The sequence below is a fragment of the Macrosteles quadrilineatus genome, unplaced genomic scaffold, assembly GCF_028750875.1.
Source record: "Macrosteles quadrilineatus isolate MER2022 unplaced genomic scaffold, UCM_ALF_1.0 Scaffold_4__1_contigs__length_99947679, whole genome shotgun sequence".
Taxonomy (NCBI): domain Eukaryota; kingdom Metazoa; phylum Arthropoda; class Insecta; order Hemiptera; family Cicadellidae; genus Macrosteles; species Macrosteles quadrilineatus.
In genome coordinates this window covers 63,735,542-63,807,630 of record NW_026542597.1, presented here as the reverse complement: position 1 = coordinate 63,807,630, position 72,089 = coordinate 63,735,542, and the positions used below count along the sequence as shown (strand labels likewise).

Sequence of the window (72,089 nt, the reverse complement as noted above, 5' to 3'; positions counted from 1 at the left end):
AGCCGTTTGTACAACTGAACCAAGATAAATGATTTGAAATTTACAATAATAATGATTGTGCAATATTGAATTTCATTTATACAAATGTAAATCGTGACTTAATGGCTGTTTACAGCGTTTTAATGAGTTTGTCATCTGTTTTTATACTATATTGGATTAACCGTATTTTTCATTCCCCCCCCCCTCTCCCTATTAACTCAGGTAATCGAGTATACACAATATAGTGTAAAGTATAGTAGCCTATGCTACTTGCTACTTGATTGTACTGTATTTTAACGAGCTTTATGTCAGCAAAGCGTTCTGCTGTGTAGCTGGACGTGTCTGTACCACGCGTTATCTTTTATCTATCACAGCAGTTGAGCCCTCAGCCATCCCGTGCGCTCTCTCTCTTAGATCTTACGTCTTGCTAGTCTTAAATAATAACTTTCTACACAAATCCTAAACTATCCCAAAATCCTATTTTAACTAATTTAATTCAATAATATAACTATTGTCTTATCCACTTTCTATCTGGCGATTTTGTAATGTATTTTGGATTGTCGTCACGTTGAACACTGTTGCAATTAACTTTAGCCCCCCCCATTTGAATTTTTTGAGCCCCCCCCAAGAATTTCAATGACGCAGTCTGCGTCACGGCCCCCCCTTGTGGGCACCCCTGTTAAATATACTTCTATTAGATGTCATTATTATAACCTAAGCATTAAATATACGTCTATTAGACATTAAATCTACTTCTATTAGATGTCATTATTATGACTTCAACATTAAATATACGTCTATTAGATGTCATTATTATGATCTAGACTTTAAATATACGTCTATTAGATGTCATTATTATGACCTAGACATTATATACGTCTATTAGATGTCTATATTATGATCTAGACATTAAATATACGTCTCTTAGATGTCCTTATTATGACCTAGACATTAAATATACGTCTATTATTATGATCTAGACATTAAATGTACGTCTATTAGACATTAAATATACGTCTTTTAGAAATTAAATATACGTTCATTAGACATTAAATATACTTCTATTATATGTCATTATTATAACCTAGACATTAAATATACGTCTATTAGATGTCATTATTATGACCTAGACATTAAATATTCGTCTATAAGACATTAAATATACTTCTATTAGATGTCATTATTATGACTTCGACATTAAATATACGTCTATTAGATGTCATTATTATGATCTAGACAATAAACATACGTCTCTTAGATGTCATAATTATGACCTAGATATTAAATATACGTATATTAGACATTAAATATACGTCTATTAGATGTCATTATTATGACCTAGACATTAATTATACGTCTATTAGACATTAAATATACTTCTATTAGATGTCATTAATATGACCTAGACATTAAAAATACGTCTAATAGATGTCACTATTATGATCTAGACATTAAATATACGTCTAATAGATGTCATTAGTCTATTAGACATTAAATATACGTCATTTAGAAATTAAATATACGTTTATTAGTCATTAAATATACTTCTATTAGATGTCATTATTATAACCTAAGCATTAAATATACGTCTATTAGACATTAAATATACTTCTGTTAGATGTCATTATTATGACTTTAACATTAAATATACGTCTATTAGATGTCATTATTATGACCTAGACATTAAATATACGTCTACTAGATGTCATTATTATGATCTAGACATTAAATATACGTCTCTTAGATGTCATTATTATGACCTAGACATTAAATGTACGTCTATTAGACATTAAATTTACGTCAATCAGACATTAAATATACGTCTATTAGATGTCATTATTATGACCTAGACATTAATTATACGTATATTACACATTAAATATACTTCTATTAGATGTCATTAATATGACCTAGACATCAAATATACGTCTATTAGATGTCATTATTATGACCGAGTCTTGAATAGTAAATTCTTGGAAAAACTTTATTGGAAAGTATGGTTTATTTCATTAAACGAACGAAGTGACTGTGATGGTCGATCAGTTTGAGGCTGTTTATTATTTTGAAATGTTTTATGGTAATATATTATGTGGTAGTCTTATGTTATGAGGTTAAATAATTTTGAGTTTACACCATTGGCAATGAAGGTAAATTTTTAATAAGTGGAAACTAATGAAATTTAAATTAATCTCTTGAGTAATTGACTCTATACAAGTGTATAAAGTTGGGAAGAAGTAAGAAGTAGTATCATGTCAATATTTTAATTTATTGTTTAGATTATAATGACATCTAATAGACGTATGATTAATGTATAGGTCATAATAATGACATCTAATAGACGTATAATAAATGTCTAGGTCATAATAATGATATCTAATAGACGTATATTTAATGTCTAGGTCATAATAATGACATCTTATAGACGTATAATTAATGTCTAGGTCATAATTATGACATCTAATAGACGTTTAGTTTTTAAGGAAATATCACCACAGAAATAAATAAATTTTATTGAAAAGTGTGCCGTTTGCTGAAGTAACTATGTGGTTATTGGATTGTCACCTAGAGTCTTGAACAGTAAATTCTTTGAAAAGCTTTATTGGAAAGTATAATTTATTTCATAAAACGAACGAAGTAACTGTGATGGTCGATCAGTTGGAGGCTATTTATTATTTTGAAAGGTTTTATGGTAATATCTTATGTGCAGTATTGAGGTTAAATAATTTTGAGTTTAAGCCATTGGCAATGAAGGTAAATTTTAAATAAGTGGAAACTAATGAAATTTAAATTAATCGTTTAAAATTAGACGTTGGATAGAATTTTGCTATGTTTAGTGTAGACGTATGTTAGATGTTATTATTATGACTACGTATAAACAGGTATATATATATATATATATATTATGTTAATTTAAACAGGTGGTCTTTTTAGACTATGGGGACATCAAAACGGAAAAGCAAATCGGTCTTAGGTCCAGGTCATACCATGATACCTAGTAATACAGGGTAAGGCTGTGAATGCATTCCAATTCTCTTAAGTTGTCTTATTATAAGTAAAGCAACAATGAATGTTGCTATGTTATAGCTGTGCTTATAACATCAATCAAACTATGCCATTATAGTAAACATGGTGCTTGAGGCTTGTAAGATTGAGAATTTGATGTTGGAATTTATTTTTAAAATAGTGATTCTTGTGCAAGCACTCCGAGATTGTTTGGACCACACTCCATACTTGATCATTTTATTCATTTAAAGTATTTTATTATAAAAAAGAGGGGGTTTTAAAGTTAGTGGAATAAGACAAATACTTCTCAGTAAGTTTACCTGTAAGTTTGGCTCACTGAAATTAAGGCTTTACAAGATACTTACTCAAAGAATAAATCGGGTTTTCATTAATGGTGTGAGAACGTTTATGTTATGAATAATTCATTTGTATTATTTTGATTTTTAACAACATCTTGTTACACATAATATTGCATATTGACCCAATCAAAAAGAGCAATGGTTGTATTTACTGATCTTAGACCAGCTCCTATACGTATTTTTTTATATTGAAAACATATTGTGGTATTCAAAATATTATAATCATTTGTATGCCTTGTTTTTTTTTTTATAGATTTAGATTGTTGAAAACGTTTCTATCAATTCACAATGCTTCAAATAGTTCAAAAACTAGATGTAAATTCTATATTTTTGCTCATAGTAGCCTTGATCTCTTTAAGCTATAACCTGTCTTTCAAACATATTGTAATATTTTTCTTATTGCTGTTCTTTGGTAATTCCGTTAAGAATCCATCAGTCAAACTGACTAATAGTTGAGATTTGGGAGAGAAATTAAGTAATGAACTCGTCGGTAGTTGACAGTTTTACGTTACATTTTGAATCTCTACCAGTTACAAATTAAATACTTTTTGTAAATGAAATTTTTTTTTCACCGCAATCTTTGAAGTCGATCGATTAATAGCTTTAAAGGTTATGATCATGAAAAAAAAATACATGTAAAAGTCACATACTGATGGACAGACATTAAACCAGTTATCCTAGACCTGTATATATATATATTAGAGGGTCTCAATCAAAGGGGCCATTTACGGTTAATCGTGTCTTACAACTACGAACATTTCTAGAAAAAAAAACTATTACTCCTTATTTTAGTGTATTTTAATTGACGCCACTATAGCTGATCCACTGTTGGCATCTTACAATTTATTTTAAGTAAATAGTTTTTCATCGGATGTAAAAGAGGTCAAAACTTGTAAGGAGTCAAATGAGTAAACTACTTAAAATAACTTGAATAAAACTTCTTGGCGTGTAGCAATGCAATCAAATACATGTTTATATCGTTGTTTCGTCTACTCTAAAACAAATTGATTTTTAAATGAACGACATAAACAATAGATATTTTTTACATACTTCAACAAGACCATTCATAAAACAAATTTACTAGTTTGTAAGATTCAGAATTTACAGCTTCAACCATGTATTAACCTAGACATTAATTATACGTCTATTAGACATTAAATATACTTCTATTAGATATCATTAATATGACCTAGACATTAAAAATACATCTAATAGATGTCACTATTATGATCTAGATATTAAATATACGTCTAATAGATGTCATTAGTCTATTAGACATTAAATATACGTCTTTTAGAAATTAAATATACGTTTATTAGTCATTAAATATACTTCTATTAGATGTCATTAATATGACCTAGACATTAAAAATACGTCTAATAGATGTCACTATTATGATCTAGACATTAAATATACGTCTAATAGATGTCATTAGTCTATTAGACATTAAATATACGTCATTTAGAAATTAAATATACGTTTATTAGTCATTAAATATACTTCTATTAGATGTCATTATTATAACCTAAGCATTAAATATACGTCTATTAGACATTAAATATACTTCTGTTAGATGTCATTATTATGACTTTAACATTAAATATACGTCTATTAGATGTCATTATTATGACCTAGACATTAAATATACGTCTACTAGATGTCATTATTATGATCTAGACATTAAATATACGTCTCTTAGATGTCATTATTATGACCTAGACATTAAATGTACGTCTATTAGACATTAAATTTACGTCAATCAGACATTAAATATACGTCTATTAGATGTCATTATTATGACCTAGACATTAATTATACGTATATTACACATTAAATATACTTCTATTAGATGTCATTAATATGACCTAGACATCAAATATACGTCTATTAGATGTCATTATTATGACCGAGTCTTGAATAGTAAATTCTTGGAAAAACTTTATTGGAAAGTATGGTTTATTTCATTAAACGAACGAAGTGACTGTGATGGTCGATCAGTTTGAGGCTGTTTATTATTTTGAAATGTTTTATGGTAATATATTATGTGGTAGTCTTATGTTATGAGGTTAAATAATTTTGAGTTTACACCATTGGCAATGAAGGTAAATTTTTAATAAGTGGAAACTAATGAAATTTAAATTAATCTCTTGAGTAATTGACTCTATACAAGTGTATAAAGTTGGGAAGAAGTAAGAAGTAGTATCATGTCAATATTTTAATTTATTGTTTAGATTATAATGACATCTAATAGACGTATGATTAATGTATAGGTCATAATAATGACATCTAATAGACGTATAATAAATGTCTAGGTCATAATAATGATATCTAATAGACGTATATTTAATGTCTAGGTCATAATAATGACATCTTATAGACGTATAATTAATGTCTAGGTCATAATTATGACATCTAATAGACGTTTAGTTTTTAAGGAAATATCACCACAGAAATAAATAAATTTTATTGAAAAGTGTGCCGTTTGCTGAAGTAACTATGTGGTTATTGGATTGTCACCTAGAGTCTTGAACAGTAAATTCTTTGAAAAGCTTTATTGGAAAGTATAATTTATTTCATAAAACGAACGAAGTAACTGTGATGGTCGATCAGTTGGAGGCTATTTATTATTTTGAAAGGTTTTATGGTAATATCTTATGTGCAGTATTGAGGTTAAATAATTTTGAGTTTAAGCCATTGGCAATGAAGGTAAATTTTAAATAAGTGGAAACTAATGAAATTTAAATTAATCGTTTAAAATTAGACGTTGGATAGAATTTTGCTATGTTTAGTGTAGACGTATGTTAGATGTTATTATTATGACTACGTATAAACAGGTATATATATATATATATATATTATGTTAATTTAAACAGGTGGTCTTTTTAGACTATGGGGACATCAAAACGGAAAAGCAAATCGGTCTTAGGTCCAGGTCATACCATGATACCTAGTAATACAGGGTAAGGCTGTGAATGCATTCCAATTCTCTTAAGTTGTCTTATTATAAGTAAAGCAACAATGAATGTTGCTATGTTATAGCTGTGCTTATAACATCAATCAAACTATGCCATTATAGTAAACATGGTGCTTGAGGCTTGTAAGATTGAGAATTTGATGTTGGAATTTATTTTTAAAATAGTGATTCTTGTGCAAGCACTCCGAGATTGTTTGGACCACACTCCATACTTGATCATTTTATTCATTTAAAGTATTTTATTATAAAAAAGAGGGGGTTTTAAAGTTAGTGGAATAAGACAAATACTTCTCAGTAAGTTTACCTGTAAGTTTGGCTCACTGAAATTAAGGCTTTACAAGATACTTACTCAAAGAATAAATCGGGTTTTCATTAATGGTGTGAGAACGTTTATGTTATGAATAATTCATTTGTATTATTTTGATTTTTAACAACATCTTGTTACACATAATATTGCATATTGACCCAATCAAAAAGAGCAATGGTTGTATTTACTGATCTTAGACCAGCTCCTATACGTATTTTTTTATATTGAAAACATATTGTGGTATTCAAAATATTATAATCATTTGTATGCCTTGTTTTTTTTTTAATAGATTTAGATTGTTGAAAACGTTTCTATCAATTCACAATGCTTCAAATAGTTCAAAAACTAGATGTAAATTCTATATTTTTGCTCATAGTAGCCTTGATCTCTTTAAGCTATAACCTGTCTTTCAAACATATTGTAATATTTTTCTTATTGCTGTTCTTTGGTAATTCCGTTAAGAATCCATCAGTCAAACTGACTAATAGTTGAGATTTGGGAGAGAAATTAAGTAATGAACTCGTCGGTAGTTGACAGTTTTACGTTACATTTTGAATCTCTACCAGTTACAAATTAAATACTTTTTGTAAATGAAATTTTTTTTTCACCGCAATCTTTGAAGTCGATCGATTAATAGCTTTAAAGGTTATGATCATGAAAAAAAAAAAAATACATGTAAAAGTCACATACTGATGGACAGACATTAAACCAGTTATCCTAGACCTGTATATATATATATTAGAGGGTCTCAATCAAAGGGGCCATTTACGGTTAATCGTGTCTTACAACTACGAACATTTCTAGAAAAAAAAAACTATTACTCCTTATTTTAGTGTATTTTAATTGACGCCACTATAGCTGATCCACTGTTGGCATCTTACAATTTATTTTAAGTAAATAGTTTTTCATCGGATGTAAAAGAGGTCAAAACTTGTAAGGAGTCAAATGAGTAAACTACTTAAAATAACTTGAATAAAACTTCTTGGCGTGTAGCAATGCAATCAAATACATGTTTATATCGTTGTTTCGTCTACTCTAAAACAAATTGATTTTTAAATGAACGACATAAACAATAGATATTTTTTACATACTTCAACAAGACCATTCATAAAACAAATTTACTAGTTTGTAAGATTCAGAATTTACAGCTTCAACCATGTATTAACCTAGACATTAATTATACGTCTATTAGACATTAAATATACTTCTATTAGATATCATTAATATGACCTAGACATTAAAAATACATCTAATAGATGTCACTATTATGATCTAGATATTAAATATACGTCTAATAGATGTCATTAGTCTATTAGACATTAAATATACGTCTTTTAGAAATTAAATATACGTTTATTAGTCATTAAATATACTTCTATTAGATGTCATTATTATAACCTAAGCATTAAATATACGTCTATTAGACATTAAATCTACTTCTATTAGATGTCATTATTATGACTTCAACATTAAATATACGTCTATTAGATGTCATTATTATGATCTAGACTTTAAATATACGTCTATTAGATGTCATTATTATGACCTAGACATTGTGGATACTGTTGGCATCTTACAATTTATTTTAAGTAAATAGTTTTTCATCGGATGTAAAAGAGGTCAAAACTTGTAAGGAGTCAAATGAGTAAACTACTTAAAATAACTTGAATAAAACTTCTTGGCGTGTAGCAATGCAATCAAATACATGTTTATATCGTTGTTTCGTCTACTCTAAAACAAATTGATTTTTAAATGAACGACATAAACAATAGATATTTTTTACATACTTCAACAAGACCATACATAAAACAAATTTACTAGTTTGTTAGATTCAGAATTGACAGCTTCAACCATGTAACCATGACAAGTGAATTGACTATAACATTGTCGAGTTTTACGCTATAACGGATATAACAACTGCAGAGGATCTTGTGAGCAAGCAACAGCTGCTTCAACGGCTTACTGCATTTTAGATCTGACTCGTGACCTGAATTTAATGCTTGTCACAGGAGTTTTACTTTTTGCACGCACATGTGTTGCAATTATGAAATATGTTAAAGAAATCGAATTAAGATTGTATAGAATATACATTGGTGAAAGTCTAAAAAGGATAGGTAAACATGTAGACGATTCTCTGTGCAATCATGCTATTAGAAAAATATATTGTTTCATTTTAATAGTGGTGATGTTTATAAGGTCATTGGGTAGGGAAAAATAATTTTTCAACCTATTCCGCCTTAAGAAGTTCATAATTTTATCCATCATTGTTTTAAGTAGAATCTTAAACATAACATTTTCAAATTAAAGGTCAGAAGTTCATTTAAGTGTGTTTTGTTCAGTCAACAATTTAAATTATTTGCTATGAAGTTAAAATTTTAGATTATTGTTTTCAATTCTATACAACAAGCAGGCTTTCACATATTGAATCAAAACATTAACATTAAACATAAAATAAACATTGAAACATATAAGGATTGCATTCACTACCTACCGATCTTAAAAATGTATTTAAGAAAATACACAGCCAGTTGATTACGTCAATTAGGCTTTTAAAACTGTTTTCATATGGTTTTAAAAAGTCCAGTTAATAAATAGGATCTGCATTTAATTATTTACATTATCTGTATGTATATTTGTAATGGCGTCAAATATATCTATTAATATTTGTAAATAAAATAAAGTTATGAAGAAATTGGTAAATTGGAGAATGCAGTAATTTCGATACGGAACTGAGTTACCAAACCACCTCATTCAGTGAAAGTTTAATTGGATAAATCTCTGCCCAGTAACGATACAATAGAAAGTCCAACAGACGCCTAAGGGAAAATCACTAGGTTTTCATTTATATGACATTTCATTAACAGAATTAAATCAATATTTTATCGAAAGTTTTATTCAAAATTAAGTTCGTTAATTTATATATGGTATGCTTTTTAAAACAAACTAAAAGTTTTATGTCATGATAAATTTGTGTATAGATTTTATTGATTAGATTTTAGCTAGATTATTTCCAGGAAACATTGTAGGCCTGCTGAATAAGCAAATCTAGAAATAAATAGTTGATAAACTCCAACAAGCAGTTAACTAAAATTTTTTTAAAGAAAATATAAGTATAATATACATTAGGAATAGAACCAATATCATGTAATCTCTATTTAACAAATAGGAACATTATTTTGTGGTTACAGAAATAGTAAAAAGTGTGCAACGATTAGTATAATGTATAGTTAATTTAATGCACATTATTTCTTTGCAAACGTAATTATAACGACGGAAATTATATTTTGTATGTTTCTATAACTTCAGATGAAATAACACCACCAATTAAAGGATTCTTTCACCTAAATCCTTCTTTTCATCTAAGATTCAACACACACTTTCGTATTCCGTTTCACGTGTTTCCTAAAAAGAATATCTAACACTCTCTTCACATTTTATAAACAAAGTTATTTAATATAGACACCTGCTTTCATTTTTATTGTTCTGTCAATTAAAATGTATTCACTCATTATTAAAAAGAAATATGTCATTTAAATTTACAGTGAAGTTTTTAATAGCCTTAAACTTTGATTATTAAACCTTGGATATCTAATATTTTTGTTACCTAGTTAATAGAAATGTCATTAGAAAGCTATTGTTGGTGGCTGTTAGAGAAAAAAATAATATGACTAAACAGTTTTGAACAATCGGCAATTTTATTTGTAATCGGGTGGCGAGGTTGAACCAAATATAGAGCTGTTAGTAGATTGATTTGAAAGAAAAAAAATTATACCTTGTAAATAAACAGTAACATGAAACAAATATAAGGTATATGTCATATTTAATATAACGTTTTTTACTCATATGCACATCAAAAAAATATGGAGCTCTAAATTATTTTTTTCCGTTGTTTTCGTTAAGAAAGGGCATATTTCCAGCACATCATACAAATCAGTTGATGTTGTACATTCAAATACAGTCGTGATATAAATGTATCGAGTTCAAGTAATGTAAAATAAAAATTAGTCTTTACATTACGAATAGTTGATATACACATATTAACAATACAAAATGTATAGTGAAAAAATGTATTTGTTTATAGTTTTAGATCTAAATTTGACTGTGATTTTGAGTTATATACAGAAAACAATTGTATTCTTCCATATATTAAACTATGTTTTCTTAGTCGTAAATAGAAGCTGTCAGCATGTGCATAATGTTTCCAGAATTGTGATTCAAACTTACATTTACATGACTCATTAAAGACTCGGTCATTTATCCTGGTTGCTCTACTGATGTATCAGCTGGCAGTGACTGACGAGCCATGATGTGTTATTCATTGGGCAGACGCTTTGTTGAGTCACTCGCTGCTCCTATTTGACCAAGTAGAAATAATTCCTGAAAATAAACAATATCGATTCAATATGATCCTTCACAATATGTCACCTAAGTAAATAATCAAACACCAGTATATCGTTCCATGGGACAAAATAAAGATAAATCAAGAAAAACATTTTCCCAAAATCGCTTTGTTAACTAAATATACACAACTTTTTTTTCATTAGGCCTAACTACCATTTATAATATTTTTCAATTCAACTTAACTATACTTATTTAGGTAGTAGAGGCGATGAATGTGAAAAATGTATAATTATTCAATTTATAATTTCAAAACAACAACGATTTATAATTGTTATTTGTAATTTTATAATGCTAGATTTTTTTTAATATCATAAACCTTTTTATTTAGCATTTAATACTGTCTATCAAACTACACTCAATTCAAGAAATCTAATAAAAACTAAAATATAATGGTTTTAGTTATAAAATAAAGTAGAATATGACTAAGATAGTCAGGTTTGCCCCATTTTACAAAAGTAATTGTAATATATAAGTTAGTTGAAATTCAAACTTTTTGAACGTGGTGTCGGCTGATAGGACATTTTAAATACTAAATAAAAGTGTTCTTGAAATGTTGCATAAAATCAGCCATTGTTTAGTAATTTAAATAAAAAAATATATATATAATGATCGCCATTATGAAACTAAGAATTGGATCAAGATAATTTTTTTCAGAAAATGAGTCGCTTCTACCTTTACCTACATACAAATTTTCATAAAAATCTTTTGAAATGATCTAAAGATCAAAATTTGTATGTAAAAATTGCTAAATGTTGGTTATCTGGTAACCTAAATGATTTTGGAAAAATGTTAAAATTGATAATCTATTCATTTTGACCAATATAACCAATTCAACCAATTTCAAAAATATCAATATTAACAATATTTATAATGCATTGCTTTAAAATCACTAAAAGTCTATTACTAGGAAACAAATTCCATTGTATGGTACGGTGTCCTTTTAAATTATTCATGTAACAGTATAATATATATTGGTCTATAATGCTGACATAAATATATAATGTTACCTAAAAACACGTACTTAATTCAATAGTAATTTAAGAAGGCAACGAGATTTTATGAAAACTTTGCTTAAGAAAAAGCCTCGAAATATATTGGAAATACGAGATTCAAATTTACATCCACAAAGTTCGTCGGAACATGTTATAAAGTTACGGAGGTGTTTTATATTTGCATAATCCTCTTTCACTAGTCCAATCCTCTTTGCCTTTCATATTGAATGTAACTCCTGCAAATAATTTGCTTTGGTAAAACAATCAATCTTTGACTTAAGTGCAATCTATTATAGAAAATATATCTCTAACTAGCTAGCACTTTAACAGATCAACAGTATATGATATAAGTTTTATGACTAAACATAAGGTCAAGTATATGACTAATTATTTATTCATCATAATTGGATTTGGGGACGCCACCTGTGTGTGTTTTTTACCCAAATATGAGTTAAGGGGAGTGTAGACTAGTGTGAGATGCCTTATGTAGCTTTGTTACTGACTTAGAAAAGCCGTTTCATCAGTCAGGACCAATTATTTAAAAACCAAATGATAATTATTTACTAATCCCTTGTGATTTGCCACAACTTTAGGCTGGATTTGTTCTCAGCAATACGAATTAAAATAATTAAATTTTACATTTTGTTTAACTAATTTCAATTTAGTTTTTGTTTCAACCATTGTAAACACATCAGTGATTTTGCATATTTTATCTTAGGTAAAAGGTGAATATTTTTACATATAAAAAATAGAAATACTCAATGGCCAATTTATGACAGTAAAGTATTACGAAATAGCTTCTTGATCAGCATTGTACGTGTTATAAAATTTACGGAAAGTAAATGGAAAAAACGTCTTATAACACTTAAAACATATATTTATCATCATCAGACCCAATAAGCGAATGACATACACGTCATTCGCTTTTTGGGCCTGTTGATGATTGGATTGTCTAATCGAAATCGATCACTACTTACCATCTTTTTTGTATATTTACCGTCTTGTGAGTAACAGTATAAGCGTAAATGTGTGTTTTAAAAGTTATTAGACGTTTCTTTTATTTACTTTCCATAAAATATTACTCTATATCACAAATTATTTTAAACAAAACAAGTTGAGCTGGAAATACAAACGATGCCAAATTCGCGACATGAAACCGACAGAACTCGGATAGCTGTCTTTGGTGGGATGAATAAAACTTTGCCCATTCAAAATGGAAAGCTTGCGCTCTTTGTAAGGTAAACTTTGAAAAATCAATGCTGGATCTCAGCACAACCCACCAAGGTATTACACTCCTGACTTATTAAAGCGTTATCAAAAGTATCTTTAGTTTATATTCCTCAAATTATAATTACTTATTGAATAAATTGCCACGAGTTTAATCGTGGATTAATATTTTAACGGGATTTATTTGTCAAATCTTTTGATAATAAGAAGCAGCTTAAAAATCTCCGCCAATTGGCGTTGTAGGCATAAATGATCCCAATGACTGTTGCGATGGAACGAATAATGGGGTTCATAAAAAGACCTGGCCTATAAAAATATAAATTAACTTTGGAATCATTACAATTATTAATGCATGTTTTATGTTTAATTATTATTCTAATTATTTAGATAAAGTTTTATATTGACAGCTCAATTCAATTAATTATCTCTGAAGATGCGATTATTGCTTAATTCGGTAATACATTTGTTGAATCTTTCATCTATTAGTTTGGTTACCTTTCCTACCAGATACTTTACTATGTAACTCAGAATTTGCTTGAAAGGTCAGAAGCTACATCCAAGTATATAAATTACCCCGGTAGCCAAAATTTTGCGTTATAAAAACTTTGGGCCTGGATGGTTTACGGTTTTTTCGTGAATTAGTAACACAGACCCAAACTTTTAGATTTTTATATAATTTAATATTTAATAGCTCTCCAATCGTTTCAAGGCAAGCTTTTAATCTTTATTAAAAAAAAATAACAATGTTTAAGCAGCTTGAAATATATTTAATAATTATGTTTAAAATATCAACACTAAAATTAAAATATCTTTTAAGATACATTTTACTCTAAACAACATTGGCAATATAATGAAGTACATTTGAGAGACATCATAGAATTTTTAAGGTACACCAGTCCAACCCACAAACGTTTTGTGGACTGCTAGGAACCGTCCATTCCGCACCAAAGTATAGGACGCTAATCAGTAGCTAGCCAAAACGCACTACTTTCGCAAACGCACCTTTTAAAGAAATAATGTAATCAGCATAAAAAACCATTCATAGTTTGAAATTGAAATGTAACAGTAAGCTAAATTTCAGCTTATGACAAAAAAAAATATTTTAGTTATTTAAAGTTTATTTATTAAAAGAAAAAAACATGAACCAACAAAACGAATAATCCAATAACGTTTAGTGCTAAAAAAACAAATGTTATTGTTTATTTTATCAATTAATATATTACTAGTAATATATCTAGAATATATTTTACTTGCCATTAATTCTATTTGATTAACGAAATAGTGTTTTATAACGGATGAATGTTAGTTTTTAGAGTTTCTTTCGTTGCTTATTTTATCGTACACTGTTTTGAGAAGGGGGGTTCATTTGATATTTTTAGCACACTTTTTTATACATATTAAAAAAAAAAACCTATCGTGGTGTATAATGCAGGCAATTATTTTTGTCTTATTAACATATGATAAAGTATAATATTACTTCTAAACCTTGTATTTAATTTTATTAATTTTATTGAAAGAGAGAACAGGATGGATAATAGCTTAGCCTTTCATTAGGAAAACAAGTGTCTATTATTGCTGTTTTGATTAAAGAAGAGTTAACTTTCTCAAACTGAAAAGTGCTGGATTGAAAGTTGATGGTTAATTGAAGGTTTTCATCAGTCTCAGGGAAAAAACAAATTTAAAAACTACTTATCAAATAAAAACATTGCAGAATTTTATACTTATAAGATATACTCAGGCAGATTGCAAGAAATTGTGTATTTGTTCTGTGGTTTAAAGCTTTTTTTCCATTATATTATAACATTTGATAACAAATATACCTACATTTTATAAAATATAATATTAAATAATAAATACAAATTGTGTTCTGTTATTGTTAATTTTACTCTATGTGTCTGACAAAAAGCATAAGAAGCCACATTTAACGTAGATTTTTTTATAGAATTGGTTGTACTTTTTTTTAAACCAAAGCTAAAGCTATTTATTACAGTAATTTTAGTATATTTATTACAAGAGCATATAGGTGACAACTCTTGGAAAAACTAAAACTTAGCTCTGGTTGGTATTGAATTAGGCGTAAATTTTGATATAGCAAAATTTTCGTTTAATCAATAGTTTTTACCCAAGTACAAATCGATCAAATCAAATCAAATCAAAATCGCTTTATTCGTCATACAATATAAATACAGGAGATAATACCAAACTTATAACAATCATTACCCCGAATGGACTACAAGCCCATTTCGGGGAAAGAGCTCTATAGTATGTAACGCACTTTCTCAGGTTTTTACCTTTGTACAGCATTCAGACCTTTTCGGGGATTTTAGGACTCAGATTGACTGAACACTTGCATAGATTATACATCATTTATTATCTCAGGACTAATTATAGAATCTATATACAATATTTACAGTTTATCTTTATATCTCTTGACAAAGCCCAGTCTGTGGAAGTCCTGTCAGCACGGACGGCTCTTGCAGACTCCTTCTCTCTCAGCTCCCGCAGTCCTCTACTCTCGGCTCCTGCGGAACTCTCCTTCTCTCGGCTCCTGCAGTCCTCTAACTGGCTCCGTCTCGGAAAGTGCTGGGCGGCTCACCAACCAGAGCCCAAACGCAGCAGCTCCACTCGATGCCACCAGTAACTGTCGGATGCAGACTCTTCTCAAAAAGTGCTAGGCTGAAGGTAGTCCCTTGCGTAGCAGCTCCTCACGCTGTCACCGACGGATGCCAACTCCTATCTCGGGAAGTGCTGGGCGGCTCACCTTCCTGAACCCAAACGCAGCAGCTTCTCTAGGTGTCGCCAGTCTCAATGTCAGATGCCAACTACCGTCTCTCCTAGACGGCTCTCTTCTAAATAGTGGAGGTGGGCCTCTTCATCCACCTCCAGACGGATACATGGTCCCGGGAGGCAGCTCCTTTGGCCACCGGGGACTTAAACTGAAATAAAATGGATGCTGGGGCTCAACACGCCAACCAGCTGCACCGGGCTCAACACGCCTCTAGTGCCGGAACGGAATGTACCGGGCTCAACACGCCTCTAGTACGGGAACAGAATGTACCGGGCTCAACACGCCTCTAGTACGGGAACGGAATGCACCGAGCTCAACACGCCTCTAGTGCGGGGACGGGAAGCACCGAGCTCAACACGCCTCTAGTGCTGGGGAACGGGATGCACCGAGCTCAACACGCCTCTAGTGCGGGGACGGGAAGCACCGAGCTCAACACGCCTCTAGTGCTGGGGAACGGGATGCACCGAGCTCAACACGCCTCTAGTGCGGGTACGGGAAGCACCGAGCTCAACACGCATCTAGTGCGGGGGACTGGATGCACCGAGCTCAACACGCCTCTAGTGCGGGGGACTGGATGCACCGAGCTCAACACGCCTCTAGTGCTGGGGGACTGGATGCACCGAGCTCAACACGCCTCTAGTGCTGGGGAACGGGATGCACCGAGCTCAACACGCCTCTAGTGCGGGGACGGGAAGCACCGAGCTCAACACGCCTCTAGTGCAGGGGACGGGATGCACCGAGCTCAACACGCCTCTAGTGCTGGGAAGGGATGCACCGAGCTCAACACGCCTCTAGTGCGGGTACGGGAAGCACCGAGCTCAACACGCCTCTAGTGCGGGGGACGGGATGCACCGAGCTCAACACGCCTCTAGTGCTGGGGAACGGGAAGCACCGAGCTCAACACGCCTCTAGTGCTGGGGGACAGGATGCACCGAGCTCGACACGCCTCTAGTGCTGTGGGACAGGATGCACCGAGCTCAACACGCCTCTAGTGCTGGGGAACGGGAAGCACCGAGCTCAACACGCCTCTAGTGCTGGGGGACAGGATGCACCGAGCTCAACACGCCTCTAGTGCTGGGGAACGGGAAGCACCGAGCTCAGCACGCCTCTAGTGCTGGGGGACAGGATGCACCGAGCTCAACACGCCTCTAGTGCGGGGATGGGATGCACCGAGCTCAACACGCCTTTAGTGCTGGGGAACGGGAAGCACCGAGCTCAACACGCCTCTAGTGCTGGGAGACAGGATGCACCGAGCTCAACACGCCTCTAGTGCTGGGGAACGGGAAGCACCGAGCTCAGCACGCCTCTAGTGCTGGGGGACAGGATGCACCGAGCTCAACACGCCTCTAGTGCGGGGATGGGATGCACCGAGCTCAACACGCCTCTAGTGCTGGGGAACGGGAAGCACCGAGCTCAACACGCCTCTAGTGCTGGGGGACAGGATGCACCGAGCTCAACACGCCTCTAGTGCGGGGATGGGATGCACCGAGCTCAACACGCCTCTAGTGCGGGGAAGGGACCCACCGGTGGCGCCTACCGGCGGGGGCAGGCCCGGAGGCCCAACTGACTAAGTCCCCCAAGGATGCTCCTTATATAGGGCCAGAAAGTGCTTTGAGAGTGGGGGAAGGTACCCAGTACCCAACGAAAGTCCTGCGCACTTTTCCCTGAGCACTTTCCCTCAGTACTTTTCCCTCTGGTCTCTGAGTACCTTTTCTTGGTGCTTTCCCTCAGGTCTTTCCCTCAGTACTTTTTCCTTCATGTCACCGAGTACCTTTTCTGGTGTTTGGTGTTTTTGTCCATATTTCGATACCAAACCTTGGCCTTCTTTAACACTTCATTACAAGTATGTTTTAGGGATAAAACCTATATTATGCTTTTTAAATAAATAATTGATGGTAAAACGTTATAGTAATAATATTTTGGCCCGTATGATATACAATTAATTATACAACAACTTATGAAAGTAATTAAGCACATACGATGATGATTTTTTAATAAATAAAGATATAAGATACATAAAACGGACGTGTAAACATGTGTCCTTCTTATACAGGATGTATGCAAGTTTTTAACCTTTCAAACTTTAGCGGTGTCATAACTACTCAAGTTTATTTCAGTAAAGTTATTTGTCAGTGTCAGTCTTTATCGGATATCTGTTCTCAGTTTCTGTGATGAAAGTCCTGACAGCCGTCTTGCTTTCGTCCTACAACTTTTCTTATCACTACATTATGAAGTTATTTAATCGTAGTTTAGAAAATTTTCATAATGTTATATGATCGACAGATATTTTTAAGCATTTTTGTAACCTTAATAATGCTATATTACTATTTAAAATTAGAGTTTGACGACACCTATACATAATAAAAGCAACAAGTTTGGTAATCCAGAGCCTGAAATTTATTAAAAAGGGGACTTAATGTATATATATAGCTTAGGGCTTCAATTTAAATACATTTTTAATTTGTAAATTTACTAAACCTAATCAATTAACTTATCTTTATCGAGATAGTGAAGGTAATCACTGTTGAATTTTTATTTTAAATAGTATATATTCATAAAAAGTGATTTCAGAAGACCGAAAGATATATTGCTGGATAACTGTTTTGACAGATAGTGCGAACATATTTGCCTAATGGTTGCATAAATATTTATAAGGATTTTTCTCCTGTTAAAATTAATGTTTAATGTAACATTTTAGAGGTTTTGTTTTAACTTTTTATTTATGATAACATATTTTACTGAATGCGTTTTTATATATTAAGATATGTAATTATTTATCATATTAATACATTGCGTACATACGAGTAATAGTTTGATATTTTATCAACACAGATCATACGTTTGAGTGCCAATGAAGAAATAAATACTTCATGAAAATGGCAGTTTTATTCATAATATCTCAAAATAGTATGTGGTTTTAATAAAAACATAAGTTAAACTTTTAAACAAACCATTCAAATAATATTGTTGTATTTATTTTATCATAATGGACAAGATGGTCAGAAAAAGAACTAGTAAAAACTCATTCGAATCTAACATTTTAATGGATACAATAAAAAAAAAAAACCTTACCGATATAATTGTCAATATGCCTTTTCCAGATCTTTTCTTAGGTTCTTGTAACAAAAAAATAAATTTTCCTCATGACTCTCTAAGAACAAGTTTTTCTTTAATATCAGATTGTATTGAATAAAGTAACTTTTATTAACACGGTGAAAAATATATTGGTCAGTACTATTTGTAATGGACCAATATTGCAATAATTTATTGATAGATTTCTCTTGAAATTCAAACCGTCAGGCTTGCTAATGAACTCAACGCTATCAAACCACCTAATTGGGGAAAGTTTAATTGGACAGGTCAACAATTCAACTAAAACGTTTCCTTGCATCAAACAATACCTAACGGCGACTTCCAATCGGTTCCCAATCGGTGATAGGAAGTAGGGGCTTGTAATGGCAAATATATATACAGTATCTTGCTTTCAAGAAGAAATTTAAGCTTAGTTAATTGTTCTTAAAGTGTCATACATATGTTTTTCCACTGTATTTTTGTTAATTAAAGTAGACAGTTCTCTATAGTTTAGCTCTAGTAACGTTGATACAGCTATAAAGCTTATTAGGAAGCGACCCGAAAATTTTACGTCACCGACATCAACATTCCTTTCCATGTAATTGAATATTTTGTGGCCTGACATTATTGGCAGATCCTTGACATTCCTGTTGCTTACGTGGGCATTTTACTAAGTTGCATAAGTTTATAAATTTAATTTGTAAAATATAATAATATAATATAATAATAATAATAATGTAGTATAATGTATATTAATATAAATATATATATATATATATACATATACATATATATATATATATATATAAATATATAATGGGATATCAAACAATACTGAAATGTTAAACATTAAGTAGTATTATAATGGCGACAATGGAATTTCTATTTCAATGTTAAAAGATAACACTGTAGGTGGAGTAATTTTGGTTTATGTTATAAAATAACATTTGGATGTACTACTCATTTTAGTTTAATTGATTCTAAATCTTTGGTTCAATTTATTTAAAGAAATCATTCCCGTATAATATATCTAAAGTACTAATCTATACTATTATAAAGAAGAGGTGGAGTCTGTGTGTTTGTATGAGCTAATCTCAAAAACTACCGAACCTAGTGGGCTCAAATTGCACACAAATGAAGCTACAGTTCCGAGGATACATATAGAACTATTCCCGCTTCGATATTGTCCTAGGGCTCTGCCCCGTGGGCATTCAAAAATTTGAGGTGAGAGATTTAAAAGTAAATATTAATTGATAGTATCCATGGTAACAAAGAACAAACCTACAAAGTTTAAAAATGTAAACAAGCAGAACTAACTGTCAAATGAATTTTGATTTCACAATTCCACACAGCTGGTTGAAACATATTAAATACTGCACGAGTATTAGAACAGAGAGGGTAAGGATTATAAATTAAAAATAATGATGTCACTAGCCCGAATGTAAACATTATTTAACCTCACTTAAATGGAGCTGTCAAACCATATGTTAATGTAATTTCATTAGTGTATGATTCTTTCAGTTACTTCATTTGTTTATGTTTATGATCTATTATACTGAGTTTGTACTAATATTTGTGAAATGCTGTAATAATATTTTACAGGGAACAATTCGTTGTAAAATAAATCATTCATGGATATAAGAAATAATTAAGATCCTATAATCATTGCCAGGCCATTATCCTGAGTTTGAGGTTTATTTTTTTGATTTATTTCTGTGTAAACAGCAATATAATCCCCCTGCCGCAGCAAGTCTATAGACTGAGTAAATTTCGATTTTCCTGATTATAATTTCACTAAAATATTGTTGTAGAAAATTACCCTATTTTCCATATTTATTTATATTTTCCTATTTTTTCTATTTTTCGGTTTGTAACTGTTGTGATAGTTTTTTTTTTTGTTTACAGTGCAAACCATTAAACACGTTCTTTTACTGTACCTTAAAATCTATCACTGGTTTTGTATCGTAGGTAGCCTAAATAAGTATGAACGGTATTAGTTAACCAAAACGTACTATTATCGAGTTAAGTTATACAGTTATATTTAGTTTCTGAATTAAATGGTAGGAGTGATACCATTTGGCATTTTCAAAGAACCAACATTGTATCTTTTGCATGTGACAGATATATACTTAAGTAAATACTAAACCGATAAGGTTGAAATTTGGTGTGATGATAGCTGACATTCCCGATAAATATATAGACATATTCTTACCTCAAAACACTTTCAGGATCCGCCCCAGTGGCTCTAGCTTTGGATTTTCTCATGTTAGCCTTATGAGTATTCATATTAAGGGAATAAAAGAATTTTGTCAGCCATTTTAACTGTACAAGTCGGTTCTATGATATTAAATAGCATTAAAAGTAAGGCTTACCAACAGGGTGCAGCACTATTATGTTTTTTGCATTTATTACAACAGCTAATTTGAACCAACTAGCAACAAAAAGTTGTGGTACACAATGGAAACTTTACTTTTTCCATGGTTTAGGTGCAGTTGTAGAAAATTAGGGCTATGGTAGATGTGTGCTACACTATAGGATACCATATAAATTTAAAGACCAAATTTCCTTAAACCGTGTCCTCTCCCGTAACTGCAATAAGCATTTTATACTTCTATGCCAACCCCGTACGAAGGGCGGGTACTCTGCTAGTAGTATATAAATCGTAAACGTAGCCAATAAAATCATAAATTCTCAAAATTTTACATGTACACGCGTTAAAAGGAGTTACGCTTGGTGAACAATATTTATTTGAAATGTCAAATATATTTACTACACAAAGTAATACTTAGCAAAAGAGTAGCGTACTTCTGCAATTCTGGTTTTAATTATAACAGTAAAAAAATATTTTAATTTCGTATAGAGTATTATGTTTGTATTGACATGAAAGTGATTTACATTTTCAGCTTGTCCATAATTTATACAAGTACTTATATATGGTAGAGAAAACTGATTATGTTTATGTACATAGTTATATTTTTGGGGGGAATTTGAGAAAAATATATATCCAGAACCATTGCTCATTTTGTCAATGTAAAATTATTGTTTGTTAAACGTTTATATAACATATTCCATCTTAATGTAAATCCTTTTTTCTTTATAAAACCCGCAACTCTCTTAAATATACTTACCAGACCAGTTTTAAAATAGTTTTACAAGCAGTTTTAATACCACCTGAAAAAAAATCTCACTCCTTGATCCTGTAGAAGCAAATAAATCTGTGACGGTGGGTCGTAAATGTTTATAGTCTTTACGTAGATTTGTCCGATTATGTCACACTGGTACTAATAATTTTGAAGTGCAACCAATACAAAAGATTGCTGAGTAAATGTTATTAGTGTTGAATATAAATTTTTTTAAATGTCTAAATTCTATATAAAAAAGAATGTTTGTTGTAATATCAACTTTTGGACGGATTATGATTTCTTACACATTACACATTAAATGAACACTTTTGCCAATGAACTGCTTTATATGTGAGATATAAAGAAACATATATAATGAACTTGTATATAATAAAAAATCTTAAATATGGATTTACAGCCCTAATTAATTTAACCTTATCAACTATTATTTCCCTGATACATCCAACAGTGGCTGGGTACAGTTAGATTGACATTTCATGTACTGTATCTTGCTCATGGGTAATGTATACTTTTAAGTAAGTTTGAATTTGTTAGAAATTATACTTGTTAGAATAATATTAAAAATAGTATTATTCTCTATATATATTTGCAGACAAATATAAAGAATTTTAGTAAAAATCCCAATTTATTCTATTTATTTGTTTCCAGTTTTGTGTGAACACTAAATAATTGCTGAACTACATTATATTTATTGAAAAAAATTCTCCATGATATTTTTTTTTTAATTGCGTATATGAATCAAAACTTGTAATAGAATTAATCAACATATAAGATCTGTACGGTTTACGAAACATCAATACGAAACTCCGAAGAATTAAAAAGCCAACATTACATGCAAAGCTTTCAAAATCGTCAGAATAACTGCGACAATGTCACCTGGGATCAGCGTGTTGTACTCTGTAAGCCTGGAGAGCATAAATCTGTTATGACTTTCCTGGTTGTAAATATTTATAGTTGTGGTGAGGATAACACAGACTTTGGCACGTTGAAACTATATACAGCATTGACAAACTTCTGACTTTAATTGGTCGTTGGGTAAATATTGATACTAATAAACTGCCTAATGTTTACTATAGAAAAATGTGTTAAAATGATGCATTGTTGCAAATTACTTCAGCTCCTCTTGTTAAATGAGCTGCAAACACTTCAGCGAAAAACTTCAATGATTAAATATGTTTAATTCATATTTAGAACGATTTGGTGTAGGCGCTAAAAGCTAAGTTATGACGTTAACAGTTAATGGCCCATGAGGCAAAGCCTTTCAGAAATATTTAGAAGTAATTTTGCTCAAAATTCCCCTTATAATTTTAACTCTCTCCAAACTTTTTTTTAGTATAGGTTTTCTTTAGAAACCATTTAAGACATTCCCACTTGCAATACTAATTTAAAAAAAATCTTTGTTATTATGATTTGCTTGTTCTCCTATGTAGCCTCCATTGTTTTAACCCATATTTTTCTCGATCTAAGTCACAAATACAAGTTTATAATTTAATTATGTTAAGTAAATTAGTTTATCTGTTGGGTTAAGTTCGTAAGTGGATATACTCTAGGACAATTAAATTATACATTTTATGTTTTTGTATTGTTCATTAACTAATCATTGTGGTTTTGTGGAATAACGTTTACTGTAATAAAATTCGTTTCTAGTTCATACCCAAAAAAACATATCATTTTGTTACATATATATATGAAATTTTTTATCTGGTATTGGCAATGCCAGCCTGTTTTCAAGCAAATGATAACTATTTCTTATTATTAAATTATTTAGTCGTAAAATTGAATATTTGAAGAGTAAAAGCGGATTGGGCTTTGGTGAAAGAGGCTTATGTTGATAGAAAACACCTGTATAACTATGTTACATGTTCGGTTGTTCTTGTCTGGTAGGTAATCGCATTTAGTTATTTTATTATTAGATTTAATATAACATACTGAGGTAATTTAATACAAAGTTTTATGGTAGAAGGGACCAATATATAATATTTATTTTATTTTTTGATACTCTAAAAATTTTGTATTCAATTACATTAATATATTTAATTCACACTATTCTGATGTTTATTTGGTATTAAAAACGTGTTATAACACGTTGACGAGTTGTTAATGGTAACCAATCCGTCAAATAAAGATTTTCTTCCAAAATTACCATACACATGAATGAAATTAATATTAACTAACTATATACCCCAAACGTAGCTTTCAGAAAGAAAAAAAAATAATTTCAACGTAAAGCAGTACGAAATATTCTTTGTTAGTTATTTCTTGTGATTAAAATTGTTGACTACTTTACAGTGATTGACGTAGTCTTGATTCCGTTTACTATTTTAATGATTTTGACGAATTCAATATATGGATTCATTTATTTATATATACATACATATCAAACAAATTTGTAAATTATCCTTAACTTAAACTATTTTCAATAAAAAACATTACCATACAACAACATTAAATTAAAAGATGATTGAATAACAGATATAATTAATAAAGCTATAATGTATAAGCTGTAATGTACTTGTACTATGTTTTAAATTATAAGAAATCCCTATGATTTCAAGATATATTTTTGCCAAACAGATATAACAATAATTTAAAAATGTTAAGAAAATAAATTTTAAAAGCTAAGTCCCATGAAAATATGCCAACCCATGTTCTGATGCTAAAACAGGGTACAATGTATACAGACTAAATAAATTTTTGCAAACTGTTTTATCAATAAGACTTTAAACTAAGAGTTCTTCAAAATTGCTGGTAGAGTGATATTAGAATGAGTTCACATCAATTCTTACTTACTACGGAAGAGGAAAATAAACCACTCTGCAACGTCGTAAAGCTATATTGATCAGCACAAACCTTTTTCTGTTTTCATACCTTCAAAATAAATTTCAGTATCTGAGCCAACATTTGACTTGCAACATCCATGTTGAGCCACAAACAACGCAAGAGATGCAAATTTAATATTTAAATGTTGTAAAGAGGATTAGGCTCTGGCAGAAGAGGATTACAGGAATGGAAATACCAACATGTCATTTTGTTATGTATGTCGCTGTCACGTGTCGTGCTATCACGTATTGATAATTTACCTTTCAATTTCACTTTTTTCAGTTCTGGGGTAAAATAAATACACAAACTTCGTATTTGAAGAATGAACTACACATTTCAAATAAATGATACGGGTTTTCTCGGCAGTATTAATAAAATAGTTGAATATATTGAAAAATGTTTATATCATAATATTATTTTTGAAGTTTGCTAAGTTAATATTACTTTGAAGACAAGAATCATCGATTTAATCATGTAAACAATATTTCACTATTTTGTTTTTACTGAGACAGTTCCAATACTTATTTTTGTGTATTCTTTTCTACACAAATGAAATTAACCATAGTTTTATAAAAAAATAACTTTTTACAGCTGCCCTCTGTTAGCCATAGTAACGACACTTCAATTACTTATTCATTACTGCATGGTTCTTTTGCATCGTAATAATTACTGAGTAAAAAATGTAAGTAATTGAATGTAACAACAACAGACATGATACAAGAATCACAATTTAGAAGGGGCCATCTCAAATAACTGTCTTTGGCAGAAAGACTAAAACTTTGCCAATTCAAGATGGAAGCTTCAGCTCTTTGTAAGGTAAACTTTAGTGAATCGATGAAATCAACCTTAAAGAAAATAGTATAATACTACTCTGTTAAACAAATCAATGTTCAATTTGCATTTTTGTTGTTTTTATAAATACAAACTTGAAATATCTGATCAATGCAAATCAAAATTAACAAGCATTTAATTAAAATGTAACCATTTATAGCGTAGAAGGGAACCAGTTTTGTAGGTTCAAGGTGTTCCTTTATTTTACTGTAATATTCACAAATTTGCAAATCTACTTTTGGAATTTTCCACTTCCTCACCTAACTATTGAGTAATAAACTAACTAACTATTAAACTAATATATTAATTTTAACTATTGAGTAATTCTTGTAATTTGAATTCATTTATGTTCAATTTATTCAATTTGTTTAGTTTATTATAGAAAAAGATTCTTTTTTACCAAAAACTAAAAATTATTAAATTACTCTTCGAAGTTTTGATCCTACCCCCGGAGCTCAATTAAAAAAGCAGTTAAGTCTTGTGTGGGTTAGGGAAAAATGTAAAACAAAAAATTTTCTGTACCGCGACTAAGCTATTGTAAATTAACAACAGCTAATTTTGATATACTTACGAGTCAATTTCACATGACTAGTATTTCCATTACTCAGAAACCAAAATAGCTTCAAACAAATTCAAACACTATAACTGTTTGTTGTCTTATATTGGTATTTTAGCCGGTCCGGAATTGCAACACAATTTTTTACTCCATGCATCATGATTGAGTTCATTACCTAGGCCTTTGTATTTTCTTAATTGATTATCTATAGCTGGTGGAATCCATTTTGGATTTTTAAAATGCCATTTTTGGCCTATTACATGAGATAAAAGACAATTATATAATAATAATAATAAAAAAATAACAAACCCCATTGATACACCCAACGTTTTATTTGATCTACATATTTATTTTAAATATTATATACTCATAGGTGAATTGAATATAAATAAAAATGTAAACCCCTCACACGTTTTTTCTGTACCAAAGGCAATAAAACCGTCCCAACATTTAATACACCTCCAAAGAGCACTCTGACCACCGTATCGGTTGAATAAAGCACGTTTTACAGCTTGTATTTGCTTCGGAATTTGTTAGGGTAGGTAATAGAAAAGGGAATAAAAGGGAAATAGGTATTTGCAAAACAAGAGGAGCTTTATGTAGTGCAATAAATAGAGCACATTAGGGGTAGTGCGGCGACGCCGGTTGGGTGGCGGGTGAGTGTGGGGAGTAGGGTGGATGAACGGTTGACAGGGTAGGCTCTCAGTAGTGGCGGTCAGCCGAGCCGGGAGTGTCGTGCGTATAGTGTCCAAGGAATCGCAGGCGAGCATATCGTCAGTTACTAAGTTATTCAAGATGTATATACATTAGATATTAAAATTTATAAAACACGTGTTTATATTTCCAAGTCATAGTGTACTCAGTTTTGTCAGTGAAGGTGATGTGAGGGTAAATCTCCGCGGGGGTTGCCGGGTTTAATGCCAAGGGAGGACCCGTGCGATGGAAGGGGGATAATGCTTCGGCTTTGCAGTTTTTGGGCGCTTCACACTCTTCTGTCTGTTTGCTCGGCGGATAATTTGGGTAAGTGTTATCGAGCGACTAAACCGAGCTTAAAGTTTTATTTATGTTTAGTCAAACTTGTATTGGAGTTTGAAGCCCTAATTACTGCATTTAGGACTAATGTGTAATGTCTGAAGGCATCTGTGGGGATATATACATTTTAATATTACCTTTAATGAAATAAATAAATGAGCTATAGTTATTTTATATGGTCCTTATGAGCATATATTGACTATATATTTCGTTTTTAAAATTTTTTTGTAACAATCGTTTAGGTTAATAAAACAAACAAAAGTAAATACGTGTATCAATCAATTTTTTTCAAAGAAGTTTGGCCATATATTAAAATGTTACATAGTGAAATCCTAAAACAAGCAACTTGTGAAATTAAGAGAAGAACCAAACAAAAAGTAACTTATTCCTTGTTCGTTTTTCATAACCCAGTCAAAGAATAAAATACGTCCGACCAAGAGGTTTTTATATAAATTATAATTTCAAACAAATATGTTATATTGGTACTTGATGTTTTTACATGTCGAATTGTGGGTTTTTCAATGTAATATTTACTTTAAAATTACATAATATTAATCAATAAATGTTACTTGGAGTATTAACTTAGATTTTAGAGTGTAAATATTGAAGTAAAAACATTTTTCCTAATAGGCCTACAACATTACAAATTTGAAATGATAGATGTGTGAGTAATATTTGTCACAGAAGTTTTTGTACCATTGTTATTAGGTAAATATTTAGTTTCTAATGATATATAATTACTATAGGTTTCCATGACCACCTACCGAAGTTATAAAGTGTGAAATTTCTTGAACTAATATATTCTATGAAATGTTATATAATATCCTTGAAAGTATATTATATCTTGTAGGACTTATACTCTTACGTGTATGGTGGAACATTTGAAACAGATAAAGCTTCAATGTAATTGAAACAAAAATATATTATACATGTCAAATGCACTGTATTAATAGAGTCCAACAGAATTAAACATTTTTAATTAGCTAATATAGATACATTTACAACTAAGTATAGAGATCCCTAAATGATATGCGGCTCGGAGATGGCCCTTTAAGAATCCTAAAAGTTTATGTAAGCAATGTTACGAAACGCTTCTTTGGTATTTACGTAAAGAAAGGCTACATTTTCCATTATAGTTTTAGATGGATAAACCTTAGGCGAAATAAAATGTTTATAACAACATGATGTTATATGATGACAACTTCATCCTAAACATACTACATAGATAAACTCAACCATCCCGCTACATTTTTAAATCAATTATATCAAATAAAACCTGTAAACACATCTTTGTACATCATAGCCATTTTAAACAGTATGATCATTTCATCGTAATAAAAAAAAAAAAAAAATACTAATACATATTGTAAAATAAAATAATCCAAACAAAACCCGAGATTGTAAAAGCCATTTTCATCCCACAGTACAATTTATTCCGGGGGTATTGAGACCTAACACGGCTGAAGGACCTCTTGTACCGACTCAAGAGCCTGTCAAGGCATTGCATTTTCTCCTCCGTCTTCACAATCAGGTGGAGTTAACAGCCTTCCTACCCGTCAACTGTTCTCCTCCATTGTACTTGTTGTAGATAAAAATAATTTCAGTACTTGTAGGTTTTATTTTAGGTTAGGCCAATTAAATATTTTAAAATATGATTTATTTAGTGGAATTTTAGTAATTGAAAGCGCAGAACACGTTTAGAACAGTACTAAAATGTATTTATGATATCATAATATATTCTAATACTCTCTCCTACCAATACATTTTGATAACATTGCTTAGCAAAATGTTACTAAGATTATTTTAGCAATAGTTTTCAGATTGATTCTAGTATAAGTTCTTTCAAACTAAGTTCAGTGCAATCAGCATTGTACAATCAATCATTGTACGTACAATTCTCAGTGTAAGACACAAATTACTCTAAATTAGTAGTTTAACTAATATTTAACAACTACTACCTATTGGCAAGTAATCATTATGTATTATGCATGTCTATTTTATGCATACTTCTACAACACTTTGAAACGAACCCATTAAAATATGAAGTTATAATTTCAGGATAGTGTTTGTTTTAATATGTTAAACATAATATTTTAGGCTCAGGGTTGAAGTAGATAACTAGATTGAACATGATGAAGTGGCTCTGCAAGCTGTCAAGAGTGGACGTATGTTATACCCTTGATATTCCAATGACAAGGACGCAAAAAATATATAAACCACCTTAATTAATGCTGAGCTTAACCCGTTTTTTCGTTATACTTGCATTGCTATTGTGCAAAAAACTCCCTAAAATATATCATATTGTTAAATGAGATAAATAATAGCTTAAGGTTGTACAAATCAAGTATGCGGCTTTCTTTAATGTATTCTTTACTTGAGCTAGTCAAATGCTGGGTTCGAAAGGATTGATGGTTTTGAACTGTTTCGATATACTGTATATATAAATAAAAAAAAAACAAAGCTTGTGTGTGGTTTAATTACTTTATTACTTTTCATTACAATGGCAACCATACTAAGTAGGTATTTTAAGCCAAGATTGAATTTAGATGAGTGGCGCGATCTTGTAGTCTTTTTAGTGACTATGGTCGACATATTCCTTAGACGCATCTGGTATTTAATAGTCCATAAAGCTAACGGCAACTAAGACCCCCGCAGTTTATAGTGGAATCCGAACTGCATTTTTGCACATTGCATTTATGATGCAAAAAAGAATCATAGAATTCCTTAACGTTTTATTTATTTAACTTAATTCTGTTAAAAAGGGGGAACAGGTCTTTTCTAATAACCATAATCAGCATGCATTCTATATAAGTTAAACGTTATGCATTTAAATACTGTGCAATCATTTAATACCGGATACGTATACTTTGGAGCACACTTTAATCAGTTTTACTACCAAAATAATATAATGTTTTTTTTTTTACTCATTGCTGTTTTTTTTTTTAAGTAAAGAAAATGACATTGCCATGCTTAAAAATATAAATTAATTAACTATTCCTTGCACCACCAATCTTGGATTTTAAAAAAGATAGGTCCCTAATAAACAACTCTCTCTTCTATGTAAAAAATAAGAAACCTTCAAAATAAGAAAAACCTATAAAATAATATAGCCTTAGCTCTCTAATTATGCATATTATTTCTTATCTACAATACACGTTTAAATCTGTAAACATGTAGCAGAATCCTATTGCGACAGATTCATAGAGACTGGAGCTACATCACAAATTGTGTTTCAAAGCATAACGTAAGGACATTGACATCATTGCAGTATCTGTGTCTTCAGACATTGCAACAACAACAATTAATTCTAGACTGTAGTAAGTCAGCTCCAATCGTATTTATTGTCACCTTTGACAAAAGCTGTATCAAAGGCATGTCATACTTGAAATCACTAACAATCCATTAGAGAGTCAGTTTGAAGAAATAAGGAGTATTTATAGATTCAACATTGATGTAATCTAGTAACTGTCATATTTTCATATCTTTCACATTAAATATTTGGAAAAAGATGTAAGGTTTATATTTTAATAGTTACTTATAAGCATTATTTATCAACTAAAAAGTATATTTTTACAAAAGTAAACACAAACTTAATAAAAACTACTTGAACGATTTTAAAAGGAAAATAAAACACATTCTTGGTGTATACAGGTAATAAATTGTTTTATTTTAATATAACTCAAAGAAATGTTATAGAAAACGACGAAATCCAGTTTGAAAGACGTGGTAAAAGGGGAACTGATGCGAAACATATTTGATATAACGGCCAAAGAATCTGTTGCAGTTTGCTTTCTATTGCTCAAACATGTCTTTCTGATCGGCTTTTCATCCGGCATTTCCAATATGTGACCGGACTCGATTCATTGGAAGTCAAGCTTCCTTATGATAGAGGATTTGATAGTTTTGTTCATTCTGATAAAAAATGTTTCTATATTATTATTGGAACTAATCTATTAGTCGAAAATATATTCCAAGCACATAACGATATCTTTCTAAAACTTAAAAAAGATGTTTCTTAAAATATTTTAATACTTTTAATACAATAAGTATATTGAAATATATAATTGTGTGTCTCAAAAGTATAAATATTGACATTAAGCCAATGTATTTGGATCAAACACAAGATTTTGCATTATGCTCTAGTACTTGCTGTAACTTAAATTAAAGAGTACATGTTACTTTATAATTATGTTATAAGAATATCTCTGACTGAGTCTAGACACAACTTCCGCATTCTCAACACGGATCCGCTTGTCGAGTTCGATGTTTTTATCGGCCGTGCGCACTATGTGTTTATTCGTCTTGTGTTTGTGTGAATGTTAAAACTGTTACTGACGACCTTCATATGAAGTAATATCATCCTTGTACACACCTGATGATGACCTCCTAGCAGGTTGAAACTAGTTGTGAAGACAACAATTGGATTGCAAGAATAAGGTACTTAAACCACTATCATAGTTATTATTCGCAATCCGGAGGCTACTCACACCACAATGAACTTACCAATTTAGTTTATGATAAGTTTACCAACATTCAATAAACTAAAGTTTATTGCTACAATATGGCACAAATAATGAATGCTATTGTTAGGCTCTTGAATAAAACACTATCTCTTTTATTTTTAACTAAACATTGTTACCCTTGCATTTTTACTCAACATATTCTTCATGGTTTCATTATAACTTTATTGATTTAGTATTGAAATTAAAATATTTATTTTTAAATTTTTTATCCATTACAATATTACCTGTTAATTATTTCAAAGTAAGGTCACAATATAAAAAGTCTACCAAAGACATTTTAATAATTTGTAATAAATCATATTTCTGATTCTTGGCACGAGTAGACGCCGAAATGTATGCCAAAAGGATAATCGCGGCCATTCATTTAGTAAGAAATACAGGATTTACCCGTTGCAGTCCTATAACTAATAGATCTCATTTCTTCTCAAAATAATACCATTGGCCAAAAACTTGATGTTTGAGACCGTGCTTACTATAATCTGAAAAGATAAAATAATAAATTCAACATGTAAATTGTTTTATAATTTCAAGCAGTTTATGTTGTCTTTTACGTAACTTCTTAGTCGTTTTGTTTTAATATCCTAATAATAGACAGTAGCAGGTATTTTTGATAATATTTATTCTAATAGTAAGATTATTTAGGGGTGTTTTAACTTGCTTATTTATTTATGTAAAAACTGCAATAGATAGGAATACACAGTTTGCAGGAATCATCTATTGATGTAGAGGCCACAATTGTTATGATTTCAAAGTTAGGCTCCTATTCACCCCTTTCTTAACCTACCCTCAACTTAAAATTTTAAAATTAAGAGGATTCCTTTTGACATATAAATTGAGAGGTCATGAAAAAAGAAAAGGAATGGCGCAATTAAGAGGTTTTTATCATTAATCTTATCAAAAGTTATGGCAGTTCAAAAATTTTATCACCCCCTTTTAAAAAAAACATGTTTTTTTAATGCCTATAGCTAAAAAACAGTAAGAGCTAGCAAAGATTTAAAGAACTTTCATGGCCAGGAATCAACATTTATACAAAACACTGTTAGGCGTTTTCCAAAAATCGCACTCCTTCCTTGAAAAAACGCCCTACTTCTAAAATTAGCAATATTTATTGGATTTCTTATGTGTGTTTAACTGATCAAGCATTTTCAAAGGTGTGACTAGCTGGCATGCTTGCTCAGTAAAAACAAACACATAAAAATCCTAGAAATTTAAAATCTATGCTTTTTTGTGAATCTTTTCAGTTCTAAGAACTGAACTGAAACGGCTACTAAAAAACGGATGTGGGTGAACAGTATAAAAAAGACGACTCTAAAAAGCAGGGTTTATGCCATTTTGAGAACTGTCAAAGACTTAAAGAACGTGAAAGGTTTCTAGTGTGTCGACTGATTTGCATTTCAATGAAGAACTATTTTGTATTCTAGAAGAAGTTTCTTATTTCTAAAATCTACTCTTCAGTTTAGCATAATTTTCCGAAAACAAATCCTCTCTAGCTTATAACTAAGATTACCTTTTATTCCACACCTCGGGTAGCAACCTAACGTAAAAAAAAATTATTAACTTTTTCACTACGTTAAAAAACTTTGGTATACAATCAAACGTATTATATATATATATATATATATATATAAAGAAGTATTATTAATATTAATACTGTGCAGTACTATATATGTTCGTTATGTCAACTGCAATAAGTAGTTATGTGATTCAAAATCAAACTCTATTATACATATGGTTGGTGTTCGGGAAGTAGTACAAAACTGTATTGTATGGAATTGGAATTGTTAAACTTTTGCCGTGCACTAGTTACTAGTTTAATGGGATAAGTTCAGTAAAACTTGTACAAACAACATAATGGAATATTGGATTTTTGCCCATACAGTATTGTAATTTTAGATGAAACGCAAAAACCAACCTTATTGATTTTATTTTTAGGATATAACCCTTTTATAATAATTAGAATTTGAAATCTACAAACTTTTAATTGAAATATTACCTTAGTCAGCCAGCTCTTGTATTGTAACAAATGTTACGGCCGTTTCAGCATCACTGTGCTATCATCAGACCAAAAGGCATCGTTATAACACAAAAACATTTTCACACGAAACATACACATCATCAAGCACGGAATGTGGAAATGTGCTCTAGTGCGGAAATTACGTTCCTCAACAGGCCTGTCCCCCCCCACCGTTTCGGCTATGTGTGTGCTTCGTGTGCTCATCTTTTTGTGTTATAATGGCGCCTTTTGGCTGAACAGTCTTATGATGGCACAGTGATGCTGAAATTGCCGTAACATTTTTTACAATACAGGAGCTGGCTGACGAAGGTTATATTTCAATTTAGTTATAGAACCAGCTCTGGTGCTAGAAAATATGGATTGTAATTTCAGATTTTGTATTATATCTACTCAGTTGTTTGATTATTTGATGTAATTTCATATTAATTTGTTTACCAACAACGTAAAATATTTTAACAAAGAACGTCGAATCAAATATGCATTCATAACTTTAAAAACTTTTACTTTGTACCTACAGTATGTCTTTTGGACATTTTTTATGTCGTAAACGAACAGTAGCATACTCTAAAATTACACCCCCATCAAATAGTGTCATCTCCAAACAAAATTGCAATCAATAGGGTGAGATACAACCAAACATATTTTATTTATTTATATTTCATATTAAATGAGTAACAATGTATATGATTTATTATTGTAGAAGAATAACCATTACATTAGTTGCTAGGATGTAATGATAGTTATTTTGGATGAAAAAAACAATTAATTATTGTTCTTATAATTGAAACTATTTTACTAAGCCATGTGGAACTTAACATAAGACCTAATTTACACATGCCAAACTCTTACTTAGAAAAATGAAGTTCATATTAGTTTATAGTTATATTTGAATGTGGATTAAAATAGCCTACAAATATGTATTTTTTAAGCCCAATTATGGTTATCATTCACACTTTAACATGGCTTCACCGTAGCAGAGGTTCGTTTAAAATATAAACTAAACTATTACATTAAAAAGATAGGGAACGTTTGTAACCTGATATTCCTTAAAGTTTATAACACTAATTATAAGATTTAAAATAGGCAAATCATCCTAAGTCCTAAGTACTATGTTTTCTACAATGTATGTCAAAAGGTAAAACTAATAATAAATATTTTGAAAATTAAATTGCAATTTTTCATAGATTTGAATTGCTTTAGAATTTGTATTTGTTGAGAACAATATCCAATCACATTTGTATGATACTTTGATACGTTTATAGTGTAAAGAAGCACATTATAAAAGGTTAAAAGGTATTATTAAAAGGTTCAGTTTACTGTAGTGTATCAAAGAATATAAAAATGTTATTAATATCGTAGTGTCCTGAGAGAAAAGTAAGAATTATGAAGATCAACCTTTTCCTTCTATAAGTATGGAGTTATTTTACTTAAAGAAGGACAAGGGTGATCCTCATAATACTTATGTTTCTCTCAGGAGACTACAATGTTAATAACATTACCTCATAGTGCTTTACCAAGATATTCCCTAGGTGGCTTTATAGACAGCTTATTGCTTATAGAAAGGTAAAATATGATTAGGAAACTTGTTTCCTGTTATTTATGTCTTATAAGGTCAAGCTTTAGAAGGAGTAAGGAAGTTGAGATTTCTAAATATTGAAGGAAATAAATTTCTTAAGAAAACACCAACGATATGTTTGCCCAAGACCTTTGCACAAGATGTTACATCTGCACTGTACGGCAAACGTGGGCAGCAGGTGGTTGTGTATTGATCTAAAGATGTTTTGTAGAGAATAGCGAATTTTTCATCTCCTTCATTTTGAATGTCGACCCAAAATTTTATAATGGTGACAATATTTACAGAACATCCTTGTGAGTAAACTCATTATGCTGTTTATTCATGTAACACAAAATATCCGTGTTTTGCCACATGATTGATTATAAAATATACACCTTTGTTTTAATAGAAGCAAAGTCATAGTAAATTTATTTGTGTAGGTGTAATACGCTGCAGATATGTAACAACTGTATTAATAATAATTTATGTGGGTGTGGACGTTTAGGTTCTTCTAGCATTGTTAAGCTGATGTTAGCATTTCACTGAACTAAATTTAAGAATATGTTCTAAGCAAAAGTATATACAAATCATTATGTTTTGTAGCATTTATTTTCAAGGCACGGTTAACGATATAACTGTATTACAAACTTTTTATTATAATGCCCCATCCCAGTGTCTAAATATTAAAACTGAAGTTGTTCAAATTCTACCGTCTCATGGAATGGTTTTACTTTTTGTCAAAGGAAGGTGTTATTTTATAAAGAAAGATAGCATTCCATATGTGAATAATTATATTGTTTTATTAAGTAATTTGAGTATTAAGAGAAGCTTAGAAATGCGAACTCATTATTGTTTTTCTTGTCAAGGCTATTGAGCGATGTATAGCCGGAATAGTGATTTGGAGGGTAGGCTCTAATCCATTTTTGATAATTATTAAATTATCTTTTTATTTGGTAAATGTACTATTTTTTCCTGTAATTATTATTTTTATAATTTTTGTTTCGGTAATATAGAATGTGTAACGAATACATGTAGCTTATCTTGCTCAATTCTCTGACCAAGCTACAAAGATTAACAGAAAAAAACTACAACGTTAGGATTTTAACTGAATCGTGTTATGCAACAATCGGATTTCTTATATTTATATTGTTGGAAAAGAACCCTCTACCATAGTTATAAAGACGAAGTAAGGAAATGGACCAACAGAAATGATCCACGGTTTTTGATTGAATGCTCTTTACGACCATAAAACAGGAACATTGCGCCAACTCCATTAGACAATTCAAGTTCTTTTAGGCTATGCTTTTGTATAAATGCGTTTAAAACTTTGATTTTGTAATCATATTACATGGATTTACAGAATAACAGAATAAAATATTAAACATGAGTTTGACCGATCAAGCAATCAAATTATCTTCATTTTATTTAAGAAAGCCAACCATAAATATTGACAGGAGAATTATTTGTATAAGAAAGAATAACGATTGAACGCAATTAGGTTCAGTTATTTTTTTTTATTTTTTTTTGAACATCAATTAATGCAAATTTAACCTTATAGATTTAAATTACCTGTCAGCATTAACTATTAGTAGTCAAAGCTGTTAAATATTTTTTTTTTCCTTATATATAATTGTGTAAGACAAAACTTTAACCAGAAAATTCTGGACGTCTGGTAAGTTGCAGAAAATTGGGAGGGGTCTTAAATTAAGGGTCTTGACCCCAGGGACTCGGGAAAATAGCAAAATTCCCATAAAGTTGCCAGAAAACGAGACACAACGTAAAATATCCACCATAAGAAAAGCATAGGGTCTGAAAAACGTCTGCATTATAATCAGCGGTTACTTATTTATTTGCAATGTTTACATTTATTCCGAAAGTCAATGTTGTAAAATAATGTTTCAAAATGATATGTGTTAATTTTTTTTGTTTTCCGTTTTTATAATGAGTAAAGTAACAAGACAGGGTATGGGAAGACCTGCAAGACGTGGAGGAGTATCCAGGAATTCAACTGACACAAGAATGCTGAAAAAGAACGTCATTTAAGGCCTAACTATGAAAGAAATCCACAATCTGGTTTACAACCTGCCTTCAGAAGAACGCTGGAAAATGAGTTGAGTGTTGTTTTTTTACAATCTAGGTCCTCTTAACAGCACTTGCATGCATTGTGGCACATTTCACTTCTCAGATGTGGCCACAAATGGACATTTCAACGCATGTTGCCACAATGGACTCATTAACATGCCACAACCACAAGTAAATGACGAACTAAAAGAACTGTTTTTACATGATTATAATTTCAAAACAAACATAAGGCAATACAACAGTGCAATAGCTTTTGCGTCGCTTTCCGCTACACAACAAGAGATTCCGGGAAATGAGCCTTAGTCGCATTAATGTTTTAAAATACAGGGACAAATCCATAGATATATTTCTGACTTACTACCGTGACACGGGGAGTTGCCTTCATATAGACAATTGTGTCTAAATTAGGGCCACTAGTATATATATATTTTCAAATCATGACATTGTTTTATCACTACTTGTTAATATTTGCTCGCTATATTAAATTTGTAATAATTTTAATAAAAAAACAACAGTTATGACTAGAATGCATCGCCGTGTTAGGATTGTGCTAGGATGTTATCGACATAATAGCGAATGAAAATATACCAAGTAAAAAAATTATACCTTCAGACACTGAAATCCGTTAAGCTTGTTATTTTTTTTATTTTTCCTGAGGATTAACTATTATGTAACAACTTGATCGTAATTAATTGTTAGAGGGCAGCAATAATATACTCTCACTAAAAGAACTATAAGCATTTTTCATGCAGAATAAATTATTGTATTGGGAGAAAGTCAGATGTTTTCGAAGTAACAAGGTGTATAAAGACGCAATGCTCTGAAAGCGTGGAGCTAGGCCAAGTGGAAATATTACGTGCATGGGGTTGTAACTTTGGAGGCAAGTTTGCATTGAGCAGGTTCCTTACAACTCAACTGACTCGAAAATCGTAATCCGCTGAATACTTCAATCTAAATGCAAATGCGTTCAACCCACAACTTTATGTTTTTCTATTTGGTTATATTATTCGACGGTTCTATACATGTTATGTTAATTAAACGTTAAAGGTTTGAATTTAACTAACTTGTAAAGAAATTCTTTTCGAGATTTATAGGGTAGTTAAATCATTTTAAAGAAAAATCTATACGTGATAGTTGTTAAAAAATGTGTTTAAAATTTTAAGTGTGTTGATGATGAGAGGCTTGTCATTTTTATATTTTCCTGAAGTGACTAAAATGTGTTTTTAAGTCAATAAGGTCAATTTGTTAATATTTAATAAAATTAGATTAATAAATAAGTAAATAAACTAACAACCAGCTAATCATTTTTTTCAAAGTAACATTCTATGATTCGAACATCGCATACATATTACGTTTAGGAAGTTTTATTTTTGGTAGGTTTGTAATTGCTTATTTATTTAGTTTGGCTGAAAGACTAATCGGTTAATTAATTACAGTTTTCACAGTTAACCCATAAAGTAATAGCACAACACATAAAAAAACTTTTAACATATATAAAACTACTTGTGAAAACCGTTTAAATCATCAACCGTTTTATGTATCTCGTATACTATTATAAAGAAGAGGTGTTGTCTGTCTGTGTGTGTCTGTGTGTTTGTATGAGCTGAACAAAAAAACTACTGAACCTACTGGGCTCAAACTTAAAATAAAATAAACCTACAGCTCCGATGATACATATAGAAGTGCTCCTGCTTTGAAATTGACCTAGAACTCCACCCCACGGGCTTTCAAAGTTCTGAGGTGCAAGTTTTGAAATTAAATATTGATTGGTCTCCATGGTAACAAGGAATAAACCTTCAAAGTTAAAATGTAAACAAGCAAAAGTGTCAAATGAATTTTGATTTCATAGTTCCTCACAGCTGATAAAAGCATATTAAATATTCGAAAATAAATAATCTAATAGAAACAATATTACAAATATTAGAATAGAAAGAGTATGGATCATAAATATAAAAACTATGTCACTCGACTGAATGTAAACATTGTTTAATAACTGAAACTGTAAAACCATATAATGTCATTATTATTGGACTATTACAGTTATGTCATTTGTTTATGTTTATGATCTATAGTGACTGAGTCTATGTGGGTTAAGTCATTGTAAGATTATTCATTGATGTAGGAAATAATTAAGATTATTTAATCATTGCGGTATCAACCTAGGCTCTTATCCTGAGTTTTAATTTTTTTTTGTGTGTAAACAGTATTAAAATACCCCTTCCGCAGCAAACCTGCAGATTAAGCAAATTTCTATTTGCCTGAATATAATTTAACTAAAATATGTTGGAAAAATTATACTATTGACTGGTTTAAAACTATTGTGATAGCTTATTTTACAATATAAACCATTCAACGTGTTATTTGATTATACTTAAAAATATATCATTGGTTGTTTTGTCATATGTAGCCTAAATAGTGTACACAGTCTGAATTAACATAAACGTACTATTATCAAGCTAAGCTACATAGTTTAATATCGTTTCTCAATTAAATGGTAGAAGTGAAACCACTTTTAAGGCATTTTCAAAGAACTAACATTGTCTCTTTGCATATTGACCCGAAGCATGGCATGGGTATAGCTGCTAGTATATAATAAACCATACTGAATGGAATAAAATCAAATTGCTATATTATTTAAAATCGAGCTAGGAATTTGTTCGGTGGTTCGAAGAAAACCTGTTATTTCTATACACCTAACTTTTTAAACCATTCACTAAACAGCATGCATTGTCAAAAATTATTGTAATGCAACTGAGACAAAATCTCAAAAGATATATATTGTATACTTGAAAGGGAAAATATCAAAGAACTCATACCATTATTAGTGATATAGGGTACATTAAAGAACAAAATAAAGTGTCTTTAACTAAAACAATATTCACAACAACAAAATATGTATAAATTATAAGGAGGGATTCAAAACAAAGAAAGCCTATTTATTGAGCGTTTGAAATTATCTTATTCTTTGTAAAACTATATAACTGCGGAAATACGTTTTTCTTATACGTCCTATTTTACACCAATGAAACGTATTCTTGAAACACTATGTTTCTCAATTGACCTATTTTGTAGGAAATAACAAGCTATTATATTTGAACAGTCTCCAATATTGTAAGGATAATTCACCCTGAAGTATATCAAACAATTGTGTTACATTATAAAGTGATCTCTACTCCAAGGATCAAATGTATTGAACATTATGGCAGACAAAGGCATCTGAAATGGAATAAATACATAGAATATTCCCATACATCATTATTTTATGTATTAATATTATCATTGAATAGCACAACACATCTCAAAACTGGCATTGTTTAACCTGTGATTTAGGATGTTTTCCGACGGATCTAAATAAATAGGTTTACAAATTATTTTGGTAGAGAAATATAACTAGTTAAAATAATAATCACCGTTTGTACTCGTAAACAATCATAACCGTCTTTGACTTTAGTAGGTGAAATTATTAATCAATAAGAACTACGTTTACTGTAGTGTACAACTCAATCTCTTAGACTACAGATATTTTAAGTTTCTTTACAACTAATGTGGAACTGTTTTGAATGTTATGGTCCTATTTATTCTGTAGTTATAAATCTGTAGTTATAATTTATTTAAAAAACTACTTCATTGAAATACAATTTGGAGCATAGCGTATGAAGTATTTCCCTTAAAAGTCCAACAAGTTATATTTTGTGGACAAAAACCATAAATTTAGTAAGTTATCCCCCTAACTGCGATTTGAATGACGTAAAATAATTATGTTATGATTGACGCTTGATGTTTTTGGACTTAATTATATTAGTTATTTTTAGTTGATATAAGTTAATGAGGTTGGATTTTCCGTATGTTTCATGACATTGCTGTTGGTCCTTGTTGTTGTAAATCTAATTAGATGTCTTTTGTTTAACTCTATTGATTTATATTTTAAATCTGAAGTCAGAATGACCGAGAAAAATGCATTGTTAAATCATATTGCCCTACTTGAACAGAACAAGTATGGATCATAACTATCCACAAAAATTATGTTGGTGGCCCAAACCGTACGCTGTTTCAGACAGTTCAATTTAAGCAATGTTAAATAATGTTTACTTTCAGACCAGTAACACCGTTTGTTTACGTTTATGTTCCAATACCGTGTCTGTTCTAGAATTCGTGCTAATGCCATTATGGTAAAGCGTTTTTATTATCATTTTCGCACCTTTTTAAATTCGGGTCAAGCATCAGGTCCCAACTAACAAAGTCTAACACATATAATACTAGGTTCAATTCTGTCAAACATATTTTAGTTTTAATAATTCTATACATTTAGATTAGGATATTAGGATGATGACCATGACCACAAGTGTAAAACGTATTCTGGAAAATATATTTTGAGTTTTCCCATTTATTTATATATATGTACTGGGTTGCAGCTCTGTTGTCCAACTCTCTGAAGACGTTCCAGCGTGCAGTGTGTGACGATCAGCTGATGGTTCTCCAGTGCCCTCCTCGCACCAGCATCGTCGTCCAGGTCGCCCAGTACGGCAAAAGCAACGGCACCAACTGTCCGGACGGTCGCCAAGAGTGGAACATGACCTGTACCTGGCCCAGCGGACTTCAGGTAGGTTTTAATGTACTTTTAGGGCAGAGATAAATTGATTTGACAACTATAACTGCTGATAAATAGGATTGTTAGTTTTGTAATTATTAGGTCAATGTGTTATTTATGAAAAAAAAACTGTTCCAACGGTTGACCAGGAGTATATCACCAGGAAGTGTTATCTAAAGCCTACCTAGCCCAGTGGGCTTCAGGTAGAGTTTACATGTTCTCGTTGTACCATGATAAATTAATTAAACAACTACAACTCCTGCCTAATGGACGGTTAACTTAGGAATGATTACGTCAATTAGTTATGAAACAAACTGTCCCAGCAGACGGCCATGAGTGGAAAATGACTTGTACCTGGAACATTGGGCTTCAGGTAGAGTTTCAATATACGCGTAGTGTCATGATAAATTAGTTTAGCAACTTCAACTACTGCTAAATAGGACGGTTAGCTTAGGAATGACAAGATCTAAGTGTTCTTTATATTACAAACTGGTCATCTGTACAAACTGAACATAACACAGTAGGCTTCAGGTAGATTTAACATGTACTCGTAGTGCTAGATAATTTTTTTTTTTTTTTTACTAAAACTTCTTATGAAATAGGGTGGTTTGTTGAGGAATGATTAGGTTAGAGTATTCTTTATGGCTCAAACCAACCAGACGATTGCCAAGACTGGAACATGCCCTGTCCTGGACCCAGTAAGCTTCATGATGCCAAGATAGATTAATTTAACGACTGTAAGTGGTGCTATATAGGATGGTTAGTTCAGAGTGATTAGGTTAAAGGAGGTTTCCTCTTCTATACGAACAGGAATAAATAATACGTCATGACTAGCCCTTTTGATTCTCCATCACTCCAAAACAACATGCACGTAGGGTAGTTTGGCAATATAAGCAAAACGAGAGTTGTTTGAAAGTAATATACGGTACATCAGCCGATATACAAAACCACCGTTGTCTTTTTGCACTGACTACTGGATACTGTTGTATTTATAGTCTAAACTTCTAGTTATTTTTTTTTTATTAAATATGGTTGTGAACAATTTATTTTAATCCTTGAGGCAAAACAAATTTGAGTCATATTCGAACTAAACATAGCAGTCTAAGATTGATTAGAGTAATAATAGATTTTGTTGCTAAAAAAATTACCTATATTTACAAATATTTGAATAAGCTGTTTCAATTAAACAAGTTTGTTCTGTTCTATGATGTGCAATAGCATTAAAGTTACAAGGATTACCAACAGGGTGCAGCACTATTATTATTTTTTTTTTTATTTATGACAACAGCTAATTTGCAACCAAAAGGTGAGTGAGCGTAGCGAACGAACTTCATTCTGGAGGCGAGTTAGCGTAGTGAACGAGCTAACCTGAAGGCAAGTGAGCGCAGCGAACGAGCTCCAACCTAAAGGTGAGTGAGCGTAGCGAACGAGCTCCAACCTAAAGGTGAGTGAGCGTAGCGAACGAACTTCCACCAGGACCAGATTGAGCCATGCGAACGAGCTCATCTTGAAAATTAAGAAGTTAAACGGGGCAAAGCCCGCGGGTACAGCTAGTTTGAATATAAAATGAACTTAAATTATGTAAGAAAATATCGTTATATTTGCCGAGTGTTTGGAAATGTGTAAACCATAAAACAAACGGAGTTCTTCAAACGAATCTGGACTTAGTACAGTTAATATACAATATTTATTTTATGTTTAAATATTAAACAACTTTTACTTATAAGATTTTTTACCAATGTGTATCATCACTTTATTTTAATTTCATGTTTTCCCTTAGTACTCTCTGCTACAATCAGTTGTGGAGGCGTGCCACAAGAGACGACTTTGCAGGTTCCACGCTACGCCAAGCCCTGACCCTTGCCCGTGGTTGAGGAACTTCGTGGAAGTTGCCTACAAGTGTCGCCCTTGTGAGTACACAACTGGCATTATTTAAGAACTGTTTTAAGCTTATAATATATATGGATTTAAACTTAAAACTCTGATATTTACTTGGAATAATACTTTTAATACATAAGTCGATTGACTCAAACCATTGACTCAAACACACTGTTGACAAAAGCATTATGATGCGGTTTACAATCGCTATTTGTAAATACGAAAATAAATATGGGGGGATATACAAAACAATGCTTATAAGGTGAACGTTATCTTGTTTAGATAAATTACGCAATATAATTACACTTCTGCTTTTAACGTTTAAAGATGCATTTATACATAAAAATATATATAACTTACATTAAAACTAACATTGCACTTTAACATTTATATAAACTGTATTTAGAAATATTTATTGTTCATATTAACGCAAATACGTTTCAATTGTATTGCTATAGCATAAAATCTCACTAAATCGTCTTCAATCATACTTTCTGTTTTAATAACTTACAAAATATATAAAATACCATTCATAAAAAAATGTATTTCCCATGTTTAGTGTTTCTCTACTTTAAATGCAGACTGATGTAAATCTCTTCTCTTCACTACTTTCATAAATGATATTACAACCACTCTTCATAATTGAAAGTGTTTCATTACAAACACAGCAGCGTCAAAGGCTTGTGTGACAATCAACCATGATTGTTTCAAACCAGACACGTGACACAATATCTGGCACATGAAGTTTCCTTCGATAAAATCAAATCTTGGACCTTAATACAAGACCTCCTTGAATACAAGGGTCATTTTGAAATCGCCTAGAATATTGTTTACCCCTAATCATATTTAATTGAAAACCCTTATAAGAAATATAACTTTATATCCCCCACGAAAGTTTTGATATCGAGTTTCTACTGTTTAAACAATTAAATGAACTACTCTGAATGGCAATTTGATTTCAGATGAATTTAGAAGCAAGATGGCTTGTGAGAATGAGATAGTTCAGTTGAGCTGTGGTCCAAACTCTAGGATAGCCATATACTCGGCGAGCTTTGGCAGAACCGAGTATGAAAGTGTCTCATGTCCACAGCCTCCCGGGATACCCGAAGAAAGTGAGTATTGTAGCAGGTAGAAAGTAGGCAACCAAGTATATTGTTGCTTGTCTTTTTAAGTTGACTGTTGAATCTTTATATTTTGGGGATAACCGTCTTTACATTTTAAGATAATACTAGCTTGACGATCGATTTATGTAACGAATCCTAAACTATGTAATTTTTGCAATCTTACGGTGCACGCATCTCTGAAGGATCACGATAAAGAATTATTAACAATATATAACTATCGATTCAATTAAAGGCTGTGTTTGAATAATGATAACTAAATGTGAATATATAGATGGGAAAATCAAATTGAAATAGTACTTTATCAACAAAAACGATTAACATGTATCATATTTTTACTAAGTAATATAGTGTGTATATTCAACGTCAAATATTATTTGAAATGCGTTCTCTTTATTAACATCATATTCGATGTAATGTAGCGTCTATATATTAATAGGCAAGCATATTTCTTAAACACCTGTTTTCTAAGCTCGTGTGCATCGCATGTAAAATCTATGCATACTGTTAGAAAGATATTTCCTGTAGATGTGCAGAATCCCTTTATAAGTTAAAATAGGTTCAATAACAAGCACAAAAAAAGAATTTAAATTTAAACATAAATTAACATGGGCCTTATGGGTTGCCATGCTGGTGAAAAAAATATCAACGAAATATAAATATTAGTTTTCGACCACTGGACGACCTCAAGTATTCCTAAATGCATCCTTCTTTAAATTAAAAAACCAATTTCTACTACCCAGTCTTGAAAAGAATCTCATACAACATGAATACATTGTAAACAAATTGTATCGTCCATACGTTTTTAATCCTGCAAAAAAAAACGAGCATGTATGTATTTAACAGTTAGCTTCAATTATTAGACTATACTATCGACAGGCTCCCTAGAAACCAATATATACAATACCAATATTAAATACCATCATATTATACTAATTAAATAAAGGTAATGGATACTAAAACTAAGAGAACTCTTGAATATTACTGAAATCTTAAAACTTCAAGCTACTATACTTATTATACTAAGCTATAAAGGTTTATTGTAGCGAACTAACTGCTTCATCCAATAAACAAATAAGATTTAACTGCTTTAATATCCATAATCCAAAGCACTAACAAAAGTTTTTAGAGAAGACAATATTTTATGTCCAACGATTTTTCTAAATAGCTTAGTTTTTAGTTGTTTTGCTTAACTTTTTGACCAATTGATAACGCAGGAATTTGCTAAGAATGTATATTTTTTTATTTATTTAATATCAGTTAATTTTATTTCAAAAGATGCCAATGAATATACTTAATGAACGTTATAAGTCTCTCTCAATGAAAATGAACACTATCCTTAGTATGTCACCTAAGAGTTTTATAATTAAGGTAATACTATTTGCAATAATATATTCTTAGTTGACACTTCCCTGCTACAATATTTGACAAACATGTTGGTTAAATATTTATTCATACGACAATCACTTTGTCTAATATTTTTCTAATTTTCCAGCCTGCCTAGCGATGTATACTACAGAAACGGTAATGAGGCTGTGTCATGGAAGAAGAAAATGTTCTTTATCAGCTGATACCGGGACTCTGGGTAAACCCTGTGGTCACCAGACAAGAATGTACCTCAAAGTAGTGTATACTTGTGGTGAGTAAAACATAGCGGAATGTATTTTGATATATAGTATTCAGTGCAGGGGGAGTATTAAATATATACATTGGCACACATATATGTTTTGCTATTCGATAAAAGTAAATAGTGGAATATAAGTAACTCAAAATGATTACTCTGAAATCAAATTAAAAGCATATTAAGATAGTAGGAGGTACATACGTTCATTAAAACGTACTTACGTATTTGGCACATATTTTTAATAAGGGTCGAAGTAATTCAAAACCACTAAGATAACAAATATACCTACTATGTCTGGTGTATCTATAATGTTGGCTTACCTAAGACGTGTTTACTAATACATTATATATTATAATACTTTACATTAGTATAATAATTATTTTGTATATTACATCTCCACGTTTTAGGACGCTAATCTTTAGCCCGGAACTACTTTTAAGCATCACTTCTGCCTAGGCTTAGATGACCATGGATGGCACTATTACGCAAATAAAATCATTGGTGGCTGGCAGGATTTGATCTTGGGACCTCGGGAACAGACTTTTTACACATTTGAACATAATATAATAATATTTACCACACAAAGTCTACAATCACAAAGTCTACAAGTTCATACCGATGATGATGGAAGGTGAGGACACTTGGACCTGTGTGTCACTTTACATCCAGGGTGTTATCCGCGCCAAGAAGCTCGACCTTGACCGGGATGCGGTGTAGGTCATAAAAAATCTAAATGCCCAAAACAGTGCGAGACTTGAAGTAATGTGACAAACAATTCCAGGGCTGTGTCCAACAGAGCAGAGGGTTTTTTTAGTGAAAAGTCTGATAAATTCAGGAGTCTCACAATGCAGGCTAGCTACCTGTGTGGATAAAAGCATTTTCCCTTCTCACCCAAAAAAAAAGAAAACCTTACAAAGTCTAGTCAAAGCCGATTCAGGTTTGACCTTTTGTCATTGGTAGCAACAAAATCTATAAATTATACCATCTTACTATCTATTTTATCTCTAGCCCCAAGAAAGGTGCTTCTAGATCAGTTCGTAGACGCCACCCTACCTGAGGATGAAGTCTTGGACCCAGAGTATGACTACGAAGATCCCTTAGTGGAGAGTGAGTCATACAGTGAGTGGCCCAACCTAGCGGGGAGAAGAGAGAACTACACTACAGCTCTACCCTATACCCCAGCCAGCCCACACGCCCACCGGGAGAAGAGCAATGGTAGGAAGTAGCTTAGATTGACTGCAGCTAAACAAGTTTAACAACTTAGTTTGGAAGTTTGTCTATCCTTAAACTGAGATGAGCTCCCTTCTGCTCACAAAATAAACCGATGAATTTTCTATCAAACCTGACTGAGCTCAATAATGTTTTATGACTTAAAAGCAAAGCATTTCAGACATTAAGCTATTTATTTTACTATTACAGTTATTGTATTTAATAATTACAATCAGAGTACTTGGCCTAAAAATCATTTACTGGTTGAGAAAATTGAATCTCATAATGAAAATCGAATGTTTGTTATCGGGCGTTGTCAGTAGGGAAATAAAATGATGACAATGAGGTTTTATGCCTAGCTATTTTATCGAACGAAAATGCGTTTATATGCGGTGTAATTGGATTTGCTTGCTTTTATAAAAGCTCGTATGTTTTTAACGTGGATTTTTGATATTGTTAAATAACACATTTGTACTAGTAAACACCTAGTAATTAAAACATAATTTACTATGTATTAAGAACGTTTTACATCATGGCTTTTCTATACAAAGTGCAAAGATTTAATCTTTATCTACGATGAAGTTTTACTATGCGCAACTACAACATTTTAACTATTAAAAAAAAAACATGATTGACAACTTCTTTTATTCCAATATATATGTTACTCTCAAACTCCAAATTCGGACAATGTCTGAAATGTTTACCCACTTCACGATGTGGTCAGTGTGAAATAGCCACGTCCCGGAATATTTGATCATAATTATCCATGTCTGATTACGATCAAATGAGACACCCAGTAGCGAGAATAAGATTTAGTTTAACTGATTTTTCAACACTTAAAGGGAGTCGTAAAGTTGTTAAACCAAATTGTTAAAGTAGTTACAGTTCAATTTGCAGGGTCTGATTCCTAAAAAAAATCTTTACTGCTACGAAAAAAAATACGGATAATATTTTATGTTAAATATTCTCTAACTATTCCGTCCTATCGATACTTTTTGTTGTACGACTACTTGTTTTAAAGCCCATTATGAATACCAAGTTATGAAAACAATACCTCCTCATCAGTGATGCTCTGAAGAGTCGCAATTAATTACTCGGACACAAAAACATGTACATCAATCCAATGTTTTAAGCACTAAACGCAGAAAACAATTATATTCCAAAAAAATCAAAGAATCATTCAGCTTCAGATTATAAACCCTAAAGGTTTAAACTAGAATATAAGTAAACCAGGAAAATATACTATACAAACACGTTTAACATCTGTATTCGAATAAACTTAACCAATATTTTGTATGAGGATACAATAATTCTTTCGCTTTCAGAGGGAAAAGAGCGCCTCCTCTATCTACTCCTGGGCCTTACACTTCTTCTGTCCTCCACCCTAGCAGTGGTTACCGTCTGGCTCCTCTGGCAACGTAAACAGTTCCAGGCAGGAGCCTCCAACCCCGCTGCATCCAAGGTGTTCGCCGCCGAGGTGTGTCAGGTAGACACGGGTATGGACCTGATCAACATTACACCAACATCCGTCACAATCGTAGCTGGGCCTCATCATGTCTACCCCCCAGAGGAGGTTAGTGTTAGAATCAGTTTGGCTAAATCTGTTTAGTTTATATTGTATGTGTGTCCGTCAGCACGATAACTCGAGCAAAAATGATCTGATTTTCATGAAATTTGGTACAAACGTGTAAACCTACGTTTATTCGAACGAGTTCGCGATCCAGCATGATCGGACCATGGGAACGGGGGTTTACGAGGGATTTATGGGGTAAAAATAGGTTTTTCCCATTTTTGACCCAAAAAACGTAAAATTTAGCAATATCTTTCCAAACCATTTTGTAGAGCTTAAAAAACAAATAATTTAGTATATTAAAGCGTTATTATGCGCCTAATGGTTACGGAGAAAAATTCCAAAAAATCATAAATTTAAAATGCCCATGTTATTTTTATGGAGAATAAGTAAAATGTTGTAGTTTGCTTGTTTATGAACATATTTTGATCAAATTTGGAAAATGTTTTTATTTCTTACTAACTATTAACATAAAAAAACAGTTTTACCCTCCCTGATGCAGCAAACCTAAGTAGGTACTTGTTAAACTAATTCTATTTAAATCGGGAATAAATGTTATATATTTAAGTAGACATTTCAGTGTAAATCCAATCAGTCAAATGGAAATTCGCTTAGTCTGCAGGTTTGCTGCGGCGGGGGTATTTTTTTTAGTTATCATTGTTAAACATTCCTAGATCCAATAATATTTTTGTTTTCTTATTTGGCATATAGAAAAATCCAGGATTATAGTAGGCCTACGACTTTTCTTTAAACTCATGATTCATCTTATAGATGTTAAGTTATTAAAATATAATTACCATATTTATTAAACTAAATTGTTTATTGCGCGTTTTTGAGACTGAATGTTTTAATTTTTTTAAAGTTATTTTTAATAGTCATTTTTCTTCCTTTTCTGCTGTTTCTGTATGAGATGACCAAGCCTTCAGGTTTTCTGAATACGGTTTGATGCATAGTAACGTTTTCAAACTATGTATCAAAGAACACATAGTAACCATACTTCTATCTAATCAGGTTTTCCGTTTCCTGAACTGCAACAATAGCAGATATATTTGCTCTGTTATTAAAACTACTTCAGAACAAATCACCTTCACCATTGATTTAACAGCCTTATCTATTTGTAAAAATACAAATACAATGTACTGTTTACCGATTTTTTGTGCCCATACATTCCCTTGAATAAAGATTAAAACCTGTAATAATTGGACAATTCTTGTTTTACGATATAATATAATAACCTAATCACAAGTTCCAAGTTTGTTAAGGGGTTGTGTTAACCAGCGAGAAACAAGTTTGATGTAAGAGCATGATGTAATCTGTGGCTAAACTTCCCCACTGCCAGTAAACTTTGCCACAATCTGGTGGCTTGGTTATCAGGACTCAATCTGCCACTCTTCGTTACCCGAGAAAATCTATACTTAAGTCTGCATAAAAACTGTTCATTGTTGTTACTTAGAATTATCTATTTATTTAAGTATTTTACGATATACTGTATATCAAAGCTACTCAAATCTTTCCAAGTATATAATAAACGTAAATAGGATATTAAAATATTTATATTCAGACCTTTTAAGATTAGTTCAAACTAAACACTATAAAATTATCAATACAAATGTCTGTTAAAGGTCACAAAGACCTTCTTATGTAGATTTTACTGGATAATATTAGATAGCTATTTATTGTCAACGTTTAAATTAATTCAAGCAATCGTATACTATTCGTGTATCTGAAGCCAGATATTCAAGGACCACTGTGAGCTAATTAGTGTTTTGCAGTGAAATTGGTAATAATCTGATAATGTGATAAACGAAGTATTATGTATAATCAGATTCTACTTTGCAGAAAAGGTTGGCAAACATGTTTATTAACCATTTTAAAGCTACTTACTCTTATATATAATGTATCAATTTCTGTCAAATATTACGTTGTCTTTGGGTTTTATATATTAATATCTATAGCTGCACAATAGCTACAGAGAAGCAAACCGTATGTACAGGGTGTCCCGGAACTCCCTACCAATATTATGGGTCATTGTTCCTGAGTAAGAAACATATCTAATATCATATTTAAAGTGTCCGTAAGTCCTTAGTTACTCATAGAGCCACTATTTTTTTTCACTTATTACTTTTTCTTCTAAAAAGTTGTTAGAGATACGAAATAGAAAATTTGCAAAACCATTTATGACAACTAGACAAAGCCAAAAAAATTAAAACAATTTTTAAAATAATAAAACAAAATGGCGGCTATTTAAAACTTTTTTAAAAATCTACGGTTTTTTATTGATTTAATAAAAAATAAATAAATAACCGCCATTTTGTATTGAAAATTTGAAAAATTTTCATTTTTTGTAGCTTTGCCTGGTTGTCATAAATGTCCTTGCAAAGTTTCAATTTCGTATCTTTAACCTACTTTTAGACAAAAACTATAAATGTAGAATACAAAAATTGTGGCCGTGTGAGTAAGTAAGGACTTAATGATATATGAAACATATTATGTTTCTTACTCAAGAACAATGTCTTAAAATATTTGTAGGGAGTTACGGGACACTCTGTAGTATTAGAAAATTGCTTCAACGATTGCTCTACAAAATATTACACTACCTTATTAGTTATAATTTTGTCTTACTTTTGTTTCAGATTCTTACATACTCCTGTGAAGAAGAAGCAGAGGCCATGGCCACTGTCGGAGTCAGTCGAAGCACACAGAGTAGTTACTACTACGGATGACAATCGCCCGTGGTAGAACCTAGAGCTATGACGTCATCAAGGTCAGCGACCTCTGAAGCAAGGACCTACTGCTTCTAACATCCACCGACCTCGGAGTCTCAGGGTGTAGTGACGTCAGAGTGGACGACATGATGGACCAGGAAGTGATAACTCGGAACAATATACTGTGATAGAGCTTACTGCAACGCGCAAAAATATGTTCGTCCCGGATTTGGAAGGAATGTCCTTAACACGTTCGATGCCTACCAGCCACTTTCTATGTATGACGGGCTTTGTGAGATCTGGTAGTGAATGTGTTAAATCATGTGAAATTATCATCAAAAACTCACTCTTCGTGACCCGATGACATAATTCTGTTTAAAATCATGGTAAACTCTGTACTAACTAAATTCCATCTACAATTAACACGATGTAAGCAAACGTTGCCATTTTTAGATTAACTGTTCTAAATCCATTTTCAAAGGGTACTCAGTTGTCATCAAATTAAATTTTTACTAAAAAGCTAAACATTATTTTTTTATTCAACCACAAATATGTAAACCCATACACTTTATAATAAATTAATCAAGAGAAATGCACTTAACAAATACCAAAATGGCAATTTAGCCTATACAGTTTAATCTAAAGTGAACTGTATTTGGCCTTCTAATGGAACATGTTTTATGAAGAGTCTAATAGACCCAAGACAACATAAAATTGATGAAACTAATTTTACATTATACGTTAGGGAAATTACTTGTGTTAGCATTGGAGGTCAAATTTCTTTGTGGGCGTTAAAAAACACACACACATAAGGATTTAATATTAATAATTTACTTGGTCCCAAACACCAATCAGATCATCTTGTCATGACAATGGAAGGATCGTTTACTGTATATATTGTATAGCTTGTAATAAAAAAAGACTGTTCGGATTTTTATATATAATTATATATAGTATATTCAGTTTTGTTTGTAATGACATCTATAATACTGAAAAATAGGTTGATCAAATCAACTCGTTGTTCGAAAGTGATATGTTTTGTTTATTGTTAAAGAAAGTAAACGGTAATCTAGTGTTTGTTTTAAATACATAATATTTTTACAATAAAATCACTAAATAATATTGTGTGTTTCATTTATCCTAACTATGATTTTGATTGTCTATGTTGGTTGTTTTTAAACATATGCAATGTTATGTCAATCTTTTCAGTCAGTTGTTACTTAAATATTATTTCTAACTATTATTGTTAACTTAAATTAGTAATTAAAACGTTCAAACTAGCAAATACTGACAAAATCCATCAACCATCTTTATTAATCAAGAGGGCCAATAAAGTCAGTTGGGTTTTTTTCTGGCCTTACACTAAAACTAAATTGCACGTGAATCAAACTATTAACATTCAAATATTTTTACTACAATTAAGGACAACAACGAAATAGGTTAAGCACCAAGTTAATACATAAATACATAAACGTTATAGCAATTACAATTGACTCATTACTAAAACTTTAAAAGCAGATGTGTTAGTACCGGTGTAAAAGTAGAGGTAAATATCTGTAATTACTGTAAAGATAAAGAACAAAGGAGTTTTTATGTTTAGTGTAACATAACCTAAACTTTTTAAATTATTTTTCTATATACAACTATATCATGCACAGCGCTCTATCACTCCTAAATACAAAATAACGTAAAAATATGATACTAAGAAATATGAAAAAGTTAATATAGTAACCTTAAATTTGTTTTACCTACAAAATAACATTACGTGCCATGATATGTTGGCTAACCCTCTTGATATCTTTATACAGATTTAATCAATTTGGAGGTCACCCGATACAAATGTTGTTGTGGCAACATATCAAAAGAATGTTATTGCAAGTAAAATAAGAGTTGTAACATGTATTCACTATAAAATGGTGTGTAAAAGGTTGCTAATTGAGTTTTTTAAATATTTAAAGTTTACTTAATATTTAACGTTTTATACGTTATTTAAATTTTTTTAGCAGAACATGCTATATCAAACTAACTTGTATAAATTTATAGGGTATACCAATGATTCCCTACAGTTTGCTAAAAGTAAGAAGGTAATATTGCAAAAAGTAATATTTTAAGGTAATCCCATCAATGTATGATTGAGATAAGATAATTACTAGAATGTCTTAAAAAAAACTAATCGATAGGCAAAGGTGTTATGTATCTTTTCAACTTTCATTTATTTTATTTACATTTTTCTGTTTTGTTTTTCTCCTACAATAGTCCAATTATATAAGTATAGCAGTTTACTTTCTACCCATAAATAAATCATAATCAGCTAGATCCCTTAACTTTCCTTTGGAATTTCCTTGTTACAAAACGTATCCAATACAAAAATAGGAAGTTGAGAAAACAAAACATAGACGATATTACCAACACAAACGTAACACAACATGATTTCCACATGTTCTAATTTCTATAGTAGTGAAATAACCTCATAACGGAATTACAGACCTTAGTTTGTTTCGAATATAAGCCCCTATACTGCTAACTGACTGCCTACATCAGTGGCTGCAATTGGATATAGCACAATACACTCACGACACAATAGGTCTACAAGCAGTTGCGCCAATAGCTTAGTTTGGCCAATAGCACTGAGTTTCAGATGATGATATCTGGACTTAATTCTAAGATACAACGGCAAATAAACAGTTTGCAAGCGGAGACTTTTATATTAAATATAAATATATAAGGGGTGAGTGGATGAAGGGGGTAAGTAACATTTTGTCACTTTTGAGATAAATGGACGATTGCACGTTATAACTTTTTAATTTTTTAAATTTTTTTCATTCCTAAAACGCTATTAGGAAGGGTATATAAGTAAAAATTTTTGCACAATACTCAATAAAAATTCAAATGTTCCTTACTATTAAAATTTTAACTTTTCTATTACTTACCTCCTTTATCCACATGAAAAAAATGTTTCGGAGTGGAAGAAGGGGTTAAGTGATGTAAACAATTAAAATAAATTATTTTTGGTAAATGAAATACTTTGTTTCAACATGTTACTATAAAAAGTACATTTAAATAAGGTTGTTGCACCAAAATAAACTTAAATGTAACAAGTCAACTTAATTAAAGCCTATATCATAGACTTTATGTGTTGACTTGTAATTTTGTCCAAAAAATAGTAACTAAAAGCCAATTATGCAAAACAAATACCACAATATTGTAAATACCTTAAAGTTTTGAAATGTGCAAGTAATAACTGTCTTTTATTAGATGCTTATCAGTCTTATCTCTGCAATTTTTCTAAGAAATATTTATTTTTCATATACAATCTTTTACTTCTTGGAAGCAGTTACCTATAAAGAATAGCTAACAACTCGTTGTAAGTGGGTCCAATACGGTCCGATACATTTTTAATACACACTAAAATGCAAATAGGAAATGTTAAAGGTAATTTTCATTGTCAGCTAATTTGGATATGATGTTAGCTACAGTACGTATGCTACTATTACCTAACAATAAGGGGGTACGTGCAGTGGATAAGTGAGCAGAGTTATGGATGAAGGGGGTAAGGGAAACTTTACATGGATGAAGGGGGCAAGTGAAGCACAAAGGCCTATAGATGAAGGGGGTAAGTGAAACTTTACGTGGATGAAGGGGGCAAGTGAAGCACCAAGGCCTATAGATGAAGGGGGTAAGTGAAACTTTACGTGGATGAAGGGGACAAGTGAAGCACCTACCACCTTTATACACTCCATTTGGGTGCATTTCCTGTACTTAACCCCTAAGTTAAAAAAACCAATAACTCAGCTTTCATTATACTTAGGACTATGGGAGTCAGTGTACTAAATAGAGCATAACTTACACCCTTCATCCATGTATCTAACTCAAATTTTACAAAATTGTTACTTGCCCCCTTCATCCACTCAACCCTTCATTTACTGTTGGTTTTTTTGTGTTTAACGTTTAAGTTTAAGTTCAACGTTGATACAATTCTTACCGTAACTATGATTTGTTTGTTAACATAATGACTGACCTTTTTAGTCTGAACAACATTTATTTTTTGTTTAAGGATACAATTATTGAATTTTGATCACCCTGGACTTTAACACCAGCATTGCCCGTTTTGAAACGAGAGAAAGTTAAAATGTGCGTCATGTAAGGTCAACATTTTGCCATGATTTCCTTTCTGGCGATTAAACAATAAAATAAAGTCTTTTAATATATGACTGAATACTTTAGTTACAGTTGTAAAAGATGTGTTTATACCCTAAAATCAAATTATAATCCTAAAATACAAGGCCTTATCGTTAGTATTTATTAACGTCGCACAATCCGGCCTCTTACAAAGTTGATACGGTAATAAAAACCGTGGCAGCTTAATAAACTTAAACTACTATTTAAAATCTGTACATGCATCGATGAAGCTCTACATAAATGACGATAAGGCTCCATGCATTAGTGCAACAGCTGTTTCGTTAGACTGGGGCTGCGGCACTGCCATATTTAGTAGGGTCTGACTTAGGGGAGGTACAAATGAGGCATTTAGTTCAAAATTCCTCCGTGAACAGCGCTGTAGTAAAGAGCACTTGAAGCAATGGCAATGGCACTTGGCAATGAAGGTTTACTAATCGCAAAAATAGTTCTGTTAATAAAATAAAATTATAAATGCCTAAAATTCTATTTTATTAATTTTTAATTATAAAATTAAACTATCATAACCTAACTGAACTAACCAAACTTGCTGATAAAGAAATAATATTACAAAAGTTTTTAGTAATCGGAAAAATAATTCTGTTTATAAAATAAAACTAGAAATTGATCAATTAAAATTTTATAATGACTTAATAATAAAATTAAACTGTAATAACCAAACCAAACCAACCAAACTTGCTGAAAATGAAAAAAATCTTGGACAAAAAGTTAATGCCACCGGCGGGATTCGAACCCGGGACATGCAGTGTATCAGCCCGGCACGCTAACCATTAGACCACCGAAGTCGATGCATATCAATCGTTTTGTTACGGTAATGGCGTTCCCTCAGCTAATAAGAAGCCCACAGCCTCATCATCGTAGTCATCGTAGCCTCTTCTATACCTCCCCTGAGTAAATACCTATTTAGTACGCCATGGCCTCGTATTAGAAGAGGTTATGCTTTGTATCCAACTAATTAGTTACACTAAATACTATAACAATACAAAACTTTGCAACAATAATTGAACAATATTAATAAATATATATGAATTGTGTGGTACATTCTTAGACTGATATTGAATCACTGAATAGGCCTACCAATACATAACCTTCTTGAGCTGTATTGTTTTGTATTGCTCCAAATAAACGACATACATTTTGACCGATATTGATTAATTGTGTTGTAGTAAAAGTTCAGTAGTTAGTAATAACTATTATTTTTCCTTAAAATTTCGTTTAATTAGTGTCGTTTGATATCTCGATGTAAGTGCTAAATAAACGTGTGAATAAATTTATCTACTTTTAAGCCATTTTTAGTTGTATAAATAAAAAAAAATAATATTTCAGCGATTTTGGAATTTTCAATTGGACTAAAGGTATCTTTTACTAGCATACATACTTACGTTAGTTGAAAAAGTTCATAGATAACTGTTTTTATTTTTAAACAAAGATTTCGGATATTTGATTTATGAATGATCACCTCTTTTTTGACCCTAAAATCATTTCTCGGGATTTGGCTATTTGCTTGACCCTATATCTAATAACTTATAACTTTAATATATTTCCAAAACAGAGTAGTAGTATTTAATAATATTCCAGAAACCTAATTTTAAAAAAACATTTGTTAATAGATATTGAGCAATAACAAGATGTGAGTTTGCTGAGAGTGTTGTGATCAAACAAGGTTGAAAGGGGTTGATACAAACTGTTGATAAACTTGACCAATGACGGTACGCTAAACTTCCCACCATATAAGGTGAGTTATTTTACGGATAAAAAACTTGCTCTTTTCACTACTCTTTTCTTCTACATGGCATGGACCTTGTTCGTCCTTTTTAGGGAATCCACTACAGAACAAGTAGTGCCTTAAAATTAAATGAAGAAAATACCTTTTTTCATCCAATATTGTAAATGCACAAACACATAAAGTAAACGATATAAGTTAAATTTGGAGCTTGCGTTCATTTCACTAATAGCTAAACGATACAAAATATTGGCCTCTAAAGTAGCCATATAAAGTAGCCTCTAAAGTAGCCAATACATAACAATAAAATATGAATATTATTCTGAGTTTTTATACATATCACAAACATATCAGTTTATTTCATATGTGACCTTTAAAAACCACTAATCGTCTATTGTTTTCTTTACAAACTGCAAATTACAGTGTTTTTTAGTCATAAAACAATTGTATGGGGTTTTGAAAATGAAAGTGACATTCAAATGAACAAGAATTTTATCCAAGTTGATTGCTATAAGAAAATAGAAGCATGGGAAGCATTCTAAACATGTCTTAAATTTATCATAAGAATCCAGCTGAAGAATCCTTTAACAACTTGTAAAAACAAATATTATTTTTCAAGCTAAGCTTTGCAAAATAATAGACATACCTTACTTTCCTGATAAAGTAAATACAATGTTTAAAAAAATAGCTAATATTGATTCTTGCGTTAAAATTAATTGTAAGGAAACTTGAGTAAAATATTTTTTTTTTTTTTTATAATCCAATCAGCATTTTGGCAAATTATCAAAGAATGTATTTAAAGGACTATATTTGACGAAAAATAGTACAACCTGATACAAATATATATCTGAATTTAGACCCTACATATTTTATTATATGTATTTCATAAGTTTTATTTTATACATTAAAATACAGAAAATTCCACTTTAGTAAAAAAATGTAAATGTTATTGAAATTCAATCCAATTATGTGTAGGCCTAGTAAAACACATGGCAATAAATATAATTTACCACGCACTCCGTGATAACATCAACTTCACTGCTGACATTAAAATCCATACTTGTTCTGATTTGACAATTTTGGATTTGGTTGTCATAAACCTGCAGATCACTTAGTGAATTTATATGTTGAAAAAAATATTGTAATTAATTAGTTTAGACTTTTGTTGTTGCAACGCATTTATAATTGTTTTATTATATGCAAAATAATAATATATACAGTTTATTCAAGTTAGAGTTGTATACAGTAATTTGAGCAAAATGTAATTCACTTCTCGGTAGAGACAGATGGGCTATAACAGAATATGATTAACCTCAAACTAACTTTCAACATGCCTTAAAGTTATTTTCATGTTTCATTTTAGTGTTTAATTGAAAGCTACAGCAGTTATAAAAAAAATATTTACAATAACAGTTATTTCTTTTGTACATTTAGATTTTTAATTGTTTATATCTAGTTCCCTTTTCATGAAGGGTTACAAGTAAAATTTCACCGTACTAAAGAATATTTAGAATTCCCGATGAGTGTCTATAACTCAACTAACGTTAATATTTACGATTATTTTTAGGGGGTTCAATTGTTATTAATTTCTAACGCCAATTGACATTAAATTTACCATCACTACTTCCTATTGATATTTTACTTAGTAGGCAAGCCTATTCATCATAGATGGCCCAATTTGTATCCAACACAACAAAGATTGTCCAAACAATAATTGCATACGAAAATTATAAAAAACATTATAAAAAACAACATTGGGCTGATTAACTAGTACCGTGAAAAATTGAGTTAATAATAAAAAAACTAATTAAACTTTAATAGTAAATTTTATGGCAGCGTAAATAAATACTGTATGTCACCCCTAAAACACAACTCTAGAATATTAATAAATTATGAACCTTAAATACATTTTCTAATCATAACAATATTTTAAAAGATATCACACTCTTCCATTTTTAAAATGGTAAAAATAAAATTAAAATACTCCTAAATCATATCGGTATCTTATATAAAAATAAGACATTTGCCATTTACTTTAATTTTTTTTTTTTCAGAAATGTATCTAAATTGGGGAAAATTTCTATAAATATCCCGGTTTTTTGTAATCCGACACGCTATCTTCACAGGTGTATCAAGGCTTCGTAGATAAACAACATCAGTACCCACGGATATTGAACGCTTTTATCAGCTGCAAAGTGCAGGGAGTATTTTATTTCTCTAACAACAGCATGGAAAAAATCAATTTTCCACATCCATTAAAAGTACACAGAAAATCTTATTTCCGCTTTATTCCGCTCGCTAAATTTGCTGATTTTACTTTAGGCGATTCTATCAAACATTAAAATCCGGCAATGCATCGATTGGTGATTAGTTGTTCCAGTTATTTAACCACACAAAACGCTATCAACTATTTACATAGCAAACTTTTGTAGTAGAGTGAGTTCAACTTGAAACTATTAGAGTGGAGTGAGATTCACATGCTGTAGACTGATTGTTGGCAAACAAGAAAAAAGCAAACAAACCCCAAATCACATTTCATATGCATATAAAAAGTTAATTTGTGTGTTATGATAAGTTGATTATGGTGGTAGCACACAGTCATTTCTGCACTCAATTTGTATGGCTGCACTCAGATAAAGCGTTGTGAGGCCACGTAAGGTTCTTGAGTGTCAATAACGTACTTTACGCTCTTAAAACACGATTAGCTATTCTTGTCAGAAAAAAATGTTATTCTTTTAACCTCCTTACAAAACTTTTAAGGTATGTAGAATCTTAAAAAAAATGATTTAAATACAAGGAGAGTTTTTATTTTGGCTTCAATACGTTTGCCCTTGTATTTGAATTAAAATTAAACCATAACTATTTTACTATTTTTTTATAACTTTTTATATAACTATTTTTTTAAACCAGAACTTCGAATTAGTTTCGACACCTAATTGTATTTACCAATTAGGAAAATATACTTATGGTAAACACATGTATTTCTTAACAATATATCTTTAATGAATTGATAACAAAATAATAACGAAAAGTTTGAATATGATATTAAATATAAATCTTTTTTGTGGATAGTAAAATAAGTAGTTTTTTTTACATTTAATTTAGTATTATTTAAAACTCAATTATATAAATGGAGAATATTTAAGTGTTTTTTGATTGTATATTTAAAGTATCATAATGTTAAATTTATGATTTAAATTACGTTTTGATCATGATCGTTGATTTATGATTACAGTATTACGAAACTGGCATTCCAAACTATATATCTTCTCCGTATATATTTTATAGCACATTCATTATTAACTGGTTACATGATTTAAAGGAACCATTCATTGAAATTATTTTTAGCACTACATTATTCCTTATACATACACTTAGACATTATCAACAGTTATAAGCAATGAATAAATATGTTTTCATCAGTGTGAATGTAATTTATCAAAATAATTCCAACGTCATATAAGTGGCTGTTATTACAACTTGTTGTTATTTACCATACAACATACAATTCATTAAGCTTGATTTCTCAACAAGGTAAGTTTGTATGGAGCAAAAACAATTAATGTTAGCAATGTAAAAATACACAGCCTAAAGTGATAGTTATAGTTTAATTTTAGTAATTGGAACGAGTAATTATATAAAAATACAATTTAACTTAGACAAGGAAAAACATTAATTGCTCGTCATTATTTTTAAGTTATTTTAAACATAGAAATTAATTAAAATGAATTAACCAGCTAAATGCTCATACATAATATTATATAAAGAAAATATATGTGTTATGCACGATCCTAGAAAATATTTCGTGGGTGTATATGCCCCTTTTTTAAGGGGTTTCCAAAATAATATAAAAAAATACCATGAGTTTAAAGAGTAGTAAATAAGTGGCTTGGTAATAAAACGGGTAGTTTAATAATTTAATTTTACACATTTCGATTACTACGATCAGTATATAAAAATTCACAGTAAAACAAAAAAATATTAAATATTATAATCAAAAATATTTTGCTAAGATAATGTTAAATTTTTAAATTTAATATATGTAATTAATGAATTAGTTAAAAAGTTAATACATCTAAATATAACGCATGTGTACAAATTATATTTATTATTTTATATTTTGAGTTTATTATAAACTATATAACGAGTTTATTATCTAACCATTGTAGTAAAACCCAATGCGTTTATATATGCTAAAAATTATATTTAGTTGCAGTAATGTACCAAGCATGTTTTTTTTTTTACTGAAACGGTTTTATGAATAAAACAACTTTTAAGAAACGGTTACTTGCTTGTATCCGAATACATCGCGTGATGGCAGAGAAAATTAATTATAAGTCACGAAGATTGGAGATTCTCAAGATATTTCTAGTGTTCATATACCCTACAATATACATGATGTTATTACAAAACCTGTTCTCTGTAAAAATTACTCATGAAAAAACGCCTAATAACCTAATAAACCTAATAATATACTAATACCTATAAATAATATTGTTAACAAACAACATTTATTTATTTATTTTTAATGTAGTCTACATAACATTGCACGTAAAAGATTTCGTCACCTGCTTAATAAATAATTAAATTTGTTTTACTTTAACATATTGCAATCAAGAAAATAAAGTAACCTTTGATTTTAAACCATCATGAATCCTTTATATTTTTCAATGCCTATAAAACTACAACCTCACAAGCGCGTTAGTAAATCAAATTTCATTAAATAATTCTTTTCAAACTAAATAGATTACGCTACATCTTTAATTTAAATGTAATATTTGAAAAAAAATAATGAAGTATTAATCATCAAAAGGAAAAAAAATAATACATTAAGCTAAGATTTCATACAGTTTAAATTAATGTGAACCACTTCTGAGACACAGCGGGGCCGCAATGGTGCAGCTGGCGACACTTTTAACCTCAAAACTAACTTTCAACACGTCTATTTACGGCTCACTGATGGAAATAGTAAAGATTACATCGTAATACCTATATTCATGATTAGAAATACAGTAGTTTTTCTTATATAAACACCACAATCTCTTGTATTTACTTCTCTCTAATTTAATGCGTAAAAGCTCTTCAGAGTTAAGTTTGTATTGGACATGACGTATAGATAACTTTGTAGAAGTAATATTAACGTATGTTACTATCATCTCGCGTATCTCCTATCTGAAGCGATGACACATTCAATTGCAGATATTATGACCTCCTGAAAAAATACCAGCTTAATTTGCTACAAAAAGTTATGCTTACACGTGAAATTGACAAGCTCACAAGAAAAAAAAAACTTCCACGCAAGATAAATATTAATTTTCGTTTAACCCATTAAATTCTTACAACAATTATATTTTTTTCAAGCAAATTAGGCTAAGACATAATTGAAATGCACTATTAATTCAAATCGATACATCAATATGCATCCTGTTCTTAGGAAATGAAGGACATTTGTATTTGTAAATGTAACTATTTCAATTCCGTAATTTATAACTGAATAAGTACGATACATTACTTTAACTTTGTATCAGTAAATTGTTGAGTGTCATAACTTCAATAAAACGTGTTTAAGAGTTGTTGGTATAATATCATGTAAAAGCAAATCATTATAAAAGATTCATCTCCCTATACCCCTTATATTTTTTACTTTAACATTCCCCGTACACGTTATTTTTGACTATGCTGAAAATATGTATATAACCAAAGTTACACATGGTTCATTAGATTTAATTTGTTCAAAAAGTAATTGACATCCTCACAAAAATGGTTTTTGTAGTTTTTCTTTTTTCGTTTTAAGCATTTAGTGTGCCACGTTCTATAATAAATCAATATAGTTGTAAAAATTTAAGTGTGTTAATAGCAACAAAATACAAAGTGACAAAATCAGTTTAAATAAAATAAATGCATAATACTAAATCTTGTAATTAAACTAAAAACCCTTAGTAAAATATGGTAAATTAATTGTTGTATGTATGTATTTTTACTTAAAATAAAAATTAAATGGGATTCAATTTTTTTTTCGGAAACCCTATGTCAATATTTATATTGATATATCCTGTCAAATAATTCAAGGAAGACAATAATTTTGCCCAAGGCTATATATACATGGATGACGAAAAGCTTAAAGTGATATAGTCTTAGAGCACATAATACTCCACAGTCAAAGCATTTGTAGCTAAAGCTGCAATAGTACTGCAGGGAATGCAAGGCATGCCAGACAGAACAAGACATCTGTTGTAATGTTCTATCTCGTCTATTTATGTTAATTGAGTTAGAATACACAACACGGAAAGATTTTAGTATAATAAAATAAGAATATAGTGAAGATATGGTAAATAATATTTTCCACTTTTGATACTTTAAAGGAGTTAAGAGACCGTAGTGTAAGCTACTAACAGAGATCTTTTAAATTGGTTTCATTAATTTAAGATTATTTTTAAAAAAGTTAATCAGATTAGTAGTAATGTACAATATGTATCATCTATTTTTTACGAGTGTGATATTTTATCGAAATTGTCTACCAGTTAATAATAATATTAAATAGTAACAACGACTAACACAGAACAAAAAACTTTATTTTTTAAAAGTAAAATATTTATTAAAAACTCAAATGCCTACATAATGAAGTTTATTTTCCGTGATTGTACTTATTTTCATATTTTGACATGCAATCGCCAATATTACGTGGCCTATTACAGAAGTGTAAGTTAATTATAAAGTTTTTATTGTTGTTATAGAAGTTTTAAATATATCTCGAGATATGGTTTATTATCAATGTTTTTTATATCGTGGAGAATATACACAATTTCCTTGCATCACACTAATGCAATATGTTATATTGGATTGCTGACTCGTATATTGAGCATTGATTGATAACAACGCAGATTAATCAAGTGGAAAGACTTTATATAAGTTGGTGTATCTCATCATATTATCCTTACACCTTTGTTAGGTTTCAAAATAAACCTAAACTGCAATGTCAATAAAACTCTTTCTTCTTTCTTCTTTTTCCTACATATAGACTCTTTTGTGTCTTGTGATTGGTTCTATTTTGCATTTTGTATTATGTCTTGAATACTATAAATTGCATATACCTAACCCTCTTTAGTTAATTCCAACTTAGGTTTTGTGTATTGCCAGTTTTAATCTACTACATTAGTGTTTTCACCTGAGGAAGGGATCGGATTTAATATCCTGAAACGATGTGTATTGTATTTTACCATTGGGATGGAAATTTCCGCAATAAGCCTTTAAACAAAATCAACAAAACTATCTTGAGCCTTCCTTCGCAATTTGGATTTTTTTCAACTATGATATATCGGGTGTAATATGTATTCTGCCCCAATACTCACAATGATCTTTATTCATACATGAACTTAAAAAATAAATGCCATTTCGACTTCTCTCGCATTTCCCCTGGTAAAATAACAAAAATGAAAATCATATTTTTAAACCGTAACATGTAACTAAGTTTTAATACGGCAAAACAATATTACTTGAAACACCCCGAAAATTAAAGATACGGCAAGTTTAACCGCCAGCTTTAACAACATTTTATCAAATTATTGGTGTTCTATTTTTGAATTTGCTACTCATAAGCAATGCATAATTTGTCGCTCAAGTATTTAGCAATAACACACTTCAGCAAATATTGCTGTGCTGTTATCCAATAACTAAAACTACTTATAGATAACTTATGATTATGTAGTGCCCATATGCATGTGGTGAATGTGTTTAATGTTTTATAACAATGTTCTTATCATTTAAATATAGAAATATAAAATTAACTTACGCGTATGAAAAAAACGTATTTCTGTAGCTTGTATTTAACGTTATGAGTAATCTAATCACAATATTACCTTAAGCTGAAAAAAAACACAAAAAAACAGATACCTATATTTTTACAAAAATAATGATTACGTGAGAAAATGAATTGGCTAGCCTTTTTGTGTAAAAATATTGTACATAGCAGAATCTTCGTCCTAAATCTTCATCTACAAATAAGGTATGTAGATGTTACATTTATATACAAGTTTAAAGATAGGCCTATGAACAACCAAGTTTCTCGTGAGAATATGGTGTAATTAGTAGTTAGTTTACTACTGATTATAAGCTATATATCAGAGATGGAGTTAGCCACATAATAACTACTAACTTTGTAGTTGATTGATTTAGTTCATACAAAACAAAATCGTAAATTATGGTTTAAAACTAGAGACTTATAGTTTTAAAACATAACTAAGGCAGGCTGGATATAATATTTAAACAATAGTAGCAGTCTTATATAAAAAAAATCAACATGAAACTAAAACTTTATTAAAACCATCAAGAAGTGTAGGCTGTTTATTCAAACAACTTTGCTTTTCAAGTTAAATATTGGAATGGAGTTATTGGTTAGAACAAAATGCAAGTACCTTTTGTTATCAATCAAGTAACTTTAATCTCTTTGCTCAATTTATAGCTTCTATTGTAAACCTTATGTTTAGAATTTCAGTAACGAAATATTGATTTTATTTGTAACTGTAAATATAGATGATTTCTTAATAAATTGCCAATGTGTTAAAAATTCTGTAACAACGAAGAATATAATAAAATATTTTATTTTGTTCGTGGGATGTTATTTATTTGTCACAAAAAATACCTTAAATTATTTAAGCTCGAAATGTTCGTGTCTAACTGTCTAATTAAAAAATGTTTACATCCTAAATAGTTGGGTTGTGTCCTTCTTAGTACATCGGTGAAAAGCAGGCTGCTCTTTCCAATTCTAAGTCGGAAATGTTATAAAACCTTTAAATTTCGTAAATTTAACATAGACAATTGTATTCAAAACCCATAAAATCTGTATTGGTCGATACGTTTAGCACAATCTGTTATAGCATGTTACAGCTGAATTGGCAGTCTGTGTTTACCGCATCACTTTATAAACCTACTAGTAAACACATTTTGGGACCGCAAACAATTACGATACAAAATGTCAAGACATTTTCGACACTCTTGAATGCAGCGTAATACAAATATAATGATAAGTTTTAAACTGATAAACAATGAAATTATCTTAGATCACTTTCACCATAATTGGACAAACTTAAACTCGTCTGGAGGATGGTTTGATTGCAATACTGCCAACTATTATAGAATACGTATTTTATTTATTATATATATATATATATATATATATATGTGATTTTCTATATACTTCCATATACTTAAAAGTTAGTTATCACTAGTGTAGTATTAAATATTGTAAGGTATAAACGTGAATTTTGTTTTCGTCGTTTTATCAAATATTTTTCTTTGATGAAGGACATAATACATTTATAAATTAGAATTTCAATAGGATTAGAGTAAAAATAAAAACTAGAAACTCAAATTAAACAGTAATTTCAAACATTCCCAAGCCTATGCCTCTTCTGGGGAATTACTTGCATGTTGGCACCAATTACTTTTTATTTTGTAATCTTTGTTCTGTCAATATTTACTAGGAATGTAATAGTAAAGTAAAATTTATAATTTAGAAAGTTGATAACAATTTACTAAAGTATATTAATATTACTATAAAATTAACTTTTCAACTTTAATAGATTAGAATTCAATTCTTTAATATTTTAGTAGAATTATAATGGGCAATTTATTTAAAATATGTATGTATTGAGGTTTTATTTGTAATCAGTAAGCGAGTAAGTGCAATGTCAAACCTTGTCTAGCAAAACAAGTGAATAATAAATAATTAAATTTAGAGTAATTAATAACGAATTAGTCTAGCAAATAATTGCAATTTTCAATTCAAAACGCTACAATATTAACGCAGTTCCACTGAAATAGACTAGCTTAGACTGGCATAGCTCATATGTTTAGAGAGTCGACTCCGACAGTTGTTAGAAGAGACAGTTTGTCTCTGTCTGAGGGCAAGAGACGCAACAGAGTGGACAAGTGAATGTCTTCTGTCTCTTTTTATTTAATGTTAGACTTTCATCACCCGAAACGAGGCAGTTTGTTACCCAAAAGCCGTGGAGGAAAGACATTACTTTCTCACTACTACTCTTTTCGTTTGTCAATTTTACGGATCATTATTAAAATGTAACAAGGTATAACAGTTTACTCTGCATTTTAAATCAGTGTGTTCAGCATTACACAGATCCAATACTGTACTCTAATTCGAGCAAAGTCGTCGCTCGCTTACCTCAACAATAGGTGCGACCAAATAGCAAAAATGTATCCCCCTAGGAATAATAATTCGTTACAAGGTATTAATGACTTTGTAATTGTATGCAGTATATATGATTATTTCAATAGCTAGTAATATACTCGTTACTACTGTCTTACTGTTTTGTAACAAAAGCCGGTTTGGAGGCAGGATACCGCCTTCCAACTGTATAACAAGGGGGTTCCGACCCAAAGTGATACACAGTTTCCGTTTAGGTTTCCACGATGGTAATAATGTTTCGCGGAGAACATAACTAAGGATAATTGAATAACTATACGATGACAGCATTTTCTTAATCAATTATAAGGTTTCTAAAATATAAATAGAGATTAAATTGAGAACTTTATGTAATTTGGAGACTCCCTTGCAGGATTGGTGACGGTATTTTACTTAGATAGAATAAATAAATATTTTTTGTGAAACACCTGAATGATAACAAATATTTTTTTTAATATTGATGTGTTAATATTTTTGTAACGAAAAATGAAAGAAATAACCTAGTCAGTGTAAAGGAAACACATGAAACCATTTTATACTATTTACGGTCAATAACTATTTTCATTCAACACCTTTTTATGACATTCCCGAAGTAGGTTGCCGTTAAACCTATGGTGAACATTGTACGTGATAAAGGTGGCTATTAGTAGTAACTAGGTATAGCGGTTACTACCATCGTTAGTCTGGACTAAAGCCAACCCCATTGTTTGGCTAACGGGTCTTATCTTGCTTTGAACCCCATAGCGATTTATACGTATTTGCAATAAGAAAATCGCAATCTTTCAAATGCGGAAATTGTTACCGTACATTCCATTTTTTCAATACATTTATATTACACCCTACATTGAAAACCGATTAAAAATTAAAATTCGGTGCGTTTTAAATACATTCACTTAGGTATTTGATTTTCAGAGAATTAATTTTTAAATCTGTGTACTATCTAGAAGAAAAATATATTTGAGCAGTAACATAATTTTCTAAATTATGTTTGAGGATCTTTTATTTATATCCACAAAACAAAGACCTAAAGTTCAAACTAAATTCAATGTTGAGGTATACATAATTGGACTTTGGTTTAAACGCACGGATAAGGAATTTTAGGTGAAAAATTACGTTCTATATTTATTGTAAATTAAAACAATACAAACTTTGAACTAATAAACCTTTTATCGGGACTTTTCATAAACTTTATATGTGCTTAAAATAAAATTAGACACGATAGTGCTAATAGCTGTAGAGATAAAAAAGTAGGTATAACATTTTTAAACGGATAACTTTTAGAGATATTTATTATTATCTACATTTGTAATAGTAACGATAATTTTGATTAATAAATCAATGCAATAATAAATTAATATGTTTCTTGTTAAGAGGCATTTTATATTGTCAATGTGTTTTTTTTATTATATAGTAAAAAGAAAAAAATTAAGTAAAACAGTCTTTGCAAAAGGTAAAGTATTACTGTGCAAAAAAAGTAATTTAAATATTAGTGTGTGCTTATAATATCACCTTATTACACTTCTTGTATTTGCATTGTAAAATTGGCTGATCAAGCGAGATTGCAACTGCAGATGCTTGACAGAGGTAAGCTGGATCTGAAATCCTTGATCCTTAACTTGCTAGGGCCAATGTCAATATTTTCCTCTCGAAATCCTTTACATTTTCTTTACATACTCGTATAGCTACATACGTTTTCTGCTATATACATTTAAAACTTTACTTAATTGCTTTTTTAGTTAAAACATAAAAAAACATAATATATCATCTCAAAAAAGGCACTGCATATGATAATCTATGTAGGTATTTTTGTTTTTATTTGGTTCTGAACCGATACCTGAAATCTCGGTAAAGGTACCCCCTTTAAAATATTATTATAAACACTCATAAGGATAATACAATCTAAATAGATTATATAGTTTGTAGTATTTAGAGACATTTCTAAGCTACACTACAAAATAGTGTTAACAATTTATTCTACTGTTGACTGTTGTGTAGTATTTCATCTCCGTCTCATAAAATCATCACATATAATTTGATATTCGATAGTCAATTAATCAGAGTCAAACGTAATGGGTTGACTACGTTCACAAAGTTGTTGATTACACGTTTATTGCTCATTTAGAATAATTGATTGGCAACACATGTCGTAAACTGAGAAATTAACATGAACGCATAAATTATTGTCGCTTTGACAAGTATATCACAGGTTTGCAAATTAGTTCCATTTGTGTCGGAAAATGAGCACTCACACCTAATCCAATTAAGACCGTAAATCTCTTATTATTACAAATAAGTTATATACCTGCAACTTAAGTTTTAAGTATATATCTTAGGTTTTGATGCCAAATGGTTGACACAGGATACTGGGGGTCAAATTAAAACGTACCTCATTTTTAAGGAAACCAACCGAAGAAAAACTGACGATAACGTTAAAACCAGGACTAAAACAGTGCACTGCAAAAGTTTTCTTACGAAACATTATTCTATAGAAAAATAAAAAGATTATATTGTTCTAAACCTTAACCCTATACTGTAGGATGTTAGTATAACAGCATTTCACTGTCGTCGGCCACAAAACGACACACGTCAGACAAGTGGGTGTCATTTGTAACTTTTATTTACTGCCCGACGTTTATAACCCAAGACGAAGTCCGGAGTAATCTGTTACCCAAAATGTTCTACAATATACTATTATACTTGGCTTCCCATGCCCTCTTTAAAAGGTGTATAACAAAAATGTCTTCTAGCCTTCATATATTCATATATTGACCCGATTCCTAATTTATTGAAAGAACTGCCCTTAATGATATAAGATATTACATGTACAATAGTCCGTATTGCCATACTAATTTGCAAAATTCATTGATACTAGTAACCAAGAATGTTCATCTTATCAGACCATATTTTTTACCAGGAAGCTGGTGAAATAATTACATTCAGTCCTTTGAAAGAGCAGTCACCCGATTACTACGAATAATTTTTTTAATATAATATTTTAGTTTAAATATAAATATATTCAATTTCTTTGGTGCTTTAAAATGCCTACGTGTTTTCATATTTTTCTGTGGTAACTTTATTGATGTAAATGTTATATTTGAGCTTCACAGCTATGTTGTAAATGAAACATGCATTGCGTGGAGATTGTATGAAACCAATTACTGTAGTTTACAGTTGTTAAACACATATATTGAAGAATCAAACTTATAAGGTGAAACTTAAACTTATAATTTGAAACTTAAACTTTAACTTTAAAATTAAACTTATAAGAGGAAAATCAAAAGATCGCCATTGTTCTAACAGCAATTCCAATAATATAGATGGATCTTACTCAAATATTGGCGAAACAATATTATTTAGGAGAGTACAACTACGAACTCTCTGGCAAATGTGGTGTCTAATTATTCAACACTATTTAGTTGTATTGGCTGCAGTCCTTAATAACCCTTAATGTCCTTAATAGGTTGGTATGTATTAGTTTTGCAGATAAAATAACAAACAAAGAATTGCACGAGATTATGATGTAATCTGTGGCTTAGGTTTACAACTCTAAGTAAACTTTCGCCACTTTGACACCATATGGTGGGTTAGTTATCAGATCCGAAGCAAGTATACCTAACC

At 30.8% G+C, this 72,089-nt stretch overlaps 1 protein-coding gene across 1 annotated transcript; it reads left to right on the top strand.

Annotated features, from left to right (window-relative positions):
• The first annotated feature begins 27,172 nt into the window (after positions 1–27,172).
• LOC128992386 (protein eva-1 homolog C-like) lies at positions 27,173–53,418 on the top strand. The gene is made up of 8 exons (XM_054415940.1): positions 27,173–27,472; positions 42,071–42,258; positions 44,027–44,156; positions 45,087–45,236; positions 46,741–46,884; positions 47,878–48,084; positions 49,404–49,651; positions 52,282–53,418. Exons 1-8 carry the CDS (start codon positions 27,370–27,372, stop codon positions 52,369–52,371), a joined length of 1,260 nt encoding a protein of 419 aa, XP_054271915.1. The 5' UTR covers positions 27,173–27,369; the 3' UTR covers positions 52,372–53,418.
• Positions 53,419–72,089: the final 18,671 nt, after the last annotated feature.

Coding starts and splice junctions, on each gene's coding strand:
- LOC128992386 (XM_054415940.1), top strand. CDS start 27,370: ATGCCAAGGGAGGACCCGTGCGATGGAAGGGGGATAATGCTTCGGCTT. Junction 44,157..45,086: donor TGCCTACAAGTGTCGCCCTT/GTGAGTACACAA, acceptor ATTTGATTTCAG/ATGAATTTAGAAGCAAGATG. Junction 48,085..49,403: donor CCACCGGGAGAAGAGCAATG/GTAGGAAGTAGC, acceptor TTTCGCTTTCAG/AGGGAAAAGAGCGCCTCCTC.